Source organism: Dipteris shenzhenensis, chromosome 2 (genome assembly GCF_047967505.1).
Source record: "Dipteris shenzhenensis isolate YYH24624 ecotype China chromosome 2, Dip_SZ_1.0, whole genome shotgun sequence".
NCBI classification, from domain to species: Eukaryota; Viridiplantae; Streptophyta; class Polypodiopsida; order Gleicheniales; family Dipteridaceae; genus Dipteris; species Dipteris shenzhenensis.
This window is the reverse complement of record NC_141597.1, coordinates 44,385,969-44,458,057: the sequence shown is the minus strand read 5'-3', so window position 1 is coordinate 44,458,057 and position 72,089 is coordinate 44,385,969. Positions and strand designations below refer to the sequence as shown.

General features: G+C 41.9%; 1 protein-coding gene across 1 annotated transcript; it reads right to left on the bottom strand.

The window, feature by feature from the left end:
* Nucleotides 1–44,961: 44,961 nt before the first annotated feature.
* On the bottom strand, nucleotides 44,962–63,689 carry LOC147904814 (galactolipid galactosyltransferase SFR2, chloroplastic-like). The gene is made up of 10 exons (XM_087388508.1): nucleotides 63,391–63,689; nucleotides 62,846–62,967; nucleotides 48,204–48,371; nucleotides 47,852–48,018; nucleotides 47,459–47,680; nucleotides 46,514–46,679; nucleotides 46,156–46,395; nucleotides 45,862–46,015; nucleotides 45,574–45,699; nucleotides 44,962–45,402 (listed from the first exon to the last, which is right to left on the bottom strand). The coding sequence occupies exons 1-10, from the start codon at nucleotides 63,578–63,580 to the stop codon at nucleotides 45,203–45,205; spliced, it is 1,755 nt and encodes a 584-aa protein (XP_087244634.1). The 5' UTR covers nucleotides 63,581–63,689; the 3' UTR covers nucleotides 44,962–45,202.
* Between the last annotated feature and the right edge of the window lie 8,400 nt (nucleotides 63,690–72,089).

Genomic DNA, 72,089 nt, shown 5'->3' with positions numbered 1-72,089 from the left:
CAAGGAGAGAAACAAGTAAGTTCCTAAGTTTTAGCTACTTAGTCAGTAAATATATAATATAACTTATAAGTTATTATGTATCTTATAACATTTTGAAAAATAAGTCTTCAGACGTGAGAATTGACTTCTTTATATCTATAAATTGTGTCAGGTTGAGCATGGAGTAGCTCAACAGGTTGGTATATGTAAATGCCAACCTACGCCTGCTTGAGAAGTACAGGTCTACAGATGGTACTGGTAGCATTGAGTGGAAGTCGAAGCAAGTTGATCTCGATAAAATAAAGTGGAAGCTTATTGATATGTCAATGATCCATCAAAGTCAAGCGAACGATGATGTCTACGACTTCCTATGATAGGATATGCTCCGATTCCAACATCAGACACATTCGCAGACTTGAGCTCGAGCACCACGACTACCTGCTACTGCTACAGAGGATACACCGTCTTGGTATCGTCACAGCAGGCCTCTCCTCAAATGCATGGTTATCAGCATCGAGCATGAGCCAGAGCCTCATGTGGGGGATCACGTGTATCTGTTACTGCTACTGCATCTTCATCCTGAGGACGTCAAGGCAGACATGAGCCAGAGCAGGAGGAGGAGGCATTAGCAGACACTACAGACTCAGAGGACTCAGATCAGTTGCGAGCTGCGGGTTGGTTTGAGGGTGGTGCTTCCTCTCTTCAGAGGATGCAGATTCATCTAGTGATCACATTGATGAGGCAGAGGATCTTGGAGAGGGGCCAGGGCCCTAGAGTCCTAGACTCTAGCTCTAGAGACTAGATAGTAGATAGTAGAGTACTATAGAGACTAGAGTGTTTCATGGATCAGGGATTATGTATGCAGTTACCACTTGTGACTTGGCACTGAGTCACTAACCAATGCAATATTATGACATGTATTTCATTTTGTTCTCTTTTCAATCGATGATTGACTCTTGAGTTTTGAGCCATTGCATCTCATTCATGGGCATTGAATATTAAAATTTAAAGTTGATTGAAGATTCTTGAATAATGAATCTTGATTTTGATTCTTGAATTATTAAGTTTAAAGTTTAAATTATATAAATTATGCATAGGTAGTTTAAACTTTAAAGTTTAAACCCTCTTAGCCTATGTAGTATGGCCTTGTAAGCTGTAGGAAGCACTGAGTAGATTGTAGGTCGCACCTGTAGGCTAGAGCTCTTTTAAGAGAGAGCGAAGAATCTGGAGGTAAATATTTATACTATATACACAATTTATGGAAAAAATGCATTTTTGACCACATTTCAAGGCAAAACGCATGTCAGAACCTTGAAACGTTTCTGAAGACACTAATATCAAGATCTTACGCATACAAGCAGTCGAAGGAGGATTACCGTAGAGACACCGTAGAGACATTCGAAAGAAGATGTGCATGCACACACGAGCATGCATGCATGCACACAAATGCATGTGCAAGTGTGCACATACTTTGTTTTTGGGGGAAAAAAAATTTCCTAAGAAAGTGACATGCAACTACAACATTAGAAGATCTCATTATATGACAAGAAAGCATGATATCAAGATCTTGTGCATATAGGAAGTCAAAGGAGGATTGTCGTAGAGACACCGTAGAGATGTTCGAAAGAACTAATACTTAGCCAGGGAGGGATCACTAAAGACCCTATGGTTTCATTCCTTCCATAGAGTCCATAGTGCCCAATAATAAACCCAATGAAAGAAAAGATCACTATTCCATCAAAAAATTCAATCAATAGATTGAATGGGATGGGTACTAGGTGCCAAGGACAATGCCTCACTTGGAGAGGTGATCTTATGATCCCAATCCTACCTATTTCAACTCACAAATGTACAACAAATCAAGAGGTCCTTGAAATGATACTTGGTATCCTACAATTTTTGATTGGCTATCTTGTATCATGTGCTGGGAGCATTGCAATAACAAATATATGACGCTAATTGATTGCAAGATCCCCAAATATAGAGTGAAGAGACTACAAGGAGGTAAGCTCTCCCTCAATCAATTAAGGAAGTGGAATGGTGGCAATTTGTGGTCTTATTGTAAAGGATAAAGGATGTCCTAGTTTCCCTTGTTGTGCAAGATCTATCACCTTTTTCAACATTTCCTTAAGAGGTCTCCTTTTATTCTTGAAAAGACAAGCAATAAAACATCTGTGATAAATTAAAAGATGACACTCCACAAATTGTGTCCATTAAATGGATAGTGTAACGAGAATAACATTACACCTACTCCATATGACATAAATGTAGAATAAACATTTTGCCAAAAATTGGGACAACAAAAGAACAACTAGATATAAGACACAATGGTTATCTTGTGCTTCCAAGGCATTCCCACGTAAATTTTTTCTAAGAGGGGATACTATGTCTTTAAAGGGCCTACAATTGATTTAGATGTTTTGTCCAAGTACACCAAATCTCAATCTCTCTCTCTCTCTCTCTCTCTCTCTCTCTCTCTCTCTCATGCTATATCTATTTGTGCATGTTTTGACACCTAGAGTGGGACGCACATATAAATTCTTCTTTCTTGTCTTTTACTTCTCCTCCTCTTGCTTCTTCTTGATTTTCAAAATGGTACATGGAGTCGGATCGTTTTTGGAGAGGGGTTAGACCCAAGGTAGTTGACTCTCTTGGAATAATGAGACTCGAGGTCATGTTGGCTCCCCTGGGTGTTTTATGCAAGAATAGGTTCTCTTTTGTATCATAGAGGATGCCAAGTTTGGGCTTTGCAAAATGGCCAATGGAAAGATAGTCGATCTTCATGCAAGACAGCCAATTTTCATGCTGCTAAAATGGGCGACAGGTTCAGAGGCAATCAATTGGATATGTAACATATTAATTGCAAGAACCATTACATTGGAGACCCCTCAACTACGTGCATACTATCTATAGATTTTTTGAGTGGATATGGCACAAACTTCTCATGAATGGTGCATTATATGTAGATTTTTTCAACAATATAGGTGTCAAACTACATCCACACTATTCACTCTTTGCATTGACAAGCTTGAGGAATGCATATATGCATGTGTAGCTCAAGGGGGTAGCAGTGGGCCATACATTTGGACTGAGGTGATCTACTTGCTACTATGTGCAAGCAATGTTGTAGTACTAGCCAAAGTACGGTACAATCTTGGAAGTTGGTCGACACTCTTGACCGTTTTTTGCACCTAAGCAACCAACTCATGCGGATAAGACAAAATTTAAAACACAATGGATGAACCAACCCACTATAACATAATATAGAAATGATTTGAGATTTTTTCTCTCTTTCCAATCCTTTGGGATTTAGATCCCATGCGATCACAAGTGGCAAAATTGTACAAACAGATGCATAGAACTCACCTGCATGGTAGTAAATATATGGAGTTGGTCTCTCAAGAAACCTCTTTTTGATGTAGCAGTTGTGCCAATGATCCTATATAGGTTAGAGATATGGAGAGGTAGTGCCTTCGGCTTTGACATTGTGGACATAGAGAAAATGTAGACGCACTTCATCTCCAACTAACTAGACGGTTAACAAATCCACACCATACTCTATCCTCTTATTGGAGATTGGGAGTGTACCATTGGATATCTTAGCCATGGAGAGGATGACACAACACCTAGCCAATTTAGCTTGCTTAACCCATAATAGTTTTCCTTAACAAGCATGGGAGGCTCCTTATTTCCCACAAAAGCACACAAAAAGAAAAATTCTTCAGTTAGATTGAATGATAGACATTTGTCAATGGTTTGATCGGTGGAGGCTGACACTTTAGTCACAAACCTATTGGTTGACTCATAGGTTGCTAAGGCTTTCTTACAAAGAATCTTGCTTCCAACTTGGGAACAAGTGACACACTGCACCAAATTCCAACACTATACTTAATATTGTACCCCTCCTTTCAAATGACCTTCAATTAATCTAGGGGGAATCAACCTAGCATTACTTCCTTAAGCCAGTCGCTTGCTCTGCAAACATTCCATCACATTGATCCACACAAGCACTACTTAGAACACATTGAGAATAATTTTTACATTTCAAAGTGTTCGGGTTCAATGTTTGGTTGTTTCTTGCAATGAAAGCCTCTAGTTCCAAAAACATGCATCGAGGTGTCTCATTCAAATGTGTGAGTCTTCGATGGAAACAATACTTTGCACAAATGTTAATATTATCCTATTTAAGCCTGTGAAAAGTATTGTGTCCATTGGATATCATTTGCATGGTCGGGGATGCATTTTTCCTTGTTTTCCACTACCCGTCATGCACAAGGGTCCAAAAACATATATTGCAGTGTCTCATTCAAACATGCGAGTATCCGACAGGCATGATACATTGCACAATTCTTAATCTCGTCCACTTTTAGTCATGTGCAAAGCTCCATGCCCAATAGATGTTATTTGAATAGTCGGGGATGCATTTTTTTAAGTTTCTCACTAGCCACTATGCATGAGGGTCCAAAAATATGCATTAGGTTCCTCATTCAAACGTATGAGTCTCCAAAGGGCACAATACTTTGAAAAGGCTTAATCTCATTCACTTTAAGGTTCTTGCAAAATATTGTGTCCATCTAATATCATTTGCACGATTGGGGATACATTTTTCTCTATCTCTTACCACTCGTCATGTTCGAGCGTAAAAAAATACGCATCACGATGTCTCATTCAAATTTATGACTTCTAGTGGGAATGGTACTTTGCACGGCCTATGCAATGTAACATGCCCATCGAATATCATTTGCATGGTAAAGGATACATTTTTCCTTGTTTTCTACCATCTTTCATGTCCAAGGGTCATAAATGCATCGCGAAGCCTCATTAGAATGTGCGCATCTTCAATGGGCATGGTACTTTGCACGGGCCTTAATCTTATCTACTTCAAGGTTTGTACAAAGTGCCGTGCCCCTCATATTTCATTCACGTGGTGGGGGAATCATTTTTCTTTGTTTTCCATCACTCGTCATGGATGAAGGTCGAAAAACATGCATTAGAGTCTCTCATTGAAATGTGTGTCTCCGAGGGACACTGTACTTTGCATTGTTTTCCACCACCCATAATGCACGAAGGTCAAAAAACACACATTAGGGTGTCTCATTTGAATGCGTGAGCTCCGATGGGCATGGCAGTTTGCATGAGCCTTAATCTTATCCACTTTAAGATCTATGTAAACTACCATACCCATTGGATATCACTTGCATGTTGATGGGCATGGTACTTTGCACGGGTCTTAATCTCATCCACTTTAAGGTCCATGCATAGTACTGTGCCGATTGGATCTCATTTGACCGTGCATGTCTCTGATGGGACTGCCCATTAGATCTCTTTTGCATGGTCAAATTAAGGTCTGTCATGCATAGCACGTAGTGGCATAATGGTGGGCAGTTTGCATGTTGGCAGCATGATAGAGCATGGTGCATGTTTTATGTAGTGTTGTTGGATGCATGTGTGCTGGTACATGCATCGATTGCTGGTAATAGCGAGAGATCAGGAATTTCGTTGGGAAAACTAACGGATGATTGGTAAGGTAGAATGATATGGGAGGGGTGGGTGTCACTGATGCGGCCTTGTATAATAGGTTTAAAAATTAGGCCTAAACTAGCCTCTGAGGAGAGGGGAAGGATTCGAGGTAGAGTAGGGAGAAAGAAAAACTAAAGAAACTTTATTATTTAGTCTATGTGACCATTGAGGAGAGGAAGGAATAGCTAGGAAAAAGAATGAAAGAAACTTAGGAAGTTTATTAAAGTTTTGGGAAAATCTAAAGAGGAGGGCAGAGGCACTCGAATGGGAGGAGGAGTAGAGGGAGGACATAAGAGAGAGAGTAGGGAATGAGGAGGGGAGAGGTGGTAAACTTTAAAAAAACAAAGGAGGGGAGAGGTGAGAAAACCCTAAACCTAAATACTTTATTTCAGTCTCCTCACCTTCATTCTCCTCTTGATTCATTCATTCTACCAAGCGAGAGAGAGAGAGAGAGAGAGAGAGAGAGAGAGAGAGAGAGAGAGAGAGAGAGAGAGAGAGAGAGAGAGAGAGAGAGAAAGAGTGAGGGGGTGAGTGGAGAGGATTTGGTTTTCATCTATTCTATTCAATATGGAGACTATTACCAAACTTGCTGATGTGGCAGGAATTTGGAGGCTTGGGGAAGCATTCTAGAGGTTCGGGGAGAGAGAGAATGAGCAAAAGCTTAAAGCACGACGTAGCATCGTGAAGGGGTAGACTAAGAGGCGTGTAGACAGGCCACCACATGGAAAGCCACATGTTACCGTAGGTCAAGCCACATGGCATGTAGAACCATAGAGAGGTTGCAAACTTAGTGCGAAGCCTTAAAGACACGCGACTTGAAATGACACGTGGTGGGTTTGAACTGGCACCTCATGGTGCGGGTGGAAAGGTGGTGCGGTACTGCCACATGGCACAGTGAGTTCCTCTAGGAGTAGAGCGCAAACATAGGAGTAGAGCGTAGACAGGTGGCACTGAATTATGGTGCATGGCATGACGGCGTGATGCCACCACGTGACACGACGAGTTCGACCACAGATCCCTAGGGGTAGAGCACAAATGACCATGACAATGGCTGCTTAAACTACAACATGCGCAAGATGACGTGATGGAAGATGACGTTGGCGCAAGATGACATGGTGAAAGCAGAGGCAGAAGAAATAGGACAGCCACAATGATGACACATGCCACTAGCCCTTCAATGCATCACCATCTAGCACTGCCCACCTTCAATGCTGTAGCTGCCTAACCTTCAATGCTATAGCCGCCATGTGTCTGTGCCTAATCTAGCCACCACCATGTGTTGCAGCATGACAAACTACCCACCCGCTCCAGCTAGACGTTCTGCTTGCCACATGTTGTAGCGTTACTCGCTCACAACCTAGCATGCTCTATCAAATCTAGAGAGAGAGAGAGAGAGAGAGAGAGAGAGAGAGAGAGAGAGAGCCTTTATTGACATAAATAAATATTAATATATAAAACAAATAATCATAATTATAACTATAATTATTTATTTATAATTATATATATAAGCAAGCATATATATATATATATATATACATAATTTTATATATATATATATATATATATATATATATATAGGGAGAAAGAGCGAGCGGGAGGGGGGGGAGAGAGAGAGAGAGAGAGAGAGAGAGAAAGAGAGAGAGAGAGAGAGAGAGAGAGAGAGAGGGGAGGGGTGAGGCAATGCCATTGATCTTGACGATGTTATATAAGGGGAAGAAGAGGAGAGGAATCAATGGAAGGGTCACGTTCAAGACTAAGATTGCCTCAAAATCGTTATATTTGCCTTACCCCTCCTTGCCTCAGTGAAGAGTGTAGCTAACTACCCACATATATTTCTAAGATGAAAAATATATAGAAAGGGGAGGGGTGGTTTCTCGTATTCCCCCCCCCAAAAAAAAAAAGTAGGAGGGAAGTAGATGGTATAAACATAAGGACATGGGAAGAAATTATGTAATGCATAATTACATCATAGTAGGGATTAGGCCACAAAGGGATAGGTCTAACATAGAGTCAACACATGTACATCATGAATGGATAAGTATAACATAGAGTTCACACATGTAAGCACGTTCAGTGATATGCATGCAAGCACACACATGTACATACATAAGTACATGTGCACATCAATAGACACATATGCACATTGATATCACCTGCACATAAATTACACACACACATGCTCACATGTCCATATACATGCACATTTGCACATGTGTATGAGTGCATATTTGTGTGCATATGGATCATACACATGTGAGGGTGCATCTACACGTGTACGTTGATTCTCTAGCAATGTGTGAGTGTGTCCACATGTGGTGTTATTATACATGTATGTCTCTTTGTGTGTATGTTTGTGTTTGTGTGGGTGAGTACACACACAAGATTTGACAAGATACATGTACATAAGCATCCATACACATATATAAGCATAGATTGCACGCACATGTAGATAGAGATGTACACACTCAAACATGCCCCAAAACTCAACACACATATACATGTGTGTAGACACACCATGACGTGTGTGCGCACATAGGCAAACACACACATGCATGTGTAGACACATAGGCATACACATGTACAGGAGCATACATATACTTGAGTATGTGCACACATGGGTGATATACAAGTTTGTATGTGTGTGTGTGTACATATATACATATGCATATAGCCACACACACACACTCACTACATGTGTGATTTTGTGTGTGAGTGTGTGTGTGTGTGGGCATGTGTGTGCATGTGCGTGCACGTGAGAGAGAGAGAGAGAGGGGGGGGGAGGGAGGGAGAGAGAGAGAGAGAGAGAGAGAGAGAGAGAGAGAGAGAGAGAGAGAGAGAGAGAGAGAGAGAGAGATGGATAGTATTAGTATCCAAAAAAAAAATCCCAAATAGATAATAGGGCCCACCCATAAGGAAAATTGCTATATTTAATTAGTCTGTGCACCGGGGGGGGCGATTAGCGATTAACCTAAGACATAAATGTAAATCAATAGGAGATGTGATTAAGATAAGGTGCGACATTCGGAGAAGAGTCCAAAAGCTATTGGAGCCAAAACTCTCTAGAAGCCTTAGGGATCTATAAATACACAAGCACGGGAGCTGCTGAGTCGAGTGAAGTAGAGGGAGGAAGGGGAGGGAGAAGGAGAGGAGAGGAAGGAAGGGGAGGGAGAGGGAAAGGGGAGAGGACAGGGAGTGGGTGAGAAGAGGGAGGAAGGGGAGAGGAGAGGGAGAGGGAGGACATCTGAGGAGGAGTGTCTGAGATAAATGAAATCAAAGTTTGAGATTTATAAATGAAACCTTAAATTTGATTAAAGGTAAACTATGATCGCAACTTTGAGACCCAATGAAGCGGGTCTCTATCCGGTCATAGACGGGTCAAGTTGCTTGTATTTGCAAAAGAGTAGTGAGGTGAGTGGAGAGCAATGGAGAGGACTGAGAGCAAGTGAAAGGGGCAACGAGGGAAACTCAGAGGGGAGTAAGTCGAACTCAAGGGGGTTGGGTGAGAGGAGGAACTTCCCCCTCCCCTCCTCCTCATTGGGCCCAGTCGAGGCCACACGTAGGGAGGAGGAGGGAGGGAATGTGCTGTGAAGATAGTGGGAGAGAGGGAAGGAGTCTCACTTGCGGCTTTCTCACATGCACAATTGGGGAATACACACAAAGGTGGAGGCTGAAAACAGTTTTCCTCTTCTTAGTTATTGAAAGCCAAAAGAACTCAAGTATAAAAAAATAGAAGAACCCTATATGTGGGTCTCAAACCAAACTCAACTATCTAAGGTGGCTTACTAACTGAGCCACAAACTAGAGTAGATAAGGATAGCTGTCATCCAGCTATTATTCGTGGGCGGTGTACCAACAACTGCATCTGTAGCTAACAAGTCGGTGACATAAATGCACAACGGTCACCCTGGCATATCGCGAGAGGAGCTCGATATCTCAACACTCCCCCTTGAGCTCAATCCCAATTCCTGCACACCAAGCAGGTCTTTGAACTTGCGCAACTTCTCTGTGCCCAATGCTTTCATGAATATGTCAGCTACCTGATCCTCTGTGCTGACATAAACTAGATCAATAAGACCTAGTAAAACCTTCTCCCACACATAGTGATAATGCACCTCAATGTGCTTTGTTCTAGCATGAAAGACTGGGTTCTTTGCCAAGTGTATACTGCTCATGTTGTCACAATAAATGACAACTGGCCCATCTGTAGAGTGATGCATATCATAAAGTAGCTTATGCAACTAAGCTACCTCACATGCAGCCATTGCTACACCCCTGTACTCAGCCTCTGTGCTCAACAAGGCAACTGTAGGCTGTTTCTTGCTGGTCCAAGTGACTGCAGCACTCCCAAAAGAGAACACATATCCATTGGTAGATCATCTATCAGAAATACTACCAGCCCAATCAGCATCAGTGTATCCATGCAACTGTATCTAGTCCATACTGTAATGTGGACTTCACATACCTGAGTATGCATCTAGCCGCATCCAAATGCGTTTCCTTGGAGCCTGCATAAACTGACTTACCAATCCAACAGCATAGCTTAGATCTGGCCTGGTAATAGTCATATAAATCAAACTTCCTACTATGCGTCTGTACATAGTAGGGTCTTCCAAAAGCTCACCTGCATCTGTGCTCAGCTTCACATTCTGCTCCAAAGGAACTGAAATAGGCTTACAGCCTGTCATCCCATATTTGGACAGCATGTCCAATCCATACTGCCTCTGCAAAAGCTGTATCCCACTTGGTGATCTAATCACCTCAATGCCCAAGAAATAACGCAGCTCTCCCAAATCCTTCATTTCAAACTTTTGCCTCAATAGCATTTTCACATGAAGGATATCTTGATCACTATCACCTGTGATGATCAAATCATCAACATAAATGACAAGCAGCATAATCCCTTTCTCTGTTTTTCTCACATAGAGTGAGAAATCTGCCTTGGAAATCTGAAAGCCAATAGTGACAAGATATTGTCCTATCTTGTCAGACCATGCTCTAGGTGCTTGCTTCAAGCCATACAAGGCTTTCTTCAACCTGCAAACAAACTCAGGATGAACAGCATCAACATAACCTGCTGGATGCTCCATAAAGACCTCTTCTTGCAAATCACCGTGCAAGAAGGCATTCTTTATATCCATCTGATGTAACGACCATCCCTTTGATGTAGCCATAGCAATGGCTACTCTTACGGTTGCCATCCTTGCAACCGGACTGAAAGTTTCTTCATAATCAATGCCATATGTCTGTGCATACCCCTTGACAACTAATCTTGCCTTGTATCTATTCACAGAACCATCTGCATTGTGCTTGATCTTATAAACCCACTTACAGCCAATTGCATTCTTGTCTTTAGGTAAAGGCACCAATTCCCATGTAGCATTTGCTTCCAAGGCATCCATTTCTTCATCCATGGCTTTCTCCCATTTTTTATTTCCCATGGCTTGCTCAAAGGAAGTGGGTTTTGGTTCCTGTATCACTTTGACCATATAGGCATAGTGAATGGCTGTAAATCCATCATATTTCAGCCTATCCACATGATACCTAACCCTGGTAGACCTGTGCAAAATAGGCTCACTTCCAGGTGCTCTCAAAACATCCCTAGTCTTCCTTACTCTAGGTGTAACAATAGAAGGGATACCCAACTCATCATCAATGCTCTGTTCTGAGCCACTGGATTCACCATCCACATAAGAGTGACCTACATTCACATCAAACATGGGTTGATCTACCTTCTCTTTTCCTTTTCGTGATACCTGCATACCACTATCTGCATTGCTTTGAGGAGATTCTCCTGATCTCAATCTGCCTGTCCATGGCGAAGTATGTGAACCACTGCTAGAGGACACTCCAGGTCCACTAATATTTTGTGATTGCTACTGTGAATTCTGTGCAGCATTACCATTTTGTGCATCTACATCAATCATTACATTTACTGGTTTATACCAGCTGCTCATCTCATAAAAACAACATCTCTGCTCACTGTGAACTTACGTGTAGAAGGGTTATAGCATCTATATCCTTTCTGCTGCAGAGAATAACCAATAAAGATGCACTTCTCAGCTTTTGGATCAAACTTGGACCTCAACTCATCTGGCACATGAACATAGGCAATGCAACCAAAAATTTTCAAATGAGAAATATCTGGTTTCCTACCAGTATACATCTCCTCTGGCGTCATGCCATGTATTGCTGCAGTGGGAGTCCTGTTCATTATGTAAACTGTTGTAGCAACTGCTTCAGAAATAATAATCTGGTAGATCTTTTTCATTTAGCATGGCCCGAGATACCTCTCCAATATGCCTGTTTTTCCTTTCTGCAATTCCATTTTGCTGTGGGGTATGACTGCATGAATATTGCTGCTTTATACCATGCTCCTGCAAGAACCTTGCAAACTCATTTGAGAGGTACTCTCCCCCTCCATCTGACCTTAGGCATTTTATTTGCAGGCCTGTTTCTTTTTCAACCATAGCTTTTAAAGCTTTGAAGTGCCCAAACACTTCACTTTTCTTTTTCATAAAATACACCCAAAGTTTTCTGCTGAAGTCATCAATAAATGTGACAAAATAGTGATAGCCTCCAATAGATGCAGCTTTAGTAGTCCACACATCAGAATGGATTAATTCCAATGGCTTTTTACTCTCTTGAACATGCCTAGGAAAAGGTTTCCTTGCCTGTTTCCCAAATTGACAGGCTTCACAAACCTTGTGCATTTCTGCAACCTTGAATTTAGGCAATCCTGCAACAATATTTTGGGCTTGCATTGATTTAAGTCGCTGTATATTAACATGACCAATGCGTTTGTGCCAGATATCAATATCTGCAACTACACTGGTCCCATGTGCAAACATTGCTGCACTCAATTCAGGCATGTCCGCATCCAACGTAAACAACCTGCCCTTCTTCTTTCCTTTTGCTATCAAGTGACCGTTATTTTTCATATCCTCAACAAAGCATCCATGAGGATTAAATCTGACCTGCAAGCCCTGCTCAACCATTTGACCAATAGAAACTAGGTTCTTGGTGATGTTCGAGACATGAAATACATCGGACAGGTATTTCTTTTTCCCATCCGGCATAGACAAAGGAATTTTACCAATCTGCACAATAGGATGTGTAGTATCATCACCAGTCTCCACAAATCCTGGCTTTTCCATTTTCCTTGCATCTTGCATCCATTCTGCATGACCTGTCATGTGGTTTGATGCACCTGAGTCAACATACCACACATCATTTCGTTCTTCTGCACTTGTCACAGAATTGGTCATATGCTGCACCATAAATAGATGCTCATTTTTGTCATCACCCTGTCTACTGGAAGATGCATAATTGCCTTGCTGCAATTTTCCATTCATAATGTCATTCTGCTTTTTGTAGCAGTCCTTAGCCATATGACCCATTTTGCCATAATAATAGCATTCAACATTGCTGTTTGCATTTTGGCCTCTCTGCCATCCACCACGGCCTCTTTGGCTCCCCCTGCCTCTAGAGTTACCACGTCCTCCTGCATAGGACTGGTTTTCTTGAGTTTGCTGCATATTCTGATTTCTACCACGGCCTGCAGATCGGCCTCCTCTACCTCTGTCTCTACCTCTTCCAACATTTGAGTAGAAGACAGTTTCTTTTGAAGTTCCTCCTGAAGAAGATGCACCCCCATTTCTCTGCTCTTCAGAAATTAGAAGAGCAAACAACTCTTCAAAATCAGGAAATTTTTCACGGACGGCAATGGATGTCCAGAACTGTGCATAATCCTTTCCTAGACCATTCAAGGTCACCGAAACTAGATCATCATCTTCCACTAGCAACCCAATGGAAGCAAGTGCATCTGCAATTTTCTTCACCTTCATGTGGTAGTCATTTATGCTCAAATTTTCTCTCTGCACATTGTGCAACTCCTGTTTGAGCTGCATTTTCCTGGCTTGCGTATTTGTGCTGTACATTTTTGCCAAAGAATCCCATGCCTCCTTTGGCGTACTTGCATCTGAATATGCACAATCATAGAGTCCGAAATACTGATAGACAGCTAGTACATAACTTTCCTGGCTCTCTCATGCCATCCTTTAAATGCCTGCATTTCCTGTTGATTGGGAACATTAGGAAGAACAGGTTCTTCTTCATTTCCTGTAGTGAACTCCCAATAGCCTTTTCCCATAAGGAAATTCATCATTCTAAACTTCCATGCCTGGAAGTTGTTCTTGTCAAGCTTTTCAGTGACAATCTGTGAAAGAGAATCAGATGCCATTACAGAACACTGCAAAATATTCTGTCACTGCAAAAAACACAGCTTTTGCCTCACACGGGCAGATCTGCAAAACTGACGAAAGTGGTATTTCACCACACAGTCACTTCCTAGTGACGATTTTGCATCAATAGGCAACAAGCATGATTCTGCAACTCCCAATATCTCTGCACACAGGCATACAATGCTATTTCTATGGCAACTTTTCATCGACCAATCGAGCAGTGGTCGCACAGCAAAAAACAGGGCCTTTTTTCGAGTGCCTGCGGAGAACTTCCGCCTTCAAAACGGGCCTCGAAATGGCCTCAAACCCGCAGCATATACTGTGCTCTCGCCACACCGCGAAGAGCGTCTCAATCTGAGACAGTGCACTCTTGCACTTCTAGCTGTGCTACCTGTAGAGATTTGCTCCCAAACTCAAAATAGGAAAGCAACACTGGTCCTCTTACCAGGACACCACGAACTTGGTTTGCTTTCTTGAGCTCCTTACCACGAACAAGGCTCTGATACCATGTGAAGATAGTGGGAGAGAGGGAAGGAGTCTCACTTGCGGCTTTCTCACATGCACAATGGGGGAATACACACAAAGGTGGAGGCTGAAAACAGTTTTCCTCTTCTTAGTTGTTGAAAGCCAAAAGAACTCAAGTACAAAAAAATAGAAGAACCCTATATGTGGGTCTCAAACCAAACTCAACTATCTAAGGTGGCTTACTAACTGAGCCACAAAACTAGAGTAGATAAGGATAGCTGTCATCCAGCTATTATTCGTGGGCGGTGTACCAACCGCATCTGCAGCTAACAAGTCGGTGACATAAATGCACAACAGTCACCCTGGCATATCGCGAGTGGAGCTCGATATCTTAACATGTGCCCCTCCCCTCCTCCTTGTGCATGGTTGTGGGGAATTAAAAGTAGTGAATGGAGAGAGAGAGAGAGAGAGAAAGAGAGAGAGAGAGAGAGAGAGAGAGAGAGAGAGAGAGAGAGAGAGAGATCTGCTTTTTAAATTTTATTTATTTAACTTTTAATAATTAAAAATATCTATTTTTTTAACATTAAAAAAAGTTTACTTATATTAAATAAGTTTTAAAATGTGAAAATCTTTGAAATCATAGTTTTAAACTTTTTTAGGTTTTTTGAAGAGGTTTATCTATATTATATATATATATATATATATATATATATAAAATCATAATTTCTTTAAATTATAAAAGTGTGCTTTAGAAATTAATACATATTGTTTATTTTGCAATGTAGTTAGTGCTACGCCATAGCCTAATTTGTAGGTAGTCCTTGCCCCCTATGCTCACAAGGAATGGGAGCTAGATGGGACCACTCCAAGGGTTAGGTCCCTGGGCTCTCTCAAAGTGGGAGGTGGTTTTTGTTTTTGTTTTTTTCAGTACTTTGTTTTTTGCGATTTTTAAGTAAGGTCCTATATTTAGCCTCATGCCAGGGCTTTGCATGTGTGGTAGTCCTTGGTCCCTGGGCTCACAAGGCATAGGAGCTAGATGAGACCACTCCAAGGGTGAGGCCTTGGCTTATGGAGTAGTCCTCATCCCCTGTGCTCACAAGGCATGAGAGCTGGATGGGATGACTACAAGGTGCTCCCTTGACTCTCTCGAAGAGGGGTAGGTGGTTTTTGTAGTTTTTGAGGTTTAACATGCTAAGCTAATAGCCTTTTTGATGGACACTGTCTATCAACTAAACAACTAATCCCAACACTGGTCAAAGACTTTTTGAGTAAATATAATACATTAAAAAATAATGTAGAATACAAAAAAATGTTAATCTAGCATATTATATGGTGTCATTATTTAAAGTTTATTTGTCTATCTAAAATCTTTGTTATTTATTCATACAGAATTCAAAATTATGGAGCACTCTATGAAAATTCTCTCCCTTGGCATTAGAGCATTTGTCTCTAATGTCGCCTTGAATTTTCAGGCAAGAGATTTTACCCCCAGTAACTTCAAAATGTATAATGGACGTCACACAGGTAGGAGAGCTTTTTTTGGGTTCAAAGAAAGACAAGCTCTCCCATGTGATTTCAAGGAAAATGAGGTGCCATGGGATCGGACATTTTTCAAGAAAGATATGACTTTCAACTTTGTGTTAGGGATAATAATTGAGTGATCCCCATAATTTATGGGATTTTCACAAAGTCAAAGGGTCCTCAAATTGGTAGCGATTGTTTTGTTATGTCAAGAAAAGATACTAAATACTTTGTGATGCCACGTCTTTAACCATTGGAGTTTCCAAACCTAAAGACTGCATTGGATGCTCTTGCAGATATTTATAGATAATTTCCTAAGGTGGAGGCAAATAGTATATGTAGAAGAGGCAACACTTGCACCTCTAGTTCATGGACACATAGCACATGCACCTTCAGTTCAAGGAGGGGATCTTGTTTAGGGACCTAAATACCTTGAGGATGCCACACAACCTCAAGGACATGCATATTTGATTAAGAAACCTAGGTTTGTATCTTTGGTTCAGGGACCTATACATGAGAAAGCATATGCAGCATTGCTTTAAGAATCGATAGACATGGATGATGTCACTCACTAACATGAAGAGGTAGAAGATTTGACTACACATCAACTAAAGAAAATAGAAGAAGAAGAAGGAAGGCCCAACACAGTCATGGTAAAGCCCCTCAAAAATAGACCGCAATGTCAAATGCAAAAGGCCTGTAGTTCAAGGGTCACTATTCCAGTTGTAAGTACTGAAAAAGACATCACTTATCTACAAAGAAAGGACAAAGGGAAGCAAAAGAAAAAGAAGAAGATGAGGATGTGCAAAAGGAGAAAGATGAGATGACCTCAATGACCACACTGAATTTTCATCTTAAAGAGGTAGTCTCATAGATGTGATAACCTAGGATATACTTGGATTCCTCCTTTTATGAGGATAGCAGGCCTCTACACCAATAGTAGGTTGTTGGATATATTCTTTACTACAAAAAATTTCAATGCTTTGGTCAAGATAGACATCGGTAGCATGAAACATAGTACTCCCTTGAATCATGTATATTGCATAGAATCTCTATGAATGAAGTACTCCATTTGAGAGGGACTAAAGAGTTTCAAGAAGATTTCATCAAATTCCTTGGAACAAAACTTTTAGCTGCTCCAAGAAAATATGGTGTAGGATATATGGATAGCTAATGCAAGATGCAAAGAGAATTTCTTGTTGCATTGCAAATTTGAGCCTATTGATGGTCAACGTTTCAAATATGTCAATTCTAGACTAGCCAGAGAAGCACTCATGCAAGGAAGAATTATGCAAGAGACCTTTGATATGGTTCCCTAGTTCCATATCTATACTGGGATGATATGCATCTTCGATTGCAAGTAAAAATACCTCATTCACTTGAAAGACTTAATGTTGATGCTATTGTTTTGCAAAAGGTTACCTTGACTTCAAAGATATTGATGAAAGTAGGGATCATATGGAAAACATGCAGGAAGCTCATAGCCACTCTCCAAAGAACTGCCACTAAGGAAGAAGCCTAGGATCTCATTTAGTTCTACACTTGCTTGAGTGCTGTTGTACCAAGGGAAAAAAACATCAAGCTGAGGTGATGACAAGATCTAAGGTGGTAAGGGATAGATATCAGGACTACACAAGTGTTACAATAACTTGTGTTTGATTAGATGCTTGCACTCCATGTGAAAGGGGATATGACAAAATATGAAGAGGGGAGAGGAGAACAGTGGAGATGATGAGAGAGGGCACAGCTAGAGAGCATCACAAAAGACTAATTGTACTCTAGATTTAGTTGAAATTGTAGAATATATACAAACCCTTTTAGGGTTAGGGTTAGGGCATTTAACCTTTTCCTTTATAGCACTCTATTGGGTTAGTGCTATACACATATCAAATACATGATGTTGAGCATGGTTTCTCAACACCTTCCCTCAAGATCAACATCATGAAGTAGGCCTTCCCTAGAGATGATGATTCTAGGGAATCGAAGAAGGACTGAGCATTACATTCCATCATACCTCTTTAATGGGAATTCCCCTTCTTTGCATTAAACCGCTGAGAGCTTGTCGGTGCTTCTTGAAAAGCTCTTTGCCAAGTGGTTTGGTAAAGATGTCTGCAACATTTTCTTTGATATCACAATGATGCAGTGTGATACCACCAAGTAACACTCTTTCTCTTATGAAGTGCTCTCTAAAATCAATGTGCTGCCTGGAGTGGTATACTAGATTCTTGGCCAAGGCGTGAGCAGATTGATTATCACAGTATATTGTTGGTGGCTTTGATTCATCAAAGTAACCTATTTCTGACAATATTCTTCTGAGCCATATAGCCTCACATGCACCTGTATGAGTGCTCTATATTATGCTTCAATTGAAGACAAAAACATTTGGCTGTTTCTTTGACAACCGTGATATAGAAACTTAACCAAGGAAAAATGCATATCTCCCAGTCTCATGATCCCCGACATAGTCACTGTCATAGTCTCCTGCAACCTTGGATGACTTCCTTTGCATTCTATCCCTAACTGTCTTGTACCTCTGATGTATCTTAAGACTCTTTTGGCTGCAATCTAGTGAGACTATTTTGGATTTGCCATAAACTGTGCTAGTGAGCTTACTACATAACAAATATCTAGCCGTGTGATAGTTAGATATATAAGAGATTCGATGAGCTGCCGATAGTACCTGTCATTGACGGTAGGATTTTTTGAATCTTTAGTAAGTTTCAAACTCTATTCCATGGGAGTGGCTGCAATTTTGCAATCTGCCATATGGAACTTCTTTAGGAGACTGTCAACATACTTTAGCTGACTCATGAAGGTGCTATCTGAATCTCTCCATAACTCAATTCCAAGACAATATTGCCTAAGTGCAAGATCTTTCATGTTGAACTCTATAGATAAGTCTTGTTTCAACTTCTTGATGAAGCTATCATTGCTTCTGGTCACAATCAAATCATCTACATACAAAAGTGCAATAGTAATGTCTTCCCCTTGAACTTTATAGTAGAGAGTATGATCGGCATTAAACTTAATGTATCCCAAATTAGAAAAATACTTATCGATTCTGCTGTACCGGTGCTTGCTTTAAGCCATAGAGGCTTTTCTTAAGATGGCAAACCTAATTCTCTTTCCCTGGTTCAACATGACTTGCTGGTTGTTGCATGTAGACTTTCTCATTAAGGTAACCATTGAGAAAAGCATTCTTGACATTGAGCTGGTACACATTCCATTTGTTGAGTGTCGCTAGTGATATCAAGAACCATATGGAATCCATCTTTGCTATTGGAGCATAAGTCTCATCATAGTCTTGACCATATTGTTATGCAAATCCTTTTGCAACTAGTCTGGCTTTGTATCTTTCAATGCTTCCATCTGGATTGTATTTCACTTTGTAAGCCCATTTTTTTGCTATGGCCTTCTTTCCTAGTGGAAGGTCACATAATTCCCAAGTTTTATTTTTGTACAAAGCTTCCATTTCTTCATTTATAGCAGTTTGCCATTCTGGCTTGCCAACTATGACTTCGAAGTACACTGACTCTTCTGTAGCCACCATTATGGTAGTCATAAGAGCATAGTTGGTGGTTTTAACTTGAATTGCTTTGCCTTTCTAAGCATATGTCAATCTGGCATAGCTGGTCTACTTTCCCTACTAGTAGACTGTCTGAGTTAGTGTTGCTCTTCTCGGAGTTCTTCTTGCAATTCTTGCTCTTCTTCATCAACCTTTTTTGTAGGTGACTAAGTAATCAGTGTCTCTATCTCTTGTGTATTTGAGGTTTTCCATTCTGATTTCTAATCAAAGATTACATCTCTGGAGATAATGACCTTTTTGTTGATGGGATCATACAACTTGTATGCTTTGCTTTCTTCACTGTAGCCAACCATGATGCATTTACATGACCGCATCCAATTTCCTGCGATGGTTGTCATGTATGTGGGCATATGCGGAGATGCAACCAAATATGCGGAGATGCCCAATGCGTGGCTTGTGTCTAGTGAATGCTTCATAAGGTGTCATACCCTATATCGGTTTGGTCCAAAATCCAATTAAGCAAGTAGTTTACAGTGTCTATTGCTTCTGCCTAATACTTATTTGGAAGATGCTTCTCATTGAGCATTGCTCTAGCATTGTTTGCTAAAGTATACCGTTCTTCCTTTCAGCTCTTGCATTTTGCTAAGGAGTATTTGCACAAGAAAATTATCTTTGAATGCCATTACTTTCTCAAATTTTCATGAATGCTAAAGAAAAGTATTCACCTCCTCTATCTAATCTCATCACTTTGATCTTTTTGCCTGCTTGGTTATCTACCATTCAGAAAGTAGACCCAACAATATCTGCTATAGTCATTGATGAAAGTCAAGTAGTAAATTGAACCATTTGTGGTGCGGGTTTGGCATAAACCCATACATATGTATGTATCAAATCAAGAATACCTTGTGCTCGAGAGGTGCTTCTACCAAAATTGGTTCTCTTTTGTTTACCAAAGCAACATGCTTCACAAACTTTTCCAAGAAACTAAAGTTTCTGAATTCCAATTGCCATATTTTGATTTTTTAGCTCTATCAAGCTTTTGAAATTGACATGCCCATATCTCTTGTGCCAGATTGCACAAAGTGACATTTGTTGCAGTTGAGTTGACATGGCATGCAAATTTGGTACTGTACCTAGCATTTTGAACAAGCGTCCTTCCTTGACTGCTTTTCCTACTAGCAAATATCCTTTGGATTTGTCTCTCATCGTGCATTCATCTCCATCAAAGATGACTCGGTAGTTGTGTTCCGTCATTTGACCAACTAATAAGAGGTTCTTGCTAATTTGTGGAACATAGAGTACATCTTTCACCAATCCTTTCTTACCAGTGTAATTGTTCATAGGGACAATGCCTTTCCCTTGAACTGGATTCGCTGTACTATTTGTTGTGTAGATGACATTCTTATGTCCTTCTACATATCCTCACTTATGCAAGGAACGTATTCTCAGGTTCATTGGCATAATGACTATGACTAGAATGTCCACCGTCATGATTTACTCTTCCTTAGAAATTCCCTCGAATGCTATTGGATTGACTGCCTTGATCGTACTATTTCTTGCAGCAATCTCTTTCATAGTGTCCAAACTTATGACAGTAATTGCACTGAATGCTTGGCATGTTGTTTGATGCATTCCCTCGTCCTTGAAAGCTTCCTTGATTGGAATGATTTCGTCTTTGATGATGCTGATGTTGCTGAGGATGATGCAGATGCTGATTCTGACTTTGATGACTTTGTTGCTGATGATGACCACTTTGCTGAAATGATCTGCCTCTATCTCTACCTCTGCCTCTACCTCTGCTTCCATGTGAAGCTATGAATGCTTAATAATTGTAATGAACTTTGCATGCCTGAATGGCCTGTGTCCTGAGTTCTTCACCAAGTAAAACTGACTGGAGCTCTTCCAATGTTGGAATTTGTCGTTGAATGGCAATACTCTAGACTAGATTCTCGTATCCTTCTCCTAGTCCATTCAAGATGATTTGAACCATTTCTGATGAATTCATGGTCTCTCCTACTGGTTGCTACTGCTATTGCAAGTTGATTGTTATAATCCTTGATACTGAGTACGTAAGCATAACTGATTTCATTATTGTTGCGAAAAAACTAGTTGATTTGTTTTCTCAGTGTAAGAATCCTAGAAATGTTCATAAAGAGCTGCAAACTTATCCCATGATTCTTTTTATGTCTTCACTGTGTTGAGCTATCCTAGCATGACATCTTGCACATTCTGCTTGATCAAATGATATGCATATTTGTCCCATTCTTCCTGTGCTCGGGCAATGGTAGGATCTGTTACAAGTGCTGTCACTATTGGTGTAGCTGTAGATCCCACTGTAGATCCTACTGCTGGTGTTGTGGCAACAGATGGAGTAGAGCTACTACTGGCTGGATCATCCAATTGTCTAGGTGTAGATCCATCGACATACCCCCATTTATCTTGAAGTACAAGAATAGTCTCCATTCGATATTTCCATGTGCCTTAATTGGAGTTGTCTAGCTTAGTAGATGCCTCCAAATTAAGGTTGCTACTCGTAGACATGGTGCAAGAATCAGTGTCTGTAAAATCACTGTCTAAATCAATTGCAAAACACTGACTGTATCAAGTGCAATCTGAACTATCGATGAAAATAAAACTGCAATATATAATCCAATCTGTTACAAGGCTTGTGGCAAATGATGCCAGGAATAGCCAAGAGGCTTTACAAGGCTTGAAATAATGTACACAATGCCGAAAAATAGCCAAATAGGCTTTACAATGATGGCATGTGTGTGTAAAAGCAAATCATGTGCTATCTGCCCACTGAACAATCGATCAATGCCTCTGAACACTTTGAAGTCTGCTCCACTAAATTGTGGAACATTGAGTTTCAGGAGAATGTGATGATGTAAAACCGCATGTGAGTGAAGGGACCGACTCCAAGTAGGAACTATTTAGGAATTTGTCGACATAGCTTCGATTGGCTGCTTTGGAGTTCTCTCCACTATGGATGATCTAATCTACTCTAATCTAGATCTAGACCAACTGTCGAGCGATGAAAAAGCAGCAAATAATTCCTTTTCTTTCTTCGTTTTAGATGCTGGGTCAGATGCGCCAATGTAGAGGCTGATGTGTGTGTAAGAATTTTGTTGTTGAGGATCAAAAGTGTGTGATACTTGCACCAAAATGTGCGGATGATGTGACGAGCACGTAGAGCACAAAAAATCGAGCGTTTTTCTTTTTTGGAGTGCCCTCAAATTTTTTGTGGATCAAAGATATCGCTTGATCAAAGTGGAGGGGCCAAAAGGGTGCAAATGATGATGTGGCATGCAGAAGCAGTGCCTTTGGAGAGGTGTGCCAGTAGAGCACTGGTGAGGTGGTAGGTTGGTTCACATATAATGCCAAGTAAGAGATTATTGTGCCTAATAAGAGGCCAATGCCATGTGGCAAATACTGAGGTGGTTGCTGATTGGGTAGGATGAGGTGGCACTTCACTGACCACTATGACTAACCCAGGCGAAGTTGACCTACCTTGTAATTAACTTGGCCAAGCCACTAACTCAAGTTTAGCTCAAGTTACGCTAGCTCAATGTTATCTCCTACGTGTCAAAGGCTAAAGCAAGCCTTGCTGACCCAAGGTTAATGTTACCTAACCTTGGTAAGATCCTATCTGCCACGTGCCAAATTCAAAGGTCTGAGACCTTGGAGAAGAGAACGATGATGGTAACAGATGACGGGGATACGATTGCTAAGCTTGGAGAGGCCGAGTCGTCCTGTGCGGCCTTGGAAGACACGTTTTGGTCAAACACGGTCTTAGGTATCTGTTGGTTGGCACAGGGGCTTGGAGATGCCTTTGTTAGCCGGGAGTGTCCTGCCGTGATGTGCCTTGGAGAGCCTCAGGTGGGGTGTTGCAATAGACTGAGGTGTTGCGGGTTTTTTTGTCTCTCTTTTGCAGTGGAAAAGGCATTGTGTCATTGTAGGAGCTGCCCTTGTCTGATGAGGTCATCTAGTTCATTGCTCAGACGGTCGTTGCCCGCTAGTCGGCCGGTCTGGTGGAGAGGCCCATCGGTTTTGATGGCACAAAAGATCGTTGAAGAGGCCGTTGAATGCGGGAAGGCTGATGGCTATGGTCACTCAGGAGCTGTGAGGCTTGTAGGTGGAGGAGCTAGTGGCTGTGGCGCTGTTGGGTTGTATGCAGATGGAGTCCAGCTGGAGCTATGGCGATGTGAGTTGAGGCCATGAAGACTTTGCAGCTGAGTCGGTGAGCTAGTCCGTTGCAGCATGCATTGTAGTGGAGCTTGATGGAGGCCGATTGAATCTTAGTAAACACTAGAGGTGCTGCTAGTCGGCCGAATGGAATGCAACGTCTGTTGAGAGAGGACCTTGGAGCCGCCAAGTCACTGCCAAGTCGTTTCGGAAGAGCTACTACTACCAGTTGGAGAAGCTACTACTCATTTTGGAGCTGCAAATGATATTAGTCATTGGCTGTAGATAGCCTCTTGTGATGGAGAGGACTCTTTCTTTCTCTCTTGTAAATGGAGAGGTCATTGCCTTTCTCTAAGGTTCTCCCAAAGAGAGAATTTCCTAAGAGAAACCTCTCCCTATCTTTCTCTCAAAATAAACACTCTCTCTCTCACAACTATAAAACTCTCAATGATGGAATGAGTAGAATTTGATGGAAATTCTCTCGAAGGACTCTCAACGAATGGATTGTTTCTCTCACAGAAGAAGACACACAAGAACTCTCAATCTCTCGATCTCTCAGACCCTCTCACATAAAGGATGACGCAAGGCATAATTATGCTTTGATACCATGACAAAATATGAAGCGGGGAGAGGAGAAGAGTGGAGATGAGGAGAGAGGACACAGCTAGAGAGCACACCACAAATGACTAGTTGTACACTAGATTTAGTTGAAATTGTAGAATATATACAAACCCTTTTAGGGTTAGGGTTAGGGCATCTAACCCTTTCCTTCATAGCACTCTATTGGGTAAGTGCTATGCACATATCAAATACATGATGTTGAGCATGGTTTCTCAACAGGATATGCCATATACGAATTGCCCATATTTATTATAGAAAAGGCTAGAAAGACTAAGAAAAAAGAGGTGAACGCTAGGATGTAGAGGCCAGTGAAGAATTTGCCGCATACCTAAGCATTCATGAAAACTGAGAAGATTATGACAAAATAATGATTTTTGGGGAAAAAGATAAAGATCACTGCATCAACCTCTACGAACCATGATGCAGCAAATAGTGTAGTCAAGTATCTGCTCTCATAAAAAAGCATCCCAATGCAAGATTGATGGTCACTTTGTGAAGTAGATGGCAGTAGCTTTAACCTTGGATAAGAAAAATGAATTGGCACATAAGTGGGTGAAGGTACAAGATCATGGAATGGGAGCAGTTATTACGAGCATGAAAAAATACATCCCACAATAGGTGCTGACATATGCCAAGAAGCTAATGAAGAAGCACCAAATGATAATTACAAGTTTCAATTCATAGAAGAGATAATATCAAAACTTGGGAAAGCAAGTGAAGTTTAAGGGAGTTACTATGAGGACTTTCCAATTAAGGATACATGGGACAAGCTGCAAGTCTTCTTTATCGATGAAATACCACCTATAGTAATGCTTTGCAATTCATTGATAGAATATAGTATACCACAATTACTAAAGTGGGATCATGCAATATGGTCATTTTTGTTAGTAAAGAAGACAGAGAATCCATGCTTCATGTTTTAGAAAACCAATATGGGAATGAGTTAAGATCTAAAATGGTGTGTATGCAACAAGGAGAGATAGAAGAGAATGCGGCTTGAAGATACAAAATCTAGAATCCTTTATCTTATTGATGAAAATTTCACATCTTAATCTTAAAAGTAATATAAGAGGGAATGCCAAGAGATTGCATCTAATTTTGGAAGAGACAGCAACCCCTAGATGCCATCATCGTAAACGGATTTACATGAAAGTCAATCCAAAGGTGGTAGTTTTTTGCTTAATATTTGGAATTTTTACAATTGCCAAGATGGTATATTTGTATGAAGATCTTCTCAAGAAAGGATGGTCCATAAACATAATTGAGAAAGAAGATTGCATGCAATACTTTGATGTGCAAGATCATGTAGCTATAAACTATGAGAAAGATCTTAGGGTTGTCAATGATGAGGAGGTAGAGAGTGATGAAGAAGATCTCAAGGTTATCAAAATGATGAGAAGGTAGAGAATGGTGAAGAATTTAATGTTTTCAATGATGAGGATATAGAGAGTGATGGAGAGGACATAGATGGTGTCTCATAGGACAATGATGCATCACAAGTTTACATAAAAAGAACACGAAAATTTCAACAAGTATGAAACCTTTTTATAGCACATACTAATAGCTCGCACTACAAACCTCTACTCTACATCCTCTCTACATCTCTAGATCAATGACACCCAAGCCCTCCCTCTACCCGGGGAAAGATCACCATCTGCCAAGAGACCCTAGCTCTAGTATTTACGGTACCATTTGATCTACATTACAAAATTGTGCACCAAGTACCTAAGTTGCGCCATGCACCCCTATAAAAGCACTAGCAAGGAAATACATATTTAAAAGATGCATCTCAATGAGGCTTGATCTTAGGAGTGCAAATTATAAAATGAAAAGGAATGGAGCAAGAGGGAAGTCTTGGGATAGAAAGCAAAAAACACAAAATTCCTCCCTCATAATGAGCATCTGGCTGGGACTCTCGGTATATAAGGCAAACACTCCTTGAATCTATTTGTCCAAAAAGCCCATCCTTCACATGTCCCCTTTAGAGAAGGCTACTCTCCCCTATCATAAGTGTTCTCGAAATCTAACAGAAGGACTACAATAGGCTGGGACTTGTTGCTCCACCGCCTTCAAAAAGGTGAAGATGTTGAATGTCTAATCCATCTCCCCCTTTGAGAATAACAAATCTATCCTTGACTTATGACTTTGGAAGTTCACTCAAGTCAAAGATCTCCTATAGAAGTCCAAATGTAGGCATGTATTTATGTACTCCTAATATGCACCTGAAGAAAGATGGTGTCAATCCAACCCTGCTAAGGAGTTTTTGTGGTGAGAGGGCCTTGATGGCCTCTAGGAGTTCCTCATTGGTGAACAAGTTGCCACCTACCTACACATGCTCATAGGGACTAGTGATGGAGTGTGAACCTAGACTATCTCCTATGCTACAAGAACATGAGGGAAGTCCTCTTCACATTGCAACAAATGTTGATAAGATGCAGTGGTCAACTCTAAAATCTCCTAAGAATCTTAGCAAATTGGGTTGCTCTCACCCAGCAAGCATTATAAGTGTGTCCCTACTAAGCAAGGTCTAGTGGTCTAGAAGAATTGAATGGTCATCTTATCCCCTCCATGGATTCAACATGCCTTGAAGGAGTGGTGGAGAACTCACGTATACAGATCTCATCGGCGTGGAGATCATAATGTGCACTCTCACACCTATCTGTGATCTACTAATATCCTGAACCTACTTCATGGAAGCCAATCCTGAACCTACATTCTATGTGACTCCATGGAAGCCAATCCTATCTCAATGCTCTCTCTTGGTCCTTAAGAAAGTGTCATCATCACTAAAGTGAAGCTCATCTGAATTGCATCTTCTACCCAATTGGACCAATTCTACCCACCTGAATTGCATCTTCTAGCCAATTGGATCAATTCTACCCAACTGAATTGCATCTTCTACCCAATTGGCCCATCCATCCTTGGGGGGCAATTCAGCTTCCACCAAATCACTACTATGGCCAATTACACCTCCTCATCCTATAACAAAAAATCAAGGATATGGACCTCCTCTTGAGGAAGTTCATGATGGGGCTACTCTAACAGCATCACAATCAAGGTGGTATAACATCATCATCCCTACTAAAATGGATCCCCCTCTATGCATCACCCAATCCTGCATGTAGAATTTATCAAGTCTTTCAAGTAGTCCATCATGCTGCCACTACTAGAGCCAAAGTTTAGTGGAGACTAATCGAGAGTCTAGAGAACTCTTCCTCCCACCAAGGGTCATGGACACTAATTACAAAGATGAAGTGCTTCCAAGTATTGTGCTCAACTAAAGGCATCACCAAAAAGGAGGCTCCACCTTTCTTGTCCTCCAATTGACATCTTAGAGGCTCTTTTGTAAGTCATCTCTAGAAAGAGATTTCCCCCTTCTTTCTCTAGAAAAGAGAGAGAGAGAGAGAGAGAGAGAGAGAGAGAGAGAGAGAGAGAGATTTGACCCTTCTCTAAGCTTTCCTTGATAGAATGCATATAGGGTCTCTAATCCTCTCCTTGAGAGGAGACGGCACAGTTGTCTAATATCTATTAACCATGCTGATGAACTGAAGCTCCTTGAGAGGAGACATCACAATTGTATGATATCTATTAACCCTATGGAAATAAGGAGTAAAGCATAGTAGATCCTATGGCAACAAGATCAAATGCATAGTTGAGAGCTGCTAATATGAGATTACTCAAAAGCACAGTAGATCCTAAGGTAAGAAGGATAAATGCACAATTGAGAGCTTCTAATATGAGATTATTATCTTTATGAAAAAATAGCATAGCTCTACTTGTAGCAACTTGAGCTTGAAAGTCAATTTGATGGATCTATTAGGATAGGGATAGCCAAAACTATCTCTAGAAGAGATCATATCATACTAATAGAATCATGATCTAAGAGAGAAAGACTAAACGTAGAGATAGACTAAAACCCTACACTGTTGAGGTGCCCTAAAAAAATGTAGAGATATTGAGTCGCCTAAAAAAGTATAGAAATATTGAGGACCCTAAAAAAAGTGTAGAGACCCTTGAAGTGCCCTACAAAAAGTGTGGAGTCCCACCCTTGAGGTCACCTACAAAAAGTGTGGAGTCCCGCCCTTGAGGTCACTTACAAAAACTGTGGAGACCCTTAACAGTAGATCCTAAGGCAAGAAGGATAAACGCACAATTGAGAGCTTCTAATATGAGATTATTATCTTTATGAAAAAATGGCATAGCTCTACTTGTAGCAACTTGAGCTTGAAAGTCAATTTGATGGATCTATTAGGATAGGGATAGCCAAAACTATCTCTAGAAGAGATCATATCATACTAATAGAATCATGATCTAAGAGAGAAAGACTAAAAGTAGAGATAGACTAAAACCCTACACTGTTGAGGTGCTTAAAAAAAATGTAGAGATATTGAGTCCCCTAAAAAAGTATAGAAATATTGAGGACCCTACAAAAAGTGTAGAGACCCTTGAAGTTCCCTACAAAAAGTGTGGAGTCCCACCCTTGAGGTCACCTACAACAACTGTGGAGACCCTTAACAAAGTGAGATACTATTGTGGACTCCCACCCTTGAGGTCCCCTACAAAAGGTGTAGAGACCGTTGAGGTCCCTTACAAAAAGTGGACACTAATGAGGTCCCCTAAAATTGTGTAAAGACTATCCATACACTTTGTGTAGAGACCAACATGTATAAATATCTCTCAATGGAAAAAACCTTACAGATATTGAAGCATCCCAATCTTGTGACTCAAGTTGATAGGTGGAGGGTGATTTGAAAAGAAATGGACCATGGCCTAAGGGCCTTAACAACCCTACCAGTAGTAAGTTAACCCCACATATAGTGTAATCCACCTCATATACTAGCTTCTAACGTACTATCATAGGATGTAGTTGGCTAAGCACCACTATAAGTGTTAGATGTAACTACTCTCATGCAAGTTGCGTGTACCATAGCAAGATGGTGCGTATGGTGACTACCATGGTAAGGAGATCTCTAGATGACAGTTGCCTTGGATCCAATGAAGATACCAGGGTGAATACCATGGTAAGGAGATCTCTAGATGACAACTGCATTGGATTCCATGAAGATAACCGACTTGGGGTGTGAACAGGAACTAACATAGAAACTCACATGTATGATTAGTACAATGTGCACAAGAAATATATAGATGACAAAAAGAAAAGGCAGATATCCATGGAATAAAGTAGGACTATCACATTCTCTCTGTCATTCAAAGTCATTATCCTCTATTGACAAATTCAAAAAACTGAATGGGGTATTGGAAAACTCATCATAAACTAGATAAAAATGAAGATATTGTCTCTAGTTTCAACAAATACCCAAGTTATGAATGATTTTGTTGCCTTGTATTGGTCATCATCAAATTTTTGAAGATTCTTAGGAAAAGGAATGAAGTGAGGTTGATGATGTCGATGGGAATGCCATTAAAACTAGTCCCTGGTAATGCGTAATGGAGTTTATGATTTTAGACCTTGTGAATATATTGAGATTGAAAGGTCTCATTCAACATCAAGAGAAGAAAACACTCTCTAATTTGTTTCTTAGAACAACCCTAAGTCATCGAGAATATACCTTGCGACGTAAAAGATTGATGCCTAAGGCTATTGATCCATCCAATACGAAGGTTGTGAAAGCTAGTTTGCTGGTTTCGTGGGCTCTACTTGTGTAAAAAAACATTTAGAATCTCTCCTCTAGCTTAAGATACTTGGTTATTGTATGTGCTTCTCTCTAATCTTGATTCGATCCATAGGCTGATGTCGTCTATCTCTGTCATCGAACTCCCATGAAGAATCCTAATCATTGTATGGCATGTCCTTCCCTGTAACTACATTCTCTTGGGTACTATTGCCAACTTTCTTACTCATTCTTCCTCATCATAATTGATAAGCTCATCCTCTATATAGTTCTCTACATGAACGTCCTCTAGACTCCTTTGAAAGCTTTGAGATTGTGCTATCTTTTCATCACTCTAGTTCTTTTACTACTCTCATCTAATTTGTAAGCTCCTCTAGATAGTCCTCTACGTCAACATCTTTCTCTTCCAACCTCCTCTCAAATTCCTTTGAAACCTTCAAGAGTGTGCTCTTTTTTTAGCATTTTGGGCCTTTGATCTATCTTCTTTTTTGACTACCTAAAGCCTTTGTAAGGCTAAACCTATTTTTAGAAAAAAATATTCTTGATTCACTTTCAATTTTGTAAATTCATGTCTCTAACTCTTGAGGTGTCTCAATTCTTTCTCACATGCATGTTCTTCTCCTCAAAGCGTAAATCGATAGAAACTCTCTCCGATCCATAAATTAGATTGAGTCTTTTTTCTTAGTTGGCATCATCTTCCTAGATGCAAGAGATGACTTTCTTGCATGGCTCTTGGCCTTGAACAAGGATTACACTAACTCTTAAATATTTACAAACATAGATTGACCTAAGGTTATTACTTGAAGGCCAATCAAACTATTAATCATTGGACGGAAAGAAAGCTTTGATACCTAGTGAGAGTTGTGTTATGTCAAAAGTGTGTTTCCAATGATTTATTTAATTCACCTAGAATTTTAAATAGCCATGAACTAAAATGAAAAGCAACATTCATTTTCACAAATTCACATAAAGTTCATCAACAAAAATAGAAAGTGAAACACAAAAAGAGTGACACCACATTAGGTGTGAAAAAGGATTACCCTTTCTCAAAGCAAAGCCTTGATATATTTTTTGTATTTAGATAAATCTTGGTTTTGATTATAATGTAGAATTGTGAATGAAAATATAAACATACATAAATGATCACAACCAACTCCTTGACAACATAGGCATGGATCAATATGTATCTCAATAGATGCCAAATATGCTTGGTGAAAACAAGGATGAAAAATATCCATTGATAGTTGTATGTAGCAGCCAAAAGTTAGTCCAACACCACTTTGAAAATATAGATGCTCATGCATCTATGACCAATCTCCGTCAAAGTCATTGCCATTGTCATTTCCAACATTAGTACTATCAGTATCTCAAATCTGACATCGAGATCTAAGAAAATATCATTGTCAGATCTATAATCCATAAGCAATGCAGTGCTCAAACAATCACTAGAACAACTCTAGAAACTCAAAACAATCAGAAGGAAAGACTAGAAATTTTGAATTCTCGACAAACAAATAGAGGCAGGCCAAAAGTCAAATTTCAATTGGTAAATGTGGGGTTTTAGTAAACCACAATTCGCTTGGACACTCTCAACATGGCAAGGAATGACAAATTGGTATTAGATCACATTTATGTTGAAAGTATATATTTGTGAAGGCCATCCTGAGCATCGGAATGGATTGTGTAATAGCTTTTACCCCCTTGAATCTCACCCTTCAGCTAATTATTAGAAATAACTATTCTTGTTAAGTAGGGTAGAGTGAGATACTAGGTCTCTATCTTGGAAGAGTATACCTATGAAGGTAAAATAAAATCACGAAGTTGAAACAAATCATGACATATGTTTGGCGATAGTTCCGTAGTTACAATATTTAAGTACAAAATATAGGAGCTTGTGTGATGCTTTGTAGGTGGTTATAGACAAATGGGGGTGCATCATGCCCATTATGTTGTATATAATACCTTGTACAAATCAAAGAATTTGTTTTACCAACATTCATTGAAACAATTCAAGATGGTTAAAAAAACTATTTATTTATGACACTTTTGAAATCAAACTTGTTTTCCAGGTTTTTCTCGACCTAAGTATGCATCCATTATTTCCCTTAATTTGGGCCTTACATTCTATGGTAAGTTCTTTTCTTTGTACAAATTTAGCAAAGGCACCCAACAAATGTTTTAAAAGCGACACACATTAAGGTATGAAATTGAAATAAAATATTTTCATTATGAACGCAAACTTGTTGCACCAGTATCGTCTATTAATATTGTACTAAGAGATGGCAACTTATGCAATCCATTCTTTAGGGTCACAAAATCTTCATGACCTTGCAGTGTTCTATAAGTCTCCAATCAAAATTATTTCTTGTAGTGTCTTGTTCATATTCAATTTGTGTTGCAATTTATAATGTTTCTTTGCCATATGTTGTGCTTAAGGAGTAAAGGGAGATGTTGATCAAAATGAGGTAGTTTTGGTTGGCCGGGATACTTGCCCTATATATTGCTAAGTCAAGGCATGGCTTGTGCATGAAGTGTATGTTTGGGACTCTGGGGATTTGACAAGATCATCATACCCATGTATGGGGTCAAATCCTAACTGCCTGATCTAGCAATGGAATCAGTTCAGAAGTGTGGCAATCGATTCTCTTTTGCCTTAGAGTGAGGCCTTATTTGTATCATTCCATTCTTGAGTGAGTGAGAAGGGTAAGCTTGATCCTAATTGAACTGATTACATTTACATAGATTCCAAATAGCACTTTTCTAAGAACTTGTTGGAAAGGGGTAAGAATGTACATTCTCCATCCCATGTATTCTCCACATTTTGTGTTCTTGTATCATTTGGGAATGTGTTTCATTATAAGCATGCCCCATGAGGTTTTTATGTGCTTTGGAGTGTGCTCTATGCCTCTTGCATATTAGTAGTATTACTTAATAACCCAACCAAATGTTCACGTCACAACCTATTTTCTATTTCCATGTAGCTTAGTCATCCATCTTGGCTCTTGGTGCGCCGACTTGGGCTAGGAATAAACTAGCTTGACTCAAATGGGCTATTATTGCTTCTTTATGCTCCAACATCCTTGCCAACACGTTGTCCTTATTTCAACTATTTGCTACATGTAGCTTAATAATATGTTTGCCAGCAAATTAACACCACATTCACGTGGATTGAAAAATGTGATTACTATCACTCTTAGTCATTTATGTTCGAAGAGGAAACATAACATAAGTATGTTAAGATGGATTATTAAATAAGAGTATAAAGCTTATTGGAGATCAAACTCTCAAACATCATCTTTGCAACCTCTCCTCCTTAAAATATAGGCAATCATTGTGTGGGTGCAAGTTTTCTAGAAGATTTGGCTTTCTTAGCCCAAACTTGAGCCCATTGCGGGTGTATCAAAAATGTCATTTTTGTGTTTGAATATAATCAGACCATGACTTTATAACAGGCTATAAAAAATAATTCAAGAATATAGAGTTTTCAAATTATTGTAGATACATGGTCTCAAGGAGAAGGGCTTGCTATTTTTGTATATTTTGCATTTGCCTGCCCCTACTTCTTGCCTTTAAGTTTTTATTAGCAAGATAGCCTCTGAAGTTTGAAAAACTATTACAATCTCTTTAGAAAATAATCATACAAGGCATTAATGTTTTAAAATTTTAAATAAGGAACACCAATTTATTGAATTAAAAATTAAAAACCATTTGAACAATAGGTGCAACATTCACTAGGAATTTACCTAGCTAACATGGCGTGATGTTTAGACTATATTGGAGCAAGTAAAAATTATAGAAATGCTACTCTTATATGGTATAATACCTCTGCCAACTTGAATGGGTAAAGGAAGGGACCATATTGCCATTATAAACCAATAAAATTTATTAAACATCCAAATAAACAATGGGAAAACTTGTCTTATGTATACTTGAAGTTTGTAGACTAATGGAGAGTGTTAAAACAATAATTTTTATATGATTTTTTTGAATGTTTAAAACAACATTTTTAATATGCTTGTTTTTTCATTTAGATGGAGGATCATTGGGCCTAACCAAACTCAAACTCTCAAAACACAACACGTAGTGCAATTTCAATCTCATGATAGTCACTCATAAGGTTGAAGATATCATAAATTCCACCATGCATAGTAGGGACTAGTCATCAGGGCCCAACAATGGGTGTAAACCATAGTATAAACACATGCTCTAACGCATAACCCACACACCCACACACATTTGAGCATCCATTTATACAAAGGTATTTGTACTGAGTTCTATCAGCACTCTGGAGATGAAAGGTAGACTCATCGATGGAAAAGGCTAGCACTAAATCATGACAATTTTAAGTTTTTTAAACTTTACTTTATGATGTGAGAAGTTTCAATTCCAAGTATATATATGGAAGGCTTTCCCTTTTCTATGTCTTAATTTATACATAGATGATACAATGCCTACTTGATATACTTTTCTATTTTATTCATATATCGACTAAAGACATGAAATTGTATTTTAACGATAACTTATGCCATTGAGTATCTCTATTAAGCACTCTTCTTGGAGTTAAATTATATATGTAGCCCTCAATTTGACATGAAATTTAATCTTATTTCAACTTTGATTAGGTATGATTTTTAGTGTACTATTGTAAAGCCTTCAAGGGGTGACAATAGACTTCATCAATCAATTTGCTCTAATGGTAAGGAATTCCAAGAGGTATGGCATCTTACAATTCTTGTACGTGAACTAGGGCATTAGTTGTTCTCATGCTTTCGAGATTTTCTATTATTGAGACGACAAGCAACATCCAATACAAAGACAATTTGTGTATGGATAGTATAGAGTAGGATTGTATCAACCATCACCTAAGTCTTACCTCTAAAAGTATTTTCATTGATTGTGGTCTCACTTGTTGCCTAATATCCTAAATAGCTTTGGAAAGCATTTAATTTTGAAGTTACCATGCTAACAATTTATAATGCTTGAATAGCTATTTTTCTTTGTAACTATATTTTAAGTAGGAAAAGAGTTTTCAAATCCATTCCTTAGACAAATATACATCCACCGTATCGCATGGGTTTAGTGCTTAACGGCATTTAACATATGATGAAAAATTTGTTAAATTACACGGCACAGTGGAACAGAAAGTGAACAAAGAATAGAGAGTACACAGCAAACTGGAGACGAACAAAATCTTCCTTCAATACTGATGTAGTATAGATGATGGCTCCATCCACCAGTGCACTCCCACAGTGGAGCTTAGATGGCGATCTAGACAGATACTAGGTGAAGAGCTAATAGCTGGAAGATCTCTGCTCAAAGATCTCAAAATGTCGCCTCTTTATAGCTATGACAGTAGTCGGATCAACGTAGTTGGTGGAACCGACCAGTCAACCTAGTCGGTGGAACTCACTAGTCGTCCATGGAATATTGAGGGAATATTTCCTATACCTTAGACCCCACCGAGAGCAAGGAGCTCCCACACAATCAAGACAATGTGCCTCGTTGTGCTACTAGTTTACCTACCCTACCTACCTAGCCCATAGGCTAGACTCACATAGATCACCTTTCTGCCATCAACGGTCTCATTGATAGACCTCATTTGACATGCAAGTCAGGATCCATCCAGTGTCCCGGGCTCACACATGGCTTCTCCTCATATGGGGGCCTTATAGCTTGAGCACCTTGGACCATTGGTGGTTACCAAGAGGGTGGGGCATTGAGCATATCTAACACCCCCCCTCAATGTCCACCCATAGGTGAACTACATTCTCGGCCCAATGTCGAGTCTCTGAAGATGACCGTGAAGTTGATCCTTCCCGAGTGCCTTGGTGAAGATATTTGCTCCATTTTGCTTTTGTTGGACCAATTCCACTATCCCGTCCTCGATCAAATCACGCACATAGTGATACTAAATCTCTATATGTTTTGTGTGTGCATGAAACACTGGATTTTTAGCAATGGCCATGCAACTTTGATTGTCGCACCTCAGCAAAGTTGCCTCATCCTCTTGCACTCCCATGTGCCATAAGATCCTCCTTAGCCACACTGTTTCACATGCAGCAAAACATGCTACCTTGTACTCAGCCTTGGTAGAGGACAATGCGATTGTTGGTTGTTTCTTACTGATCTAAGAGAAGATACTTGAACCTAAAGAGAAACAATATCTAGAAACTAATTTCTTGGAATCAATACCTCTATCCCAATTGGAGTCACAATGACTAACCAAGGAAGTGCTCGTACCATAAGTGATGCCATAATCAAGAGTGCCCTTCACATACCTGAGCACTCGTATCCTTGCATTCCAATGATTCTCGCGGGGCTTATTGGAGAACCTACTCAAAACACCAACATCAAAACTTATGTCCGGTCTAGTGTTGCATAGATAGATGAGACTGTCGACCAACTTCCTGTACCTCCGTCTGCTGGTGGTGAGGCATCCTCCATAGATAACCTCGCATTTACCTCCATAGGTGTAGCTATCTCCTTGCACTCGAACATACCAAATCCCTTCAAGATCTCCCTCGCATATTTCTACTGAGAGATGAAGATCTTGCCTCGCTCTTGCCAGACTTCAATCCCCAAACAATAGTGCATCAACCCTAAGTCTGTCATCTCAAATTCAGTGCTCAACGCCTTTCTAATTTGCTGGATCATGTCTTCATAGTCACCTGTATAATAAGGAGATCATCGACATATAGAACAATAATAGCAGATTTTCCACCTTTCTTGTACACATACAAGTTAGCATCTAAGGCACATCTTTTGAAGTTTAATTTATGAAAGAATTTGTCTATCCATTGGTACCATGCTCTTGGGGCCTGTTTCAGCCCGTACAAAGCCTTTTTTAGCTTGCATACCTTGTTCTCAGAATGGGGGGCCTCAAACCCTAGTGGCTGAGCCACGTACACCTCCTCCTTGAGGCCACCATTCAAGAATGCTGATTTAACATCCATTTGATAAACTAGCCACTTTTTATGAGTAGCCACCAATAGTACTGTGTAAATAGTGGTCATTCTATGGTAGTCGGAGCGAAAGATTCTTGAAAATCAAACCCTTCAACCTACGAAAATCCTTGTGCAACCAATTTGGCTTTGTACTTTTCTAAAGTCCCATCGGGCTTGTACTTTACCTTCCAAACCCACTTGGTGCCAATAACCCTTCTGTTAGGTGGTCGATCTACCAGCTCCCAAGTTTCATTCTTCATGATGCTGTCATATTCTACTTGCATAGCATTTTTTCCAATCTCGCTCTACAAGTGCTTCCTCCAAACTTGCAGGATCCTTTACTTTTGCAATAATCTCAACCACCATCAAGGCCATATTGACTATGTGAGCAGAAGCCCTCCTTTGCTCCTCGATACTCTGAGACCGCCTTGGTCCATCTGCATGCTGCTCAAGACATAGGCATCTGGTTATCATGGTCGTAGAGCTACCTTACCCATCATGGCAATGGCTTTTTCGATGGTGTAACAATAGGTTGGTGACTCATACCTTCATCATCTGATATTTCCTCCTCTTTTATAGCTCTTGGGACAGGTCCATAGTGAATTACCTCTTCACTTGATGATAAAGTGGAAGAGCTCTTCTCTGCCTCCACTGCATGTGGCTGCTCCCTGAACACCACATCACGGCTCGCTAATGATCTTCTTTGCCTCTCGATCATACAACTTATAGGCTTTCTTCTCATCACAATAGCCTAAGAAGATACATTTGGTACTTTTTGGTTGTAGCTTGTTTCTCTTTGTCTGGTACATGCGTATAGCATTCACACCCACATGTTCTAAAGTGGGAGACAGATGGCTTCTTACTGCTGTAAGCCTCATGTGGTGTTTTACCTTTGAGTGCCTTTGTATAGTTGTGATTAGGGATGTAAACCATATAATTGATAGCCTCAGCCCAAAAGTGGTTTGGCAGTCCAGGACCTTTCAACATACACCTCCCCATCTCCACGGTAGTCTGCATTCGTTGTTCAACAATAGAATTTTGCTGAGGTATATGTGATGTCATCGTTTGTCACTTGATCCCTTTGCTCTTGCAAAAATCTCCAAACTCTATAGAAACAAACTCACCACCACCATCAGATCTAATTTTCTTCACTTTTCTCCCTGTTTCATTTTCAACAAGCTGTAGCCATTCTTTCAATTTACCAAAAGCTTGAGCCTTTTCACAAAGAAAGTACACCCACATCTTCCTGCTATAGTCATCGACAATCAATAAAAAATAGGAAGATCCCCCCACGGCCTGTGTAGGCATCTTATAGCACAAGTCAACATGCACCAACTCTAGAGGAGTGTTTGCTCTATTCTTGCTTTCTTGTGGTTACCTTGCTTCTACATCTCCTTCAGCACTGCAAATCCGATGTGGTTGAATCTTTCATGCCAAAGTTTGCTTGTGCCCACTCCAGCGGTGGTTGTAAGAGCACTTAGCTCATACAGGTTGTTCCTTCTTACTCCTGTGCCAACAAGATTACCAGCACTATCCAAAATTTTTGCTCCTGTCTTGTTGAACCTCACCTCATGGTCAAGGTCAGTTATGGAAGCAACGGATAGCAGATTTCTCTTGATTTGTGGAACATACAGCACATTAGATAGTTTCTTAACATCTCCATTTACAGAAACAAATGAAACCATACTTGTACCCTCAGTAGGGCATTTTGCGTTATTTCCAACTGTCACGGTGATGGGTTCCTGCGGAGGCTGCATGGAACCCTTCTTGCAAGTCATGTGACAGGAGGCACCACTATCCAACACCCATGAATTAGTGGTTGAAGCTTCTTGAATTAGTGGTTGAAGCTTCTTGAATTGAGGAACACTCTTCCTCAATGGCTAGAAATAGATCCAACTCTGCTTCCGCTATGTTAGCTATCTCTTTCCCCTTATCTGTCTTCTTCAGGGTACCATTCTTTTCATCTGCTTTCTTGACCTGGCAATCTGCAATCACATGGCCCTCTTCTTGCAATAGAAGCATTCTCCCTGAAACTTCTTCTTGTCGCCCTTCTTTTTGTCACTAGTAGAGGACTCACCTTTAGTGGAGGAACCACCTTTGCCTTTCGTAGTGGCAGAGAATGCAGCATCCCCATTGCCACCTCCATCTCGAGCTTTAAGCCTCAATTCCTCCTCCATAAGTAAAGCACATAACTCCTCAAATGTCAATGGTTGGCGTCTCACTTGAGTGAAGCGCTATTACCAGTCCATCAAACCTTGGTGGACATATCCAAAGACACCACCGAGCTAGCTCTTCGCTAGTCTTTTGTATCCCAGCACTGGCCATCTAGTCACATAGATTTTTGATTCGGGTTATGAATGCCTCCGCTATCTCTTCTTCATTAAACTTCTCAACTGGTGAGCTGATTCTCTAAGTTTTGGATCCTTGTTTGATTCCGCGTCTCATACTGTCTTTCAATATGTTCCAGGCCACAAATGCCTTAGATGTATGCCGAATCAAGGTTATAATACTATCAGTAGTACTTGTAACTAGGGCACATAGGGCATTTGCATTCCTGCATTTTCATAGAGGGTCAGCATTAGGAGGTATCGTTCTCCTCGGATTCGCTAGGTCGAGGGTTTCTTGTGGTTTTGGGTCAGTCCCTAGTATTGTCTCCAGAAGCTCATACGAATCCAAAATAGCAGTGATTTTAAACTTTCACAGAGTGTAGTTCGTACCATCTAGCTTGCCTTCAGTAAAGGCTGGTGGGCGAATCCTCAATGCATGGATTGTTGGTATTGTTGGTGCAGCTGCTGAACTCAAATCGCTTCCTAATGCCATCACTTTGTATGCCGTTGAAGCCCTCGCCTCTCTTCTACTCTTCGATCCTTATAGCCGCTTGGGCTCTGATAACATGTTAAATTACATGGCACATCGGAATAGGAATTGAACAAAGAATAGAGAGTACACAGCAAACTGGAGACGAACAAAATTTTCCTTCAATACTAATGTAGTACAGATGATGGCTCTATCCACCCGTGTGCTCCCACAGCTGAGCTTAGATAGCGATCTAGACAAATACTAGGTGAAGAGCTACTAGCTGGAAGATCTCTATTGGAACATCTGGGAATGTCGCCTCTTTATAGCTATAAGGGCCGGTAGTCAGAACAATGTAGTTGGTGGAGCCAACTAGTCAACCTAGTCGGTGGAATTGACTAGTCATCTATGGAATATTCAAAAAATATTCCCTATACCCCAGACCCCAACGAGAGCAAGGGGCTCCCACACAATCAAGAAAATGTGCCTCGTTGTGCTACCAGCTTACCTACCCTGCCTAGCCCATAGGCTAGACTCACATAGATCACCTTTCTACCATCAACGGTCTCATTGATAGACCTCATCTAACATGCAACTCAGGACCCATCTAGTGTACGGGGCTCACACATGGCTTCTCCTCATATGGGGGCCTTACAACTTGAGCACCTTGGACCACTGGTGGTTACGAGGAGGGTGGGGCATTGGGCATATCTAACAAAATTGATAATCAATAATTGTGTTTTAATTGTTTAAAGGCTTTGCAATTGGCACTATAATTAACGAGAGACTTGGCAAAGGTTTGAGAAAGGGTAGGAATGCACACTCTAATGTATCAATCATAGATGTGCTTGTGTCATTTGAGAATTTCCATAAACCAATTGGTGCCAATAGGTGCAAAGCCTAAGCGCAACCTTTTGTATCTTCCTTTCTTGGAATGTCTTTAAAGCATTCTTCTCATTGGAATGTAGAACCCCCTAATGAATAGTTCAAGGTGATTGAAATAGTCCAAATACTTTGTTGATGTATGGAAGCTTCACAAACAAATGCCCTTAGACATGGAGTTCTCTTCCCTAGAGCCAGTTCCCATGCACCGAAGGACATCTATGTGTCTGATCATGCTTATCTAAATTCAAGTCCCCATATAGTGACCTCAGACCTGCCAAAATGCCGTAAAATTTAGGAGGCTAGTCGGAGATTGATAGCTAGTCCAAGCGGTGGTTGAGGGCACTCCATGTGGCGCCCAGAAACTCCCCACTCCCAGGGGCTTGGGCTAAATTTGGTTGATCACATGAGGCCTTGATTTCTGAGCCCACCATCCTCATTTCCACATCTAGTGATTTCAAGCTGTGCATCCCAAGTCCTTCGGTGCATGGGGATCGGCTCTTACACATGCTTGAATTGTTTTCAATTGTTAACACGTACTCTTTGTCAAGGTGTTACCTATGAATTCAATTCTCAAAATGTGAGCTCCCTCATTAAGACAAACTGTACATGCATGGCCACACTTCATGGCTTGTCGTCACACCAATGCCTATTAAATAAAAAGAACTTGCAATTTTCCAAGTTGATGCATCTCAAATGCCCAACACATCTCATAAACGAACAACCCTTGCAAACCAATTAGTCCTACAACAGGTGACATATTCGGTCCATGGATGACAACCATTCTTATGCTCCATTCTGGACATAGCAGTCTTTGTGGTAGAGCGGAAGCCTCAAGAGCTACATATCCATCATAGCTCTTTGGAAGCTCATCCCTTAAAATCTCCACTCCGCTGGAGGTCTCTTAGCCCATCCAGTACGAAATTACACAAATTTCTTTGTTGAAATGCCAACGAGAAACCCAAGAATTATATGGATGTGTATCATGCATACATTGTACAGCTTAATAGGCGACCTGTAGTGTGCTTTTTGAGACAAAGGTGACTCCCATTGGAATAGCCGATCTCAACACCATCTTTTGCATTGAGTGGCGGCCTTGGCTAAGCCAGTTCCAAATGCTTATCAACTCGTTGATCTTATTGATGAGTATGTCACCCTTCACATAGTGCATTGCTTGCAATGTCCTAAGGGAGCGAAGGGAAGGCTGCACCGAAGGAAGGAGGATACACACAAAGTAAGGAAATGATGAGGGAAAGAGACATGGGATGAGGGCTCTTCCTCATGGGTAGAAAGTTCAATACCATTCAGTTGTGCATAATAACACATTCGCCATACTCGGCCCGAGGCGAGCTAGAGGATAGACATCCCAGTCTAGTCATTAGTAGGGAGTGAAAGGAGTAAACATGTCAACCAATGGAAGAGGCGTCCTTGCAATAGCCAATAAGATCATGAAAATTCATGATTCCACTTTTAAAAGAGACTAAATTCAAAAAAGGAAACTTTTTGAATGTTTGCAACACCTATAAAATTTAGGCACTAAAGTAGTGAAATACAGACAAACCCCACGCAATGGAATCCCCTGGTAGGCCTGGAAAAAGTCTCTTAGCTCTTGAGACTTAGCTACCAGTGGCATCAAAGAACCTTTGGCAAAGTAATGAGGATTGGCAGTTTTGTTGACTTCCTACTACCTCAAAGACTCCACGAATTGTTCGAGGCTTGAATAATGGTATCTCAAAATGACACACTAGGCTCTCAGTCTCCAAGATGACCATGCATGTTAGGACACACATATTTAAATTATAACATTTCCCCGATAACCAAATCACGAATTACATGGGGGCTGGAATGATACCAACCCTTGCCGTAATACCACTCTCAAAATACACAACCAAATGCTACTACTACTTTTTATCCTCATTTGCTAATTAAGCACTTAGTCATGAGCTTTGGTCCAATGTCTTTCATCATGAACAAAGCTAAACTTATTTATGTGGGAAGCATTGAAGGTTTCCAAATTGAGTGGAGGATTGGGTCCAATGGACATTGACATGAGAAATACTGCGTTGATTTGCAACTGGCTTCCTCATTTATTTGAGTGTCAAGCATCATGGGTAGAATACATGAAGTGGTTTATTGGGCATGGGAAGGGCAAGGGTGTGGAGACTTGGAGAAGCTTATTATGGTTTCATCAATCGACTTCCTAGTGTCCCCTCAAAATTACTAGCTCTAGGTTGATTGGTGGCTTAGTTGAGGCTTGGAAGTTGTAGAAAGGGGAATGGGTTTTCAAGGAGATACAAACATGCATGAAAATGTATGGTGGAGTCCGGCTGTGACTTTGAATGTTACTGGATTTGATTAATTTACCATAAGCAAGAAGTACTCAAAGGGTCTTTGGTCACGCTTACGGTTATAGGATGTGGAGTGTGAGTTGGAGGTCAACTTGGTGGGTGGGAGATATCAATGACATGAGTTTATGCTAATTGGGGATGTATTGAGAAATATTCTAGAGATAAGGCCAACTAATTGCATTCCCCCTATTGCTCGGAGAGTTAATCGGTGGAATGTACAAAAGATAGCCCTAAGGAAGTTCACAGTGAGGGCAATTTATAAGAGTTTGGTGGAAGGCCAAACATTGTTTGATTGCATGAATGAGAAGTGGAAGATTTGTTGATCTTTGAAATGGTGGAAAGCACGCTTGAGAGACATATGGAAAGGTTGTCGAGCTGACAAGGCGAGCTTTTGCTTCGAGAGAGGCTTGCCAAGTGGTCACAGTTTAACCGCTTTGCCCGCTTTGTAGGAGGGGGATTGAAGATACACTTCCTTTGTTTTAGTCCAACTCAATTTTGAGAAGGACTTGGAGCATAGTGGCTTGGTCAGTTTGGAAAGTGGGGCTAATGGCCTAGTTTTCTCATCAGACTAAGTGAAAGCTAATGATCCTAGCAAATACGAGTAGCATTCCCTTAGCACTGTTGGCTTCCTGGCCATATGTAAGGGCTACGATGTGTATAGCAATATCAAGTAGGTGCCCATATTTTTCCCAAAAAATAAAATCATCAATTAGTTGTGGAGGCAAGAGGGTTAATGGCCTCATGTGTCAAAAAATTAATCTAAGGTTCAAGGCGATACCAAATTCGAGAAGGAGAAGGTGAATTTCACAAAACCTCTAGAATACTCACTGCTTCGTCTCACCGCCTCCTGCTCCTCCGCCTCACCTATATCTCTCTTTCTCTTGTTGCCACTCTCTCTCTCTCTCAAGCATAGAGGACATAATCATATGCCTTAATGAGAAAATACCGCAAATCGAGTGGGATGAAAATGATATCCGCAATGTCTGTCAAACTAGCACACAAGCGCAGATGTACTGTAGAGGGAAGGTAGCAAGAATCAAAATTCTCAATCAAACACATAAGTTGAAGGGTACAAAGATTTGGGTATCTGAGGAGCTCACTTCGATCTAGCTCATGCAAAGAAACAATTAACTCACCAAGGTACGCAAGGCAAGTAAATGGACGATTTATCGAGATGGGCAAGCATTGATTAGGGACTTCAAATCCAAACCCAAAGACTCTCAATCTTAAACTATTGTTATAAAGATGACTTTAGAATGTAGCTATGTCCTATAATAACTCAAGGAGTTGACCTTATGCACTCCCTCAATTCTCTAGGTATCCACATGTAGTAAGTCACTTATTTGTGTTGGTGCTGGTACTTTGTCTCATAAGCCCGTGAGGTCTTCTACAAACGTTATCTCTCTCTCTCTCTCTCTCCCACTTCTTGAATGTTTCATCTATTGCCCCTCTTCATTTTCATCCCTAAGCTTAATCAAGCATTCACAAAAACAATGAGAAGCATTTTTCCTGCATCCCTCCTTGGTGGGTGCAACAACTCCTCGAAATCATGATGAGAATTTTGTTTGCAAAATTAAGGATGCAACCAAAGTCAGGTGAGAAAATTGAGAATAGATTGGATGTAGGAAATTTTTGAACACAATAGAATAGAGCCAATGTATTAAATTAGTAAACTCTAAGACAATAGAATTATTTTTAATCACAAAGTTAGTTAGGGTTTTATGAAGATGTTGCGGTTGGGTTTCTTAAGGCTATGTTGCATAATATAGGTCTAGATATAGGAGGGACAGATAGGTTGGTTGGATCTTGTCTAATCAATTTAGGTTCCTCTGATTGTAACTTGTTGCTGACCAGTGCAGGTCACACCTTTTGTTTTTAAGTCGTTTATCCGGCTTGTTCTCTTGATATTTGAATTGAAAGATTAAAAAGCAAACTCATCAAGGTTGGGATTTCAAACTTACAAAATAAAGCCATTTTATGCTATCAAATTAATGAAGAGAGAGATAGATTGCACATACTTGTGCAGCTGTCAGGTTAATGAAGAGAGAGATAGATTGCACATACTCGTGCACATGTGCATGCTTGCATTTGTGCATGTGTGTGCCATGTGCATTTAGGGGTGTGCGGAAGGGCCCACAAACACATAAATGGCAATTGCACATTTTCCCCCATGAGTCAAGATTGAAAGATAAAAGGGCTCTGATAGGATCAAGATTACAAGCTTGGAATTTATGACTTCCAAAATAGGACAATTCTGCACCCTCAGATGAAGAAAGATACATTACATTCACTCATAAGATTGAAAACCATAAACTCCATCACGCATGGCAGGGACTAGCTACTATGACATCCCCACTGACATCATCAGCGCCCAACAGTGGGTGTAGACCATAGTATAAAAGTATGCTCTCACACATACAAACCCACACACCCACACATACCTGAGCATCCATTTATACAAAGTCTTTGTACTGAGTTTCTGTTGGCACTCCGGAGGTGAAGGGAGATACATTACATAGACTTTGCTTAAATATAGGCTACGTTAAAGTTCACCAGCAATCACTTCTGAAGGGAGAGTACTTTCGACATATTCACCCAAGATTACTCGTACAACATCGTAGAAAAGTATTTTGGTGACTTCAAGTGATCGAACAACATAGGTGAGCAAACCATGGCGCTGATACTTACCAAACCGCCAATCTCTGTCAGAAATAGCCCGCAAGATGGGCTGGTCTAGACTATCTGGAAAGACAAGCATCACATGGAATTTCCAAAGATTAGTCCCTTCTATATATTTCTGACTAGTATACCGACTCAGTCTTTAAATACAATTTCAACCCTTTTGGAAGGGTGTCATGACTGACTTCAAAGGGACAGACGTGCAGCCTAGCACGAAAGACCATAACAACTCACCAGCCCACATGCGATTAAACTGGTCAGTTGCACGGCAGAACGGGCGAACTCCCCCTCCTTTCATGTCTTTCTGTAGTATTTCCCATTCGCTCTCTCTTTGTTTGGCTGTGACCACTCCAGTTTCTGCTATCTGCATTTCAACAGTAAGACAGTTGATGGGTATAGCATGCTTCAAGGCAACGACTACCTGATGAAAAGCATGTGGAAGACAAAATCTCCCTAAAAACTAAATACTTGATTATCATGTGATCACAATAAGAAAATGTTTTGACAAAGGTACTAATATACATGCCTTTTTGTAAAGATAATAGGAAGGGCGAGGGTAGCGAGTCAGATTATTTTCCCTGTCTACGTCCACAAGACCAAACTTTGGACAATATCCATCAGCCCATTCCCAATTGTCTGCAATTGTCCAATGCAAATACCCATCCACGGGGACCCCCTGCATCAGGAGCACAAAAAGGACAGAATCCACATACTTTGAAAAATGCAGGAACACAGTTCATTCCTTTGATATCGACTATGCAATTATGGCTTCAAGTAAAATCAAATGTCAGATTGGAATAGTGTAAGAGTCGCAACCTGCCTAATTGCAGCATCAACTGCCAAGACATGTTCCAGAAGATAGGGTCTCCTCAATATATCACGAGCATCAGCAAATCCATTCTCTGTGATAATGTACCGAAGCCTTGGACTCCGGTTCTTGTAGCGATTGTGAAAGGCCACCAACAACTCATACAGCCCGTTGGGATAAACACCCCTCCCTGCCTCACTATACTCCTCATCCTCTGCCAGTAGCAGCCCGGCTACTGAAAGTACTTCCTGTCAATTAAGGAAAAGTAACGAGTGCTACTCTTTCTGGAAATGATAAGACAAACAAGCATACTTCTACCATCGATTGAGAAAATGGTAATGTAAATAATAAAGCAGCTTGCCTTGCCTGTCCATAGTAGTTCAAACCACAGAAGTCCAAATGGCTGAAAATGTGGTCTATCCAGTGAAACTGTGTTAACCATCTTGAAGCAAGAACAATAGGAATATCAAGAAGTCCATAGGGCCTTATTATGCCCACATGATGCGCTACACCAACCATAGTCTTTGAATTCCTGCAAAAAATGCATAGAGATTCAGACTTGTCCTATGACGAAGCATCTTTGACATTTGAGGGCTAAGCTTGTTTGCATATGTCAAATAGTTCCTTGCTACAAGAAATACCACATGGCTTCGTAGTAGGAAAAGTTGACCAAATATATACAGAAACTTCTTAAGACAGCTTTACAGATACCAAAGCGAGAAAATATATCCTTAGTGCGTGTGGTGAAAAGGACAAAAGAATTGTCAAACTACTCCTGGCCAAAAGCACACCAGAGAAGGTGGAATCCTACAAAAGTGACAACGATGCAGACTGTCTTATAAGCACTTACAATCAGTACGGGGGGGTTATACATCCATAACTTCTATCTAAGTGCTCACTGGGATACTAGAATAAGAAATTGTCTACTGAGCTTTTCATTTGGAATCTGATGTTCTGTAGTCGATCAAAATTTGAAAAAGCTCCACAATGCACTCGTTTGAAATTTCTAGACTTTCTGGCATGCTATGTGATCCAAGATTTCATGAAAGAAAAACAGAAACCGCTATGTACTAAGATTATGTGCTATTCACAGAAACTTTAAACTCCCTCGCACAGGATAGGTATGATTTCCAATTGATCATATATCAGAACTTTAGGCCGTTCTACCAGAAAAGTTAAACTGAAACATATAACACTGGGGACTGCTTATCCTCTGCCCTACCTTCCTGTCTGTTTTCTCCCTTCCTCTGTAGATGCGGAAAAAAAGGAGATGAGTCTTCTTATAAAGAGCAAGAAAAGATGAGTGTCTACCCTTCATGCAGAACATTGTAGGCCGACATGTGGGCAATAATAATTGAATCCATTGCCTGCCCAAAGTGTCCATATGGGGTGAAACATACCAAAGACCTTACTGTTGATAGCTTTTCACCAGGAGGCCAAGCTCCAGAACAATGTGAAAGCAATACAAATATGTGAGGCTCATTGAAGGTCACCCAATAGTCAACCAAACCTCCAAACTGTTCTTTTGTATACCTGCAAAGTGAAGCAAAGGAGTCATTCAATAGCACCCCTTTGGGTCCAATTACTACATTTTCCTCCATACTTATTGCCCCCCTCCCGGCCCCAAAAAGGGAAAATAAAAATAAAATAAAATAATTAATCGATTAAAAAGAAAAATAAAAGGACTTTCACAATTGTAGCGACCTGACAAATTCTACGAAGTAAGTTACAGTGCGTCTGTCTGTCCAACCACCATATGAAAGAGCCCATTTTGGCAATGAATGATGGAAGAGCGTGAGCATAACTTGCATCCCGTGCTCATGGACTCTCTCTAGAATCCTTTTGTAGTGCTCTACGGCTTCCTTATTTGCCTTTCAAAAAACCTAGAAAAACAGGTCAGCGCTCCATACAAAATAGTTTATCAAATAAAGCATAAAAGAAATGTATCACAGTATTCATAAAAGAAGGGATGGATGGAGTTAAACCCATGGATTGAAAATCGGCAAGAAAAAACGCTGCATAATTGAGACGCACTTAGAAGAAACAGAATACCTACCACTTCTTTGGTTCCGTTCACAGGTTCGACAGGGACAATACGACCCCAATCAATACCCAGGCGGAACACCGTGACCCCTGCCTCCTTGGCTAAATTCAATTCCACATCAGGTTCTGACCAGAAGCGTAGACGCTGTTCAGGAATTGGTATATTGTGCCAGGCTCTTACCTGGCAATCAGGCAAAGTTGAAAACTCGTGTTTGATTAGACACGGAGTCGTGGATGGGAATATGAAAATAGAGTCATTTTGTACAGATACATGAAAACATTCACAACTCCCAATGACAGGAACAGAAAACCCTGTAGCTCATAATTCAAAGAAATCACTCAACCATTGGATATTTGAAGGTATAAGGCACCCGTTTCCCCCTGCATCTAAATTTTGAGACTATCGTCATTAATGGTTAAAAAAAAGAAAAAACTCGAGCATAACCACCTCAAAAAACAAGAACAAAAATAAGATGCAAGATATCATGCCAGTTCTCCAAAATAAGGATGGTCATGTATGATATCACCCTGAGCTGTGTCAAGGGGAATTAGGTTTCCAGTAACACATGATCCTTTGTCTCCACCTCTTGCAAACCGCCCAGAGTGCCAAAATCTCAAATCTCTCCACCAAGTGGCTGGGATCAGTGATCACCCAAGGGTGTCAGGCAAAATCTATCCATTAGTTTCTGCATATCAACAATGCCCGTCCCCTCTGCTGCTAACATGGACGATGAAACAAACCTCAATCTGGCACGCTCGAGGTAGGCATGATGAAGAAGCATCCATGTGTATGGATCTCACTGCAAACTCTGCCAGGATGATATCATGTAGACTAATGACTTACCTGGATGAAGCAACTACTCATTGACTTGCAAGTCCACTGTGCAAAATGCACCTGGATATAATGTTGCTGATCTGACTAGCAAGCCAAATAGGGGGATTTCATATCCCCATGCTGAAATACCCCTAAAAGCATTGATCTCAAAGCACGCAGTCCTGCGCGCCGAATCCCGATTTCATTGTGAAATTGAGAGGGAGGGAGGGAGGGAGAGACAGAGAGAGAGGTGACAGCGAGTTCGGCCGATGCACGTCTTGGGCAGCAATTCCAAGGGTTGGTAGGGATGACAACAGCTATTTGGGGGTGAAGACGTGGAAACAACATGTAGGCAGTCAAAAAATCTAGGAGCCACAGTTGAGCCACAGTCAAAAAATCTAAAAAGTCAAGATTTTAGAGCCTCCCCTGCTATTAAGGTAGAGTGGGGGATCCCTTTTGTAATTGTTATTCATAGATCACATCAACGGCCAATATCAAGCCCCTAGATCCAACAGCAATCATTGCTTGTCCTTTTTTAGCACTCTTTTGGTACTTTTAACCTTGGGTTGCTCCAAGGCTTAGAGCTTAGATTTGTTGCAAAGTTTTACAGCATAGTCTTTTGGAGATAGCCTTGTTCTTGGCAAGTGGTATGGGTTCCTAGGGTGACTTCTAGATTATACATGTATTTTCGTAAACCATGGTTTGCTCAAAATCTTAGAGCTTACCAATAGTCGTTGCACATAGCTTCTTAGAGATAACCCTACGTCTAGGCAAATGGTGTGGGGTTCTCGGTTGCACTAAACTTAAAAAATCTCCAATTTGAAATGTAAAATGTTTTTAAAACTCTTGAGAATATTTAACACTGCAGGCCTGCAAACTTTTGCCTGCCACTTTCAGCCTTCTTGTCCTTACAAGCAAGTCCACCGCCTTACCCTTTAGTCAAGTAAATCTTGATTAACAGGTTGAGGTCTTATGCATATTGCTTTGAGGACCTACCATGCATATAGTAATCATTAGTTTGCATACATTATAACCATTATAGGAGTCAAACTACGCGTGATTAGAACCCATAGTGATAAGTTAGAATAAGCTTGATTATTTCTCATAGTTCTTCGATTCGAGCAATTTTGTACCATGCGGAGGACATCAGAGAGTTCATCATTCAATTCTGGACTTTGAAGGAGCTTGGGCATCGTGGATAATTGAGGCTAGATGGTCGACGTATACCCTTCACTTTATCCAAACTCGTTGGACATGGTCGGCGACAAAATGACATGCCGGTTCTTCCATACTATTGGCCACTAGTCAACTTAGACATAGCCCCAGTATCTAAACGGTTAAACGATAAGGAGGGCTCAATGAAAATGGACCCTGAATAGGTCTTGGGCACTGTTTAGAATCAGCTTTCTAGGTAGAGGCCTCGTATCCTAGTGGAACTGCAGGAACATATACTATGCATTGTTTGGATTTGGTCTCCACCTTAGGTTTCATACCCCGTCCCCTCTCTTTCAGTTTGGATCACCTCATTCCCAAGGGAGGGGATATGGCCAGTGTCCAACAACAATGGGCCATCTCCCTTTTGGACAAAAACCTATAAGATATCTCTAACTTGGCTCCTAGACCTCATCAACCTTTAGTAGATCGTCTTTGTTCAAGACAAAATCTTTAAATTCTAGGAGGTCGTTGATTGGGCACATTAGCTCTCGCAACCTCACATGATTCTCCTCTAATTAGCTTACACTAGGGTAGACAAGGACTGAATTGGGGCACCATGACACAGACTTGGTTTCTATGAATGATCAAATGAGGCATCTCAACACATTATGTAGGTTGTAAGCCCAACTCCGCATGGGGGCACACAAGGTCTCTTTCCTCTGGTGCCCTTTCTCTTTCTGTTCATGGAAGAATACTACATGTGGTCTTAGGGATCTACATAGATGGTGATGTGCCTACCTATCCGCGCCCGAAGGATGCTTTAATAGATGATAAGTTTGCAATGCCAAGGCACTCTTTGTAAGGGGACTAACGGATGCTTTGAGAGTTTCTCAGAGGTGAAGAGTTCTTTCGCTTGAAGAGAGGACCTAGGCTTGGAAGTCCATAAGCCAAATTGCACTATTCTTGAATGCCAAGTGGGGATTGGCAGAATGCTATCTTGGAGAGTATTTGTTGCAAGCTTTTGCATTCAAGGTCCGCCAAACTATCACTTGCAGAGAGTGGTTTTGGTCGTGACCAAGGTCTCGTTACCCACTGCTTGTCATCTAGCACCTTGTTGGTGTGTCTTGGGGAAGATTAGGAGAATGAACTGTAATTTCTTGTGGACTGTTAGACAACAGTACTTGAGTTGGTGTGGTTCGATATACAATAATGGTAAAGGTCAAGGTTATTGGGGATCAGCTTGGAGCTATTGGTCAAAAGGCCAACATAACCAATTATCGTTGCCGGGGTTCTCGGGACTTGCTATAACATACAACAAAGCAACCCAAGAGTATCAAGGAGAAGGCCTGTGTTGCAATAGGCAAAGGAAAATGTGAACAGCTGGCTTGATTAGGTGATCCCAAGAAGAAGGTAGAATGGTGATCATTAAGATAAGCCAACGGATCCTTCACAGAGGGTGGAGACGAAGAAAGAGACGATCTCCTAATTAAGAGTTAGAAGCTCACCTTTGGAGGCCCTCATCTCATGGTCCTTTGCTTCGCATTCTATAATTTTTTTACAAAGATATTGAGTGGATGGTCGCTACTATTTGAAGTGTGACCTCATGGACTGATTTCCCAACATGGATTAGATGGAGTGTGAACCCTGTGACCATCTCCGTTACTCGTTATCAAACTCATCATCTGTACTTAAGCCGCCAATTATGTTAGTTGTTACAATCAATTGATGAATCGTCACACCAACTGATCCCAACACAATTGTACACTTGATATACAAACATCAAAATACACACCTTGCGACCAATTGCAATAGCACCAGTAACACTTGAGACATTAGTATTAACATGGAGTCGACTATGGCGACAACAAAACAGTTTCTTTGAGATTGAAACATTTCGAAACTTGCTCCATGTTCTGAAAGTTTCTATCCCAAAGAAATGTGTGCATTGTTCAAATTACATGTTGAATTACGTCGTTACAGCTGTTGACAACCTTCGGCACCAAGGCCAGCCAAGTCTATTGCCCTGAGTCGCTGCTGATGCGCAGCTACTGCAATGCCTACATTAACGTCGCTTCTTTGCTCACACTTCGCCCACGGAGCACAGCTCACCGCTCATCTTCATAGCTCACAAGCTCCACTCTTCGCTCCCGCTCATAGCTCTCACTTGCACTCCGATCATAGCTCACACTTGTATCTCACCCTCACATGGTTTTCAATCTTATGAGTGACTATCGTGAGATTGAAACTGCACTATGTTGTGTTTTTAGAGGACGAGTTTGGGAATGTTCCTCGATTCATCTAGGTATATGCTTGTTACTTTAAAGTTAGTACTACCTTCAAACTTCCATAACTCTAGACACCATTGTCAAAAATGGGCTTGAAGCTGCACGTAACTCTAGACACCATTGTCAAAAATTTGAAAGTAGGTGGATTGGAGGAATCGTATGGGGCATCTGAGACAAAGACGTGGAAGTGCACGTTGGGATACCACACTTTAATTCTTCTAATCCCCTTTTTACCCTAGGCAATGGCCTTTTACTTAACAAAACTTTTTCCTTCCTCATTTGTTCAATATGACTCCGATTTCAAAGCCGTTGATAGGCTAAAAAATGTAGAAGGCTTTTGTGCATTGCACTGCATGTATATAGGGTGTAACCGCTAGTGTAGCTGAGGGCTTTGGGTTTTAGTGGGTGCTTTTGTGCAAGTAATTATGGCCTGATGTAAATATTCCAAGTTATGAAAATATGTTTTGCAAGGACTCCTATGGGAGATGTTGAGTTGCACTGTGGGTGCACCAAGTCCTCTAGGGCATCATGGTTGGTATCCAATGTGACGAGGTGGTGTTTTATAGATGACGTGTCTATCATTGTCTATGTGATTGCGTGGTCAAATGTGGGCATTCATGCATTAATTGGCCTTTGTGTGTGTGTGGGTGGCGCCGAAGGTCTAAAGTGAGGTTTAGTTCTCTTGGCCTCAAGCTTTGAGAAGGGAGCGAAAGAGTCGTAAAATTGATCTGATTAAGTGGCTGGAAAATCTGAAAATGAGGCAACATGCCTGTTGCATGCATGGTGGCTACTCGATTTTGATCTCCATGCTTCTGGATGGCGAGTTGGCGATGGCAAGTGGGATTACATTTGCTAGAAAGTTCTAGTTTTTGGCTGAGCGCTGAAGGTCACGATTTGGTGCGTACATTGTTTTCCAGGCTCACGGGGGCTTGTTACGGGTTGATGGATTTACATGAAGTGTGAATGGGCTGCCACGCCAATGTACCAGCATACACATGACGTCACCTTACGCTGAGCATTAATGCCTTTCAGCTTCTCGTGTGCGTTGAGAGTCTGGCCATGTGTGAGCTTTGCATGGGCTGTGGTGAGGTCGATGCTTCTGTGGAGCGCTGATCACCACAAGTTGTACGAAGTTTTTGCCTTGGAGGCTCGTTGTGTGTCAGACGTCTACGCCCAGAGCATGCAATTTCTTCGAGAGGGACTGAGCAGTCTTGGCTTCTTGTGGGTTGCACCATCAGCTAGGAGGGATGGGCTGATTGAGATTTTTTGAGATTCGGGCTGTTTTCCAGAGGAACATAGTGTCTATGAGGTGGTGTGATTGTGTTCCGGTCAGATTGTTTGAGAGATTGTCTTTATGTTTACGTGCTCTGGATACCTGCGCATACGCTCCATCTACATGACGCGCTACACTGTGTTACTGATCCCGTTGGTGTCTCTTCTCCTTTTCAATTTGAAGTTATAGTTGGTAATTGTGAGAATTGTCTAAGTTTGGTAAAGAACGAAAGTTGCCTACCATGTCTGTGAGCTTTGACTGTGTGACGGTTGAATGAGAGCAGACTTTATTTTGAGTGAAGAAGTTTGGGTCATACTAGAGCCATGCTATGATTGCTCGAGTGCAGTCCAGTCATTCCCCTCTTTTCTGTTATCACCGTCTGAACGAGCATTCTTCTCTTGACTACTCCCATTGATTAGCATATTGGGTATAACTGGGTACCCTGTCATGTCATGGGAGCCCTCTCTCACTTGAGGCGACAGGCACGTAGATTCTAGAGATAGTCGCCACCATTCTTGAGTCTTGAAGTGGTGGCTTGCCTAGAGCCTTAGCTCCCCTTGGATAGTTTTCTAGGGTGGGTGTCCTTGAGGATTCAATTTTTTCGCATCGAGCCCTGAGCTCCTTTGCTCCCATGGGGTCCTAGATTTGCTTAGGTGGCAACGCATCAAAGTAGTGGGCTGTCTGGGCAAGGTCTAGTCTATCGACCCAGCACCAGTCACTTTGGGACAAGTCAAGTGGTGGCACCTTTGAGTGTGGGAGGGCTGCCCAGAAGTGTGATCCGAGTGAATGGTTTCGCCCTTTCAAAGTAGGACACTTGGAAAGATGTGTCGAGGTTCCATTTTTTCGCACATGACATGCATTGATCTTCGTCTTCAATGCCTGGAATCCTTCAAGAAAGCGGCACTGAATGGAGCAACAGGTGCCCAAGCAGGTCATCTCCAAATTTTGGTCACAATTATGAACCAACCTTTTGCCAGGAAAGGTTACATACTCCTTTTGAATGGTGGCCTATGGAGGATTAACCATCAGCTGGTGGATGGAGCAAATGCGCGTTGATGGGAGGTGCCACCAATGCGCTTGATGGTGACCCAGAGATGATCATGCACTGCCTGTGCAATTGCCCTGCAGCACAAAGGATTTGGAAGGGCCTTTTGGATTGGGCTAGGACGCAAAGGATGCAGCAGGACTTCACTTGGGGCATGGCAGCCTAGTTGGTGAAAGGGGGTTATGCCTTCTCAATTGACACGTTACATTTGCTTACAGGATATAGAGTCTTCTAGATTGAGGTGGAGGATGTGACTCCTCCTGCGTCCTGTATCTTCACTGAGGGCAGCATTTGGGAGACGGTGTCCAACATCACTGCTTGGAACATCTAGCTTGTTCAATGTCCAACATCACTGCTTGGAACATCTTGGTTGCTCGTTGCCGCTTGGTGATGGGAGCCCACCAAGTTTGACACGACCCCGCAGGATCTGACCCTATCACTAACCTAAAATCTCGTCCTTGATCCAACCAGAATCATAGCGTAGGTGCCTCAATCCTCCCGACCACCCCTGAGCACGTGGGCTACAGCTCGACTCATCCATAGGCCCATATCAAACCCAGGCATCCCATACCACCTGAGTCCGTCCAGAGGACCTTCGATACTCCACCTATGATCCGCCATGTAGATGGCCAGAGTCCCGGCCTGGGTCCAAGCCCCATCCATCAGTTGAGGAGCGCTCAACTGATCTACACAATAGCACTGGCCCTCCCTCTATATAGAAGGAAACCCGCTATAGATAGCACAATGCTATGAATAGCTCCCTCCATATAAAGTGAGTACTATATATGAATCAATCTCTATATATAGCAATCTCGGCTAAAAATAGCCATCCAACCCTATGCTATCCCGTAACCCACATTAACCTCCTATCCAATCCTAGGTACACCATGCACATGACATACTCCACTTCCTCTAAGAACTCACTCCTGAGTTCACCAAAAAGCCCGAAAACTCTCTGTGAAGATCAGTCCATGCCAATAACTATACTCTGACTATCAGTTTTGAGTGTGCTATACTTTCCATGTGATTCAAATCAAAGAAAATCTAAGGCCAAAGCCACAATCTTTGATAACTAACCCAAGGAAAGCAAATCTCTCAATCTAAACAAGGTTACGTATCCTCGAGTATTCTCCTCGAGAAATCCAATAACGCCTGAATCCATAGAGTTAATTCCGTTGACATATCCGTACACAAGCATGGTAAAATCCGTACCTGAAGGTAAATGATTCTATCAACCTTATCTATTGAGTATCCTTGAACTCAAAATCTTAGGTTGAGATCGAGGAATCATTGTTCGAACAATCCCATTATTTGAACCCCTCGAGGCCAATTTTTGGGTTGCAATTTCTATCAACCCTCATTCTTGAATTACTTAGTATTCAGAAAACCCTTGTAATTCAAATTCTTGGGTTGAAATACATGACAGACTTTCCGTCGCAGAACAATTAGGTATCCGTTCATAACTCATGATGGAAGAATCTTCATGGAAGTATCAATGGGCAAAATCCTGACCAAAGATATGGTCCCCTTGATCTATCCTCGAAATGCCCCTACATGAGGATAATCAGTAAGAATTTAGTTGGCTATATCAAGTCAATGGTACTATTCTAGACATGAATATAGTCAACCATCATAGGAATAACATTGTATGTGATCCAAAGACATACAATCCGGAATCTCTTAAAACAAGATCCACTATCGAATATCCTGTATAAACTTGTGCACAAAACAACCGCTCCAATCACAGGATCATCCAGTTCTTAGGATCTCTTATCTAGGAACATCAAGTTCCAAACAAGGCACTGACATACCATCATCAGAAGATATGCGGTAACCCTCCGTGAGGTTGCCCCCAATTCAATTCAGCCTACTTATACTTCACCCTAGAGGTCCTTGGGTATTATTTCATGCTGGATTATACCACCACATCAGAGAATGTTAAATGTAACATACCTTAGTGTCCCATACCACCAAAGTATACTGCAAATAAAAAACTCGGTGGACACTCCCAATCATGAGCGCACATCATCAGCCAACGATTCAGCCCATACATGAGCGGAAATTCAGATTTGCAAGAGCAATCTCAAAAAGCATACTTGGAAGACATCTTTTCTGCATACCTTGCGTTGAATTCAATTGTGATAGGATGGCTCTGATACCAAATGACACGACCCCGCAGGATCTGACCCTATCACTAACCTAAAATCTCATCCTTGATCCAACCAGAATCACAGGTGCCTCGACCCTCCCGACCACCCCCGAGCACGTGGGCTACAGCTCAACTCATCCATAGGGCTGTATCTAACCCACGCGTCCCATACCACATGAGTCCGTCCAAAGGACCTTCGATACTCCACCTATGGTCCGCCATGTAGATGGCCAGAGGCCCGTCCTGGGTCCAAGCCCCATCCATCAGTTGAGGAGCGCTCAACTGATCTACACAATAGCACTGGCCCTTCCTCTATATAGAAGGAAACCCGCTATAGATAGCACAATGCTATGAATAGCTCCCTCCATATAAAGCGAGCACTATATATGAATCAATCTCTATATATAGCAATCTCGGCTAAAAATAGCCATCCAGCCCTATGCTATCCCGTAACCCACGTTAACCTGCTATCCAACCCTAGGTACACCATGCACATGACAAAGTTCCCTCAGCAGCTACCCTTGTTGCCATTATCTACACCTGAAGTGCCATATGGGAGCGAGGGAAAGTGGGATCTTAGATGAGCGCTGAGAGGCGAGCGGATTTTTGCAAGGCTTGGCTTGCAAGTATCTTCTATCTATTCACAGAGCGAGGTATTTGCTGGATGTATAGTCCTTCACCTTGGGTTGTTGGCTGCTATTTCACACTCCCTAGCTAGTAAGCTTAGTTCTCTGAAAACAGGTTGGTTGACAGCTAGCGATTTGTTTTTTTCCATGATCAGCGCCACACGGCTTGCTGATTTGTATGGTTGTTTTTTTCCTCAAGCATTAATAGAAAGTTCTTTTCTATACAGCCATGAACGTCTCTTTGTTGATAACCGTTTGGCACATCTAGAACCATCAGGGCAGATCTGTCCTTACAGCATGACATTTGGGGGAGACTTCAACATCACTACCAAGCATACTTGGGTAATCTGCAACAATCTAGTGATGGCTGTTCAACACACCCATCTTGCCAATCAGTTTGGTGGCCATCTTGCTTGACTTACCTACACCCTCCGCTCTACTTATGAGTAAAGGACATGCTGAACTATCCCAAACAGATGCAACTTGGCAGTCTCTCTCAAAATGATGTCTAGTTTTATGCAGCTCGAATGTTGGGGACTCTTGCAAGACTTTTGAATGCCATGAATGCTTCCATAAAATCTCGCCTCTTAGTATCTTCTATTCTGTCACGGATAGAGGTTTTCACGAATCGTTTAGTCCTTCAATTTTGTTCCTTGTGGCTGTTTATGGGTTCTTATAGGCAAGCCTCGAATAGAAGCTGGCAAGAGGGTGGCCCACACAGCATCCTGTCGGAGAGCTGACTTGTAACTGTTTTTGAACTGTTACAAAAACTCCTATTTTGCAAAAAGGAAGGGGAGTCTTCAGTTTTGTCTCATTAACCACATACCAGATGATTTTTTGTGATTGGATACTTAGTAAGTTATCATCCCTACCAATAAGGCAATTCCATAGTAGGTGGTCGCAGGATTGAGAATATTATACAGCTTCATAATTAAATAAGTTATTGAGTTAGCATAAGGATATGTAGGAAGTAGTAGCTTGAAGTCAATGCAGTAGCTTAACATTCAAGGGTTACTAGAGTTTGCAGTACTTCTCTTGAACAGAGGAAGTCAATGAAACAGAAATGAGGGATAGAGGAGACAACACATGATATGGTGCCCAAATATGGAAACCCTAACCAGTAGGAAATTCCAAGATAGGCATCAAGAACCACTTCCCTACTGGGCTATTTCCCAAGCATGAAGTTCTCTTTGCCTTGCAATGTTTACTTCATCAAACAACTCTTTACCTGTAGGACTTCAAATGCCTATCTAAAAGGTATGACCAAATTTGATTGGGATTCAATAGCATTAAACGGGGCTGGTGTGGTCCACAAGGTCCAAGCTTTACATCAGTCCATGACTCCCGTGAGCACAAGGATCAGTGGTACTATTGCAGCTGGCAACTTCTTCGAGCTACATCTGTGTGGCCACTGAACGTGATGCATGCCCTAAAAGGGACAACATGTGGCGAGTTATGCTGGTGCAGATCTTGGGAAACAAGGCAAAGCTTATAGGGTTGGGAGTAGCCCTTTGGGGGGGGATAACTCGATCACTAATTGTGCCTGTATTAGCTACTGGATGTGGAAGGATGAATGCTGACTGAGAAGAGAGAGAGAGAGAGAGAGAGAGAGAGAGAGAGAGAGAGACTGATGGCATGCAAAAGACTCATCACATCATGCAAGTAACTGTTACACGGTGAAACACTGTGGGTTTAGAATTTATGCCAACTACTATCTTTATTACTGCTGGCCTTGAAAAATCACACAAGGACAACTAAATACATCTGTATGCTTCCCTCATTGAAGGAAGACTCAGTACATCATCTAGATTCTCACTCAAGAGCTTGGATCTGCTATAGCTGTAGAGGCTAAGCCTGGCTGTCCATTGCTAGGGCTTGCTGTGGATGTTGGAATGGAAGAGAACCCACATCAGCACTGGATATGGAGGGGAAAAGGGGTTGGCGAGGATGTTGAGAGGGAGCTGCTGTTGGCTGAGGCTGAGGGTTGAGTGCTGGAATTGCAGCTGCTAAGGGGCTTAAGGGGCCAGAGCTTCTCATGATGGGACAAGAACTGCTGGAGTTGTGGATGAATAGAATAAGGTCTTTTATCGGCAGAAAACCATCCCTGGTTGCTATAGTCAGTATTGATCAGTGGGCCTACAGTTTGCCCCTTTGCAAGGAGGTGGACTGATGATGTTGTGCAAATCTGCATGCTGTTGCTCCAAATATGCATACTTATCCTTTGTATGATCTAGACGTATATGTAGAAGAGACTGTTCTTCTTGTGGATCATATATACGCCTTGCATGATCTAGACTTATATGTAGACGAGACTGTTCTGCTTGTGGACCGTATATACGCCTTGATGCGGCTGAAGAACAGGCACATGTGCATGATCTAGACATATATGTAGACGAGACTGTTCTGCTTGTGGACTGTAAGACGTATATGTAGACGAGACTATTCTGCTTGTGGACCGTATATGCGCCTTGCCACGGCTGAAGAACATGCACATGTCCATGGGCCTGTAGCATGCCCATGACATCCTTTCTACTGAAATTGAGATAGAGGTGAGGTCTTGAACCTTGCTTGAACACCTGCTGTACCTGAGGACTGGATACGAGACTGAATGTGTCTCTTCTAGCTGGTGTACCACAGATTATGCCTTGATAAGACAATCATACACATTTAGATATTTTGGTTGTTCTAAAAGTCCAAAAATCTACACAGAAAATAAGGAAGAGAAGGAAAAGAGGTAACAAAAACTTTTTTGAAAAACAAAAGGAAGACATACTTAGCAAGCAAAGCAACACTAATGTCGTCATCAGTGCCCAACATAAGCAGCTATACTGAGTTTCTAAGACCCACGGAGTCTCTTGGGCAAACCCAGTGCTTAACTAAAATATTTCAAATAAACAAAAGAGGAAAACAAGAAATAAAGAAGAAAGGAAGAAGGTGACTAAGCAAAAATAAACAAGCAAATCAAGAAACAAAATCTTTCAAAAAACAGGAATAAAATCTCTCTCTCTCTCTCTCTCTCTCTCTCTTATTTAAAACATAAAAAACTAAATGGACCCCTTACACTTTTGTACCGCTTCCTACAAAGATGCAAAATTATATTCGTACCACAGAATATCCTTTTTTTGGCTCACTTCGCCTTCATCAGATCCTGCCACTCTTGATAAGGCAAAGGCTGGTCTTGATCAATTGTCTGGTCACTATCATTCCGTGGGTAAACTAGAGCACCATCTGAAGCACTTGAGACTTTCCTAAAAGGATGCTTGCTTGGCCTACTGGGTGACAGTGAAGATCTGCTGCTCTTTCATCCCACTAATGTGGAGTTTGACATCCTGTGCTGTGCTCTCGTGCTGATTGGTTATTGGGCATTATCAAACAAACTATGTAGTTTAAGCACTTCGATTGACTGCTCTATTGGGAAATGGAGCTTTGCAACCAAATGGGCCTCCAGCAAATCCTCCAACTGCTACCGTACAACAGAATAGTGACCTTGCATCCTTCTACCTGCCCGTAACACATCAGAACTTCTCTGACTGTCCCTGCTGAAGGATCTCCCTTTTGGTGAGTTTCTACTGCTGCTGAGACGGCACCTTGAGCTGCAGTAGGTCCTGCTGGGAGGCGAAGCTGCACTAGCAGTTGGATGCAAATGGAGACAATGCTTCTTATCATGATCTGTCTCCTTGTGGGTACGAGAGAGAGAGACTCTTTATCATGCCTCTGCTTCTCTGCATTGAGGAAACCACTGTAATTACTGGCTTGTTGCTGGCTTGCTTATCTAGAGTGCTGATGTCGTGGAACCCCCTTGGCTTGAGGTCTCCTAATACTCCTTGTCAAGGTGGCCTCTCGATCCATGACCCTTGGCTCATCAGCTCAAAACCTGAGTGAGTAAATATGTCGTGTTGTCGCCCCCTGGCTTGAAACTTTGGACATACCACTATAGAATTTTGTTAATCCTGTCTTCATCTGCAACTACAACTACATAGTGAATTGTGTGAACCAATTCGGGTCGTGGGGGGACCGACTCTGCAGCTCCTGTGCCAGCTCAAAGAATTGGATGTGAAGACAGCCCATGTACTACTCATATCTGGCTAGGTCCAAATCTGCATTGCAGTGCTCTATGGGCCACTTGTTCAACCAAGTGACCAATTCTCTTGTCAAATGCATGGAACCAAGAAAGCACTTTTTGTAGTACTGTATCTGCACAACAGTAAAACAACTCTCGAACTAGTTCAGTCAACAAGAGTACAAGTTCTATTTCCCTTCAAAATTGAGCTTCCTTGGGGATACAATTTCATTGGCAGTGAGACTGGATTTGCTACTTTTGCCTGGAGCAAAGGCAAGACCATAGAGAAGAACTTGCCATTGAAGCATTGCCAAACACCAAAGCTTCCCTTCGTTTGACTACCCGCATTTAGATGAGCCTTCTCCTCTGCTCTGCTACCTTATAACCTTCCCGATAACCATATGCATTGTCATCTTGCTAATATTCCAGCCCTGTATACGCACCCTTGTCTCCTGACCTCACTAGCGCCCACGACTCAGCCTAAGGCTGCCAACACAATCTCGCCCAAATTACCCTCTACACGGCCATGGACTCCCAAGACCGTCGTATTAATACTTTAAAGACCTCCAAACATAAACAGCTTGTCCACTATAGCGGGCAATGCCAAGGGAAAAAGAGAGCATTCTCTCCGATGCCTTCCCTTTGAAGGCAATCGATTCGTACACATCTTGCCGAAAGATCTCTACCCTACAGCGAGAAGAGGCACAAACTGAGGCTTGTTGAGGAGGCCAAAAGGGGTTGATCCATTAGTGCCCATCTATTATGTATCCCAGCACTGCCCTTTTCCCGTTTTTATAGCAAAGACTTAAGTTGAGTAACGTCTTTTTTAAAAGGGTAAAAGAAAAAGTGCCTGCCCTTTGGCAAGTCTCCCCCTTTCGACTTGCCATGCAGCCTCACTCGCAAAGCCCGCCTCTCCAAACATAGAAGGCAAGATGATGCTACCTTGGTCCCTTCTCCATTAGACATCGAACAAAATATATAAATGCTAGGATGCAGTTTCTATCGAGCTCAAAAGTACACACACGCTTTCAGCTCCTACATTGCCACAGCTTGCGCAGTGAATATGTTCTCACGTGTCGGCCTTCTACCCCCTTGAAAGGGCTTGATTAACGTAGAATCCGACCGTTAGCGTAATCTCTCATCCAGTGTACATGCACTCGAAATTAACTAAATAATAATAATAAAATATATGGCTATGAGTGTAAATCGTTGAAACTCTACTCATGTGAGGTTGAGGGAAGAGCTTACGGGCCGCTTATCGTGGGTGCCTTTTGCAAAATCCAGCCAAGCGTCGTCCAAGTCGTCCTCCACATGCGCTGGAGCCGTCGCCAATCCAAAGAAGAACTTCCGACTTCCTTCACCATCTTCTTCTGCACAACCCACAATTCACATCACCTTCACACTCTTCACAGCTCCCCTTTCCACTCATTGAGAAACCAGCCCCCCTGCCAATTAGCATACGCAATAAGACGAAACGAGCTACTGTGAACGGATTCACTTTGTAAATAATACCGTTGACCGGAATGACGGTCTGTGGTGCTCCAAAGGAGCTCACAAAGGCAACGAGGGCGAGCTCCCAAGTTATAATACGCGAACAAACGAAAACCATGGCAAGCCTTTGAGAGAGGAAGAGGACGAAGGAAGAGGGCTCTGATACAGAAACCATTGTATATTGAGGCTTAACTGTTGCTTTGATCGCAACTGTTGCATATCTGCTGGGTTTGCAGAACTGAGCTAAACTGTCAGCTACACGAGCTAGACTGTGCATATACTACTAGATAGACGTTGCATACCTGAGCTCTGATAAGCGGGAGAAGCAGCAGAAACATTGAAGAAGTCAGCCAAGACGAGGTGTCCAAGGGGGGGAGGAGGAGGGGGATGAAGGAAGAGGAAGGGGAAGAGCGAGAGGCAGGCCAAAACGTAGAGGACGAAGGAAGCAAGTAAGCTGCATCCACAGCAAACTAGGGAGGGCCGAGTCGCCATAGCCAGCAGACAAACTCACACAAAGCTCAGCTTACTCAGACAAAGAAAATCACACTCTGGAGTCTGGGCTCTCTTTCTCACCACAACACACAAACACACACTCACACTCTCTCTTTACATCCACTGTCATTGACTAAAACCTCTCGACACACATATAGGCACCTGTCCACGTGCTTGGCTTCCACGTGTGAACCTTTGCAGTTCACAAGTTCACATCTCCTATTTTACCAAGCTTACAAAGAATATCCTCCCCCATTATTCTTCCTTTGCTTCAAGAAGCCTCCTCATCAATGAATGGAGGACATAATAGATCGGGCACTTGTGTACCGCAGATTGCAATCCTTTAGGAATTTCGCCTCTCCGATGCTACTGAAATCAAGGGCACATGGTGGAAGTTGGTCAGATCTTCTTCCTGTGCTTCAAGAAGCCTCCTAAGAGCGATCACTGAATGGAGGACATAATAGATCGGGCACTTGTGTACCGCAGATTGCAATCCTTTAAGAATTTCGCCTGTTGGATGCTATCGGAATCAGGGGCACATGGCTATTGGAAGTTGGTCATATCTTATTGGAGTTACGTGCACACGCAACTTTTCACTGGTTGTTGAATCATTGCTTGCCCTTACCTTCTTGTGCAATCCGATTGCAACCGTTAGGCCTTTCATTTTCCATCCATTTGCCATTTCAATTGCAGGCTATTGGAAGGGCATACAAAAGGGCTCATGGGCCCAGGGTAAGAGAGACGGAAAGGAGTGATGGAGAGAGGAAGTGAGAGAGGTAAAGAGGGAGCAAGAAGCATCTCAACGCTCAAGGATCGAAAGGGATGCGGTGGAGGATTAATTTTTCTTGCACTTTAAGGGCCTATTAAATTTTCATGAGACTTAGGTTAAAGGGGTCATGTGCCCAGGGTAAGAGAGAGGGAAAGGAGTGATGGAGAGAGGAAGCGAGATAGGTAAAGAGGGAGCAAGAAGCATCTCAACGCTCAAGGATCGAAAGGGATGCGGTGGAGGATTAAATTTTCTTGCACTTTAAGGAGGGCCTATTAAATTTTCACGAGACTTAGGTTACTTTATTCTCATCCCACGGTGACCTAGAGGTGTTAACTAATTAATTGGAAAATTTCCCATAAGCTCTTGAGGAATTCTATCTCCATTTACGAGATTAGTTGCATATATATCTAATCTGATTTTCAGAGGATGTGCCATATTACTTTTGCCTCATACAAATTGTTGGAAATTGCAAAGAAACAAAGATTTGGGTAGTTTCTCTATAGGATCCTTTAGAAGATTACCTATTTAATGAAGAAATAGCTTTTAGGTACCCTCCAAGCTAAACGAGTAGTCCTGTAACACAATATTATAGCCGAAAATCTTCTTTTATGAGAGCTACTGGAAATGGAAAAGGTTTTTAGTTAGCACTCAGACTCACTTCCCCTTCTCAAGATTCACAAAGTATAAGCAAAGTCTAAAAGGATGGCAAAAATCTTGTGAGGATGCTATTTCCCTCCCAAATGCGACAATCACTGAGGTTTCTGGCACATCTAATCGACTAAAGTTTCAGTGTATATTATCTTCTTCACGTCTTTGAAAATAATTACATCCATGCTTCAATACTTGAATTTGTTGATTTGATGCCTACCTACAACCCATACATGTGTTATGTTGAGTTTCTTGATGTTGATGCTTGCCTACAGTCCATGATTTGGCATATGTCTCATGTTAGTTGAGCATTGCTTCTTTTTTGAAAATTTTACACTAGCTCTGATAGTTTCTTTGAGGTGATCTCCTTGATTTAAAGTACACCAACTAAGTGTAGTTACAATCCAAACCTCCAATTAAGACATTGAAATTGTAGGTTGGTTGCTTGGTGTGGACTCCATGTAATTACTAAAGATGAAAGCCTAATGAATTCCTCCATCTTAGAGGGTAATGAAACATGCAAATGTATTCTATCGATTGTAGTCTGAGAGTCTCAAGGTTGGTGGTTGAGACTAGTTCAATAATTACAATCATTCTTACTACCACATATGCTTGATGTGAAAGTATCAGCTGATGCCCAAGAAGTCCTTCAAACTTTCCCGACAAGAATTGCATAGCATGTAAACTTAGATGTCTTCCAATTAGAAGGTACCATTTTGTGAAGACCTTGGTCACTTGAAAGGGACCATTCTAACCGAGTTTCAAGTTGGACTTTTTGGTCCCTAACTTGAACTATACAAAAGTACTAACATGCCCTTTTGCAAATTCTTGCATATGATGCAACAAACATGGCATGTCTTTTGGTCCCTTATATCCTTGTGTGCCTATGCAACTGGAGCTAGAAATTCATCCAATCAAGTGAGTTGATTGAGTTGATGCCAAATAGCCTCAGGTTTCCCATAGATGCTCGATTGCCACTTGGAGGGTTGACTTGTATGAAACCCACTCAGGCTCTTGGAGCTCTTTTGAGTGCTCATTGAGTCAAAATTCTTTACTTCCTTAAACTTGAGTTGTCTGGTGTTGGCTCTCTTGCTTCCACAAGGTTGTCGTACCACCTATCGAAGTCACTTCAAACCTAATTGTGCCTTTTTGTGCACTTGAGTCTTGCATGTAAATGTTTCACCTTGTTAACCTAGGCAAGGTTCCGTTTGTTCTTGTTGTTGCTCTTGGATATGCTCCACGTGTGATGCACGATGAGTAATGTACCTCCATAATCTATTCACTCTTTTGAACATCCACCAAGTTGGCAATCACCCTAATAACAGATCTCTCACATTCATAATTCCACACTTGCTTAGAATCAGCATACCCTAGAATATGAATGTCACACTTCTGATGATAAATAAAATTTATAAAGTAGCCAAAAACTCAGAATCACTTGGATACTCCTCGCTTAGTTCAATCTCCAATCAACAAACCCAACTACTCAGTCTCCCAAAAAGTAATCACCAAATTGTGACAGTGTTTAAATGTTGTAGCTTCACTTGCCTCCTAATGCTACTCACCTCCTCTTGAGTGATGTTTAGGTTGAGGGGGGACACTCATAATGGGTATCTACTTGCTCATGCTATTGAGTGTGTCAATGAATCAAGCTATGGTATTGCTATTAACAAGCATTGCCACTCCCTCAATTCTAATGTGACTCAACTCAAGACTTCTACTTAAACTCCCAGTCCAAGTCCATATAGTGAAGTAAGTTGTATTAGAAAGAGAGATGATCACAACTCAATCCCTATGTATAATGCTATGATAATGAATTATGTGTTTCCATATAGGAGAGAGAGTCTGAAATGGTCCCAATACCCAAACTTTAAGCATGCACGCAAGTGCAGGACGCGCGCACACACACACACATGCGCACACACGTGTGCACACACACACATATGCACACACACACACACACACACATACACACATATGTGCACATGCGCGCATGCATGCACACACACACATGCACTCACTCATAATGTTTGCGTCTTTGTGCTCAATCTTGACTTAGTCATTGTGCCAAGGACTACTAGACTATGGCATGCAAGTGTAGTAAACCCTTTCTCCTTTAGTCCGTGTGCATCATTGTGACTTGACCAAGAATTCCAATCTTAGTAGAACTCAATAGCTAACACTTCCTTTAAAATGCCTATAGCTTCTTATATTGCTCTCATGCTTGCAATCAAGAACCAGAGCTAAATGGATTCTAGACATTTTGCTAGTTCCATTCATAAGACACATGAGTAGAACATTGGTGCACCTTATAATGGCTTATTCCACGTGCATCTAGTTGAAATTCCAATCTCAACCCCAAGCAAGATGTCCAATACAAGAGTTACCCTTTCATAAGACAAGAACTCATAATTGAGATTGAGTTGCAATACTAAAAAGAAACTCGTAAAATATACGCAACATAATTTAGATACGGTATCTAAGTTGCAATAAAGTTCTGAAGATCTGGATCCACAAGATATGGGATCTAAGTTGCAATAAATCCTCTCAAGATATTGAGGAGACTTTATTCACTTAGACAAGGATGCATCCACTTAGAGCCTTAACATCAATGAAATTACCCTTGAAAGGATCATCATTTTTCTCTTCTATTTCCATAAGAACATCAAGATCTCAACATGTTTATGGAGATTAAAGTGGGAAGGAGTTGGTGGTAGAGGAAAGGGAAGAAGTGGAGGAGCTAGAAGTAGAGGTGGGAAAGATGGGGAGGTTGGACATGTGAGAAAAATTCAAAAGAGAAGGGGGGATGGAAAAATGAAGAGAGGGAGGGGGGGGGAGTAATGAAGGAGAAGGTAGGAAGATTTTATTCATTGGTTACGGGGGGGAAGGGGGGTTGATAAGGATTATAGGGGTGGGGGTAAGGAATAGTAGGGGGGATAAGGATTAGTAGAGTGCTCATAAAGAATAGTGGCAGCGACAAGGAATAAAAGAGTGAGGGGGGAGGAAAACTTGGAGAGATAAGGAAGGTGATAAGTGGTAGAGTGGTGGTAAGGAATAGGGAGAGCACGAGGGAGCAGGGGGAGGAGGACAATGAACTTTAGAGGTGACAGGGATTCATGGGGCTAGGGTGCAACATCCTTCAATTTCCTCTAGCTTTTGATAGATATGTTGGAATGTTGAGCAATAAAAATAAAAAATACTTAAAATTTTAAGATCTCTGGCCTTGCATTCATACCTTGGCCTAAATATATATTTGTGAGCAAAATTATTGTATTACAAAAATTCCAACAAAGTGTTTATGCTAGCATCACATAAAGTGTGGCAATAATTGGAAGCATTTTTACACTCCTTGTATTTGAGTGATTTATCCATAATAGTTTTCATTGGGCTTCCTTCGTCACCCAATCTTATGCAATGAAGCATCCACTTAAGGTGCTATGATTTTTAGGAAAAGACATGCACATTTTGATGCTTAAAGCAAGGCTGGAGTAGATTTTTGAGAAGCACATCATCATTGCTACCATGATTTACTTGCTGGAAATATGTCACTTACCCTGATGATGTAAGCAACCTTCGTATACCGGTGATGCAGAGCAATAGAATAGATCCTAGCAGGTACTAAGAGCACTATTCTTGGAAGAAGGTGCCACAAAATAGCTAAAATGAAAAAATGGTGACTCAGAGTCCTTTCAGAACCTTGGACTTCCCTCAAACCTCTCCGTGATGTTATCCTTGTGGCAACAAGGGCCAGAAGTGCAATCTAGGACAACTATGAGAGCATTGTGTGTGTAGAGTAGCGACAAAGCTCCGCTTGTAATATCTTGAGCCTGAAAGATAGTATGATAAATCTTAAAGGATGAGGATAGCCAAAATCCTCTCTAGAAAAGATCCAATCATACTTGCAAAATGAGCATCTAGAGAGAGAAAGACTAAATCTAGAGAGAGAAAGACTAAAAGCCTACACTTTCGGAGGTCCCTCCACTTTGTGTAGAGACCCAAAAGGTCCCCCCACTTTGTGTAGAGACCCAAAAGGTCCCCCCCAAAAGTGGAGAGACCAACATGTATAAATATCTCTCAATGGAATGAAGCTCCCACTCTTTGGGTTTTAGTGTTCAAGCTTACTGTTGTGTTCATGCGATTGATCTCCATAGCGTCCATGCTCTCTTACACTATCGTGTTCTAGCATGCCCTTACCCTTGCACTCTCTACCCTTGAACTCCCTCCTCCTCCTCCTTCCTCCCTCTTCCTCCCTCCCTCCTCATCCTCCTCCCTCATCCTTCTCCTCCATCTCCTCCTCCTCCCTCCTCCTCCTCCTCCTTCCTCCTCCTCCCTTCTCCTCCTCCTCCCTCCTCCTCCTCCTCCTTTCTCCTCCTCCTTCCTCCCTCCCTTCTCCTCCCTCCTCTTCCTCCTCCCTTCTCCTCCTCCTCCCTCCTCCTCCCTTCTCCTCCTCCTTCCTTCCTCCCTTCTCCTCCCTCCTCCTCCTCCTCCCTCCTCCTCCCTCTTCCTCCCTCCTCCTTCTCCTCCTCCCTCCCTCCTCCTTAACCCTTACCCTTCGAATCCGTGAAGGAGACTAGCTCTCCACTCCTCAACCTTGCACTCCTCCTAAACTCTGCAACCCCCTTTGAACCCTGGAACTCCTAGTTAACTCTCTCAACCCTATCCCCCTTTCTAACCCTGAAATCCCCTTCTAAACCCTTGAACTCCCGTGGAGGCGAAAGCCTCCATCAATCGTTATAATCAATCCCTCTTTCTCATTCACGCGCGCATGAGATCTGCTTTCCACGCTTTAGCCTACACCTCTCATCGGAGCACGACCCGAGGACCTATGCTACACTTGTGAACACCTATGCTACAACGAGCAATGACACGACTGTAGGTGACCAATACCCTCAGAACTTGCACTTGGGTAAAAAAGAGACAACATTTGGCGCCGCTACCAGGGAGGTTAGTGCCTGAAGTGAAAGCGGAGCAAGTGCTTGCATGTGTGAAAAAAGAATCCCCTACAAAAAACCATTCAAGATACATCCCTCAAGGCAAAGGAGTGAAAAAATGCTTCCAAATAATGCAAAGGGATAATTTGACTTACAAAATCACATTAATACACTAAACACCCAAAATTAACCCTTAATCCCCCCACATCCTATAAAAGCAACACCAACCCCCCTCCAACTCAGGCTCCCATAGATAGATTGAAGATTTCTTGAGGTTGGAGTTTTGGATGTCAGCTCCCCATCTGCGAGTCCCCAAATGAGGAGAGTATGGGGTAGGTGTCCAGCAGAGGGTCTAAATGCCACGTGGCCATGCATTGGTGAAAAACTGACAGCATTGGTAGGGATGCAACATGGGTACATGCTAGCTTCCTTGTGGGCACCAAGGACTGCTCAAAAGACTTGCAGATGAATGCAACTTTACAGGAGTACCTTGTGGCAATGAAAGACATCAATGCAAAGCTGTCAGGTTCATGTCAGAGGTCTGCAAGTAGACTACAGCATCCACAGAATGTTGGGACCTACAAAGGAGTAAAGTACATTTCTTTCCCCACCCTTTTGCTAGCCACTTCCTTCTCCAAATTTCGTTAAGCCACCATAATTTTCGTCTTTCTCTATTTTTCGCCCACCACCACTTTTTCCGTCAATCCCCCCTCCACCACCACTTTTTTCGTCACCCCCCCCTTCCATCTCCATCCCCACCTCCCATCATCTTCCTCCCCACCACCTCCATTGTTTCCGTCCATCCCCCATCTCGCCTCCACCTCCCATTTCCTTCCCTCTTTCCACCCCCCAATCTCCACCATCTCTCTACCTCTCTCTACACCCCATCTCCCCTTTTTCCCCTCCCCCTCCATCTCCCATCTCCTCTCCCCACCCTCCAATCTCCACCATCTCTCTACCTCTCTCTACACCCCATCTCCCCTTTTTCCCCTCCCCCTTCATCTCCCATCTCCTCCACCACCCCCCATCTCCTCCACCCCCCATCTCTATCACCCTCCACTCCACCATCTCTCTACCTCTCTCTATCCCCCACTCCCTTCACTCCACTATCTCTCTACCTCTCTCTATCCCCCTCCACCTCCACCCCCCTTCTCCCCCACCCCCTCCACCGCCCACCTCCTTCCCCCCCTTTCCCTCTTTCCACCTCCATGTCCACCTCCACCCCCCATTCCCTTCCCGCCCACCTCCACCACCCATTTCCCCCCCCTTTTTTGCTCTTTCTGCCCCATCTCCACCTCCACCCCCTATTCCCTTCCCCCCCACCTCCACCACCCATTTCCCCCCCCTTTCCCTCTTTCCCCCCCATCTCCGTCTCCACCCCCCATTCCCTTCCCCCCCACCTCCACCACCCATTGCCCCCCCTTTTCCCTCTTTTCCCCCCATCTCCATCTCCATCTCCACCTCCACCCCCAATTCCCTTCCCCCCCACCTCCACCACCCATTTCCCCCCCCTTTCCCTCTTTCCCCCCCATCTCCACCTCCACCCCCCATTCTCTTCCCCCCCACCTCCACCACCCATTTCCCCCCCCTTCCCTCTTTCCCCCCCATCTCCACCTCCACCCCCCTTCCCTCTTTCCCCCCCATCTCCACCTCCACCCCCCATTCCCTTTCCCTCCACCTCCACCTCCGTCCCCCCCCTCCCTTCTCTCTCTCTCTCTTCCCCCCCCTCTCTCTCTCTCTCTCTCTCTCTCTCTCTCTCTCCCTCTTTTCCCTCCCCCCCTCGCCAACCCTCCCCCCTCCCCCACTCTCTCTAATTTCCAAGGCCATGGAAGGCCTTGGGCTTTGATTGCCTCGCCAGCCAGGCACGACGCCCGCCCGTGCGCCACGCGGCGACGCCCGACGCTCGCCAGCCTAGCCAAAGAGCCTTAGCCTTAAGGCTTTAGGCTCTCCATAATTCATCCCCCCCCCTCCAAAAAAACCCTAAGCCACTGCCCGCTGACACCCCCCCCCTTTAAAAAAAAGAGAGAGGGTTATACTAACCCTAAAAACTAATCGTAGTTAGGTTAGATTGAACTTAGGTCAAGTTAATTGACCACTGCTTAGGTTAGTTGTCCATAGGTTAGGTAAATTGACCATCGGGTTAGATTAACTTAATTGTGGA

Bases quoted from the DNA above. Each gene is read 5' to 3' on its own strand.
- LOC147904814 (XM_087388508.1), bottom strand. From the start codon at position 63,580: ATGGCGACTCGGCCCTCCCTAGTTTGCTGTGGATGCAGCTTACTTGCT. The intron at 62,968-63,390 runs GTATGCAACGTC...TGGGTTGTGCAG, and splicing joins TCCCGCTTATCAGAGCTCAG to AAGAAGATGGTGAAGGAAGT. The intron at 47,681-47,851 runs GTCGCTACAATT...TTCACTTTGCAG, and splicing joins TACTTCGTAGAATTTGTCAG to GTATACAAAAGAACAGTTTG.